Source organism: Mastomys coucha, unplaced genomic scaffold, assembly GCF_008632895.1.
Source record: "Mastomys coucha isolate ucsf_1 unplaced genomic scaffold, UCSF_Mcou_1 pScaffold6, whole genome shotgun sequence".
Classification (NCBI taxonomy): Eukaryota; Metazoa; Chordata; class Mammalia; order Rodentia; family Muridae; genus Mastomys; species Mastomys coucha.
In genome coordinates, this window is record NW_022196912.1 from 3763227 (window position 1) to 3829568 (window position 66342).

General features: G+C 37.3%; 1 long non-coding RNA gene across 2 annotated transcripts; it reads right to left on the bottom strand.

Annotated features, from left to right (window-relative positions):
• Window positions 1-33972: 33972 nt before the first annotated feature.
• Window positions 33973-49619, bottom strand: LOC116080586. 2 transcript variants are annotated; one of them, XR_004114490.1, is made up of 3 exons: window positions 49262-49619; window positions 38741-38826; window positions 33973-34372 (listed from the first exon to the last, which is right to left on the bottom strand). It is a non-coding gene; the product is annotated as an uncharacterized LOC116080586 (long non-coding RNA). The 2 variants fall into 2 exon arrangements; XR_004114489.1 differs by lacking the exon at window positions 38741-38826.
• Window positions 49620-66342: the final 16723 nt, after the last annotated feature.

Genomic DNA, 66342 nt, shown 5'->3' on the forward strand with positions numbered 1-66342 from the left:
GAAAGAAAGAAATCCAAATGAGTGTCCTACCTTCTACTAGGATGTGTTAATAGCTTCCTTACTGTCACCATGCACCTAACAACCACGTTTAGTTCATTACCAGAACTTGGGGGATTGGCAAACATTCCATAGTACACCACAGCCACCTGTCTACTCCACAATAGCATGGGCATGTTATGCCCAAAGAAAAACCACATTTTACAAAAATTTAAGTATGGGTATTATCTGTTTTCAGATGAAAATAGAATCACAGAAACATGCACATGCATGCATACATGCATTTTTGTGTGCACACACGCACGTGCACACACATACATATATTGCACACACAAGTATGTTTATGCACATGCCTATATGGTCATCACCTTCAGCATCCTTAGGCAAATTACTTAGCAACTAAGTGACAGTTTGTAATTCCAAACAAAACAGGCACTTAGAGGCCAGTTGTCTTAAAGACCTCTGACTCCTTGGTTGAGCCTTCAAGCAATCCAAAATAGGATGAAATACTATTTTCTCTGTCCTCCATCTGTGCCTATCTATCTCTTTTAATTTAGCTCAGACATCTGCTTGGCTCACCCTATTTGAGGTTTAGGATGCAGAAATAAGTCATTGTTCTGAGGTAGGACAGAAAGACATAAAAGATAAAGGATGTGAGAAGGAAGTGAAGTCCTCACCTGAGGGTATAATTTCAGCACAGCAGATAAAATCAAGAGTGACTTGATTTTAGAATCAGAGACAATGCTCAATTTCTCAAAGGTATCTCATACAGAATTATTCAAAACCACAATGAACATGTGCTCAGTTAGGGGCCAGAACATTTTTGACCTTCAAGTTCAATTATATTAACACTCCTCTCTTGTCCCAAAGCCGAGACAATAAACCTCCAGAACCACCACACAATTTCATTTACAAACGGGAATTTGTTAATAAAGGATAAAAATAAACCAACTCATATATTTTTACTTTGTTTAAAACTGTTGATTAATGTTTAAAGATTCTGGAAATTATATCCTTTGAGCAATGTAATTTAGAGGGACACAGCATGTAGCCATTGTAAAGACAACCAAATAAAACCTTCCCTCTTCAGATACTCCCGCTCTCACTGCTGTGGTCACTGTCCCTGTGCTTTCTCAGCACTAATGCCAGCACTTTGATGAAAGTATTAACCATCCCTTAGTTCTACCTCTTAAACTAGCTAACTTTGTTTCCAATTGATTTCTCTTGAAGCTCTTTTCTGCTTAGAGTTAAGGGCATTGCTTTTCTTGAGTGGAAGTCCCTAAGTGGGACACTGCTAAGTTCTAGTGGCAGGGCTGGCTTATGTTCTCCCACTGCTGCTGACAGTCTTGAAGCTGCAGCACCTTGGATTCCAGGAAGAGCAAAACACCAGAAGATAAACAGTCTCCTCAGATGAGGGCCTTTGTCCATGAAGTGAAGCTTCGTCTGGAAACAGAATTATCTTATTGGAAACACACTGGTCCTCTCCTTTAATGAGACAATAATAGGCCAGTGCTGAGCTGGGATATGTCTGCACTAGAATTACTTAAATTCATATGCTCATTAACCTCAAATTAAACCTGAAATTTATATCAGTATCTTGATGATTGACTTTGGATAGCTGGACCACTCTCTATGTTCCTCTTCCCTGAGTTGATCCAATGAATAAACTTCCTCTCTCACTACTTTGTTCCACTACACAGTTCTCTAATTGGTGTATCAGCATGGGTAGGCACCCTACTCTGTTGGAACTTTTGGAAACCCAGGATTCTGTTCCAAAAGGTGTAAATGTTACTAAAAACTTACATGAATATCTGATTTCAAAAATCTAAGCTTTTAACTGCTAAACAATGTCCCATTATCTAGTTGATCATTTGCATCAGACATCTTAATAAGGAAGAGGTGAATAGAGCCAAGGTTCTAGAGCTGTGTGCATGGTAAGGACCAACCAGAGATATGTGCATGGCATTGCATCTATACATACAATAAAAGACTATTAGTACTTTCATATTGCAAAGAGGGAATCTGACATTTTTAAGGCCAAGAAACTTGACAAAGAAATTCTAAAGCCACCCAAAGTGCCTTCTTGCTGCTAGGATATGATCTTCAGAAATATTTAGAGAGATTCATTTTAAAAGCAAGTTAAAGTTTGGTATACATGAATCACAGAGGGCTTGGAGACCTACTTTTTTATTTTAGTGGGGATTTAGAGAACTATATTTTTAAAAGGTCTCCAGGTGGTATAGATGTTTTCACAAGTATACAGATGGCAAACAGCACACAGCTTCAGATTTGTCTTTTAGAGAGGCTGGGCCTTTCATAATACTGAATTTCTAGGACACTGTGACTGCTTCCTCATTTCCCATCCTTTCAAAAAGTTGTTTAACAATTCATACATTTATATAATGAATTTTAGTCACTTCTACCCCCTTTCCTCTTTTCTCCAGAAACCCTTATTCCCAAGAAGTTTCTCTTCTACTTTCATGTCTTCTTTTGTGTTGAGAGGGGGAACCAAGTTTAGTTTCTTGCTTGAGAGTAGGTGGAAGGTTAGATGCTATGTAAAACTTCTTACACAGCAGATTTATCATCTGTCTTAAGCCATTCCTTCACTGTTCCTCATACATGAACAATTCCCTAAACCCTAATGCAAGAATAATGCTACCTTCAAGGCAGAATCACAGCTCAAAGACAATGATGAGGCAGGGAACATCCAGGTCTGATTCAGCCTTGGTTGGGCTTTTGGTACCCGTACAATATGCAATGCACAGCATGTTCTATGATCTGGAGTTGATCATAAACGTACCATATGTCCTTAAGTAGACTGATCATCTCTATCTTACCATCTTTTTCTATCATGCTTCCTTCTTTCTACATCACCATAATTCATGGTTTCAAAAACAAAACTATTAGTATATTCTTGTTTTAACACACACGTGTGCGCGCGTGTGCATGCACACACACACACACACACACATACTTGCTTTAATCATGACTTGTTAGAAAAAATATCCACATTAATTCTATTTTCTGATTCTTTCCTCAACTTCCCTCTTTTCTTCTCTATGCAAATTAAAATAAATAGTTTCTTTCTCCCACTAGGAGATAAATTGATCACATAGATTAATTCCAACAGATTAATATCAACTGATGGTTATAAACTACTAAGTTACTACTCCAAATGGACTGCCCTCAGTAATTCTCATATATAAATCTCCTCTGCTATAAATATGGTATGCATTTACCAACCAGTGGAGCCTTCAAATCTCCTAAAGCCAACATAATATGCACCCAGCTCCTTTACTGCTCAAATCCATAGAACTTTAGTATTTCCTGATCTTCATGGATCCTGCTCTTCCCAGCCTAGAAATCACAAAGTTTATGATTTCTCTGACTCATCCTATGCAGTTTCACCTAGTTTGTATTTCTGCATAAATTTGGGGCTATTTTAATGTACCTTTTCTGCACATTTTCACTCATAGTCTCCGCCTCCTTCATCTGGTTAGATAACTAACCCATGTATCCAAATGTGGATATGCAAATTAGAAATTGCAACAGGCTATTTTTTCTTACTAACTGCAGCAGGATATTGACCCAACTGATTCTTGTTTAAACCCAGTCAGGAGAGAAACATTGCAGCAATGCACCTCAACAAACATCTACCTTTTATGGGTATATTCTTAGATCTTTTTCACTCTTCAGGTTGACAACAGAAATTAAAAGTTAAAACTGCAGCCCACCAAGAGTAAAGGGACTCAGAACTACAGTGAAGGGAAGAGAGAGATGCTGAAAGATAGTGGCCATCAAGACAAACTTTTGTCAGCATGGTACCCTATTCTGCAGAGTAAAATCCAGAGGGCAGCAGAAGATCAATCAGCAGGTTCTCTGCTTTCTGGGTACCTCTATGTCCCAGTCTCCAACTGAGCCTCCTCATGAACCCTGCTCCTTTGGGTGTCTGCCTCCAGGCCATTCAACAGACCAGACAGGTACTCTATACTTTTTCTTCTGCTGCCTGGGGATTTCTTCACCAACTGTAACCATAACCTCTCCCTGCACCCTACTCTCCACAACCCTCAGTCCCTCAGTCTTGTTTTCCTGTTTCTATGATATTCTTCCTCTACTGTATTCTCGACTTAACAGCTTACCTGTGCAGCATGTGTCAGAGCATGCCTCTCCACAAAGGGTCTTGTTACGCTCTATTGTGTCACAAGTGCAAAACCATACTCAGAATTTGCTGAACAAACAAACATGTTTTGATGAACTAATGCTGAATCATGGTTGTAGCACCAGAATATAGTTTGGTGTTTTTCTGTTCTAAGGCTCACAATTGTGAACTCTGGGACCATCCCCATAAGAACTCTAGATATATGCTCTAGAATACTCCCTGAGTGACAATCCTGTGTTATCATCTCATTAAATATTGCCCAATACCAAAATGCACTGTAAAAAGAAAAATCTATTTCTCTTCCATTCTTTCAGATTTCATTAGAGACAAAACTCTTTGAAAGTCATGAAGACTTAGGAATTTGAATGAGGGGGTAGAAGGACATAAAGTTGGTGAGAATATGGCAGTTTGGCAGATTGGGAGGAGTTAGGGTAGAGAAAAATGAGCACACTATTGTATGAAAAAAATGACAAAAAAAAAAAAGAGGAGGAAGCAGTATAAAAGGAAGAGGAAAAAGCCAAACCCAGTTCCAAATCCTGGGCAGAATGGAGAAATTTAAAATAATTTTTGCTTGTATTAATCTTGCCTAATTTTTATTGTTAAATGACACAATTTAATATAAAATATATTCTTAAGATTGCATTTATATAAATGTGAAAGGAATATGAAGGAAATATAGAGGGGGAGAGGAGGAAATGAGAAAGGAAGAGAAAATAGGAGAGGAAAGAAAGATGGAATGGAGGAAGAATGGACAGAAGGCAGAGAGAGAGGGGCAGGGAAGAAAGGAGCTGGTTTATGTAAAAGTGGTCCATAGATTCTGAAAACAGAAAAAGAAAGAAAGGGCCCAGCAATTAGCCACACTGGTAAATGTACCCACCCCATCCCTGGCATATAGAAAGCATGTATATCAAATACTAATCTCTGTTCTCGGTGACAGTTCAGGTCCCAGTTGGAATGCACAGAGAGAGCCCTTTCCGTAAGATATATGTTCTGGAATACTCCCTGAGTGATATTCCTGTATTATCAAGCTTACACACAGGGGGAAAAAAAAGCTTCGCTCTTCTTGTCTCTACTTAGTTTGGGATTGTTATTTAGACAGTGGTAAGAGCTGGATACACTCTTGTGAATTCTGGAAGCATTCCCATAAGGGCTCAGAGAATGTCACATCATTATGCTGACATGCAACAATGTGGACTCCAGTACTAATTAGCTTCTATGTGTTGTCCACTATGTAATATGTCTCTACCTGACCTCAATTTGCCTTCAGGATACATCATAGCAACTTCCTAGTTGTCAAACTCCCAGGAGGCAATATATTTGATGCTATCTTACCACAGAGCACTTGATTTTCATAAAAAAAGAGCTCAGATATATTTGATCTGTAAACAAACAAATAAGAAATGAACACCAAAAATAAGAAAATAAACAAACCCTTCTTTTTTTTCCATTGTGTATTTAAATGGTTGAGTGCAATTTTTTAAAGAAAAAGTAAATAAAAAGACGATTGGGATACTTGATAGATAGAATAAAACTATTGTATACTACTACCAAGGGAAGGCTGCATAGTTATTTTTTTCTTTCAGCTCTGAAATTTATATTCTTTACTATACATGAAGAAAACACAAGATAAATATCTATTCTGATACACTTTCCCCTTTAGTTATTCTTGCAAAATAGAATTTCAAAGAAAAATTGAAACACATTAATCTTTATTTAGTAATTTATTTCTATCCCATTAAATGCATTAAAAGGAATATTCTTATAAATGACCATGGATTAATTTCAGTAGCCAACATCCTTCCTGGAGAGTTTAAAGTTGGTTGGTTCATTGAGCATAATTTAGTCACTTGGAATATTTCTCATTTTGCTTGGCCACAGGCCTTCAAATAACACCTCCAGGTAAAGTCCATGGAGAATGTCTATGTGAGGAAGGTCCAGTAAGTCAAGAAGTCACAGAACACACAGAGATTTTAACTGCTACATAAGATGTCTTGATTAAGGACTTCTAACAGCACAAGCAATGTCTTTTTCCATCCTCCAATTTGCAATAATTTTCCTTACAAACACAGCCTAAAACACAATCCCGTTTTCCAAATGTGTTCTTTTGGGGATTCGTTCTAATGCTTTGTGTTATTTCACCTCCATAAAAGCCTTGATTCCAGACTTGAGGGTCCCTGTTTCCAGGTGGCTTTGATTGATAATAAAGACTTGCCATATGGCCAATGGCTGGGCAGAATAATGGATGATGGAGGTCGGACTTTTAGATAGTATAGGCAAGGGGAACAGAGAGAGAGGAGAGATGGAGAATCATCATGACTTGGAGGAAGAAGGATCAGATTTAAGACCTGCAGCATACAAAGCATCCTACAATGTAGGTGGAAAGGGAATTACAGCTCTTGTAAGTGGGGTGGGGGACATGCTGCCCAGAAGGTAACAGAGCAGTAAAGATAAAATATAGATTTAGAAGGTGTTAAGCCAGGAATACTGAGAGAAATGTATGCTAGCCACATGGAGGATTAGAAATGCCCAACTGCTGAACTAGTCAAAGCATAAAAAAATTATCTGGCATCTTTCATTTGAGAATCTGAGAGTTCTTGGCTGAGTGCATAACACAGGGAGCCGAAAAACAGTTTAACTATTTCACCATTATAGTTTCCTCCATCAAACTTGATCAAAATCTAGTATATCATAAAAGAGTTAGTTTTGAAAGAAAGAGGGGTGTTAATTTAAAACAAATATAAACCAAGTAGTAATTTGTGCTAGGCATGTGGGAATGTGGCTGAACTAGCCTCTGCCTAACTCATCCCAGCTTCAATGCAATCTTGGCTTCAGACCACAAACCATTCTAACCATTCTCTCAATGGATATTACTTGGAACTTACTAATTTTGCCTAGGGTTTAACAGATGTTTGGAAATGGTCATCTACCTAACTCTCCATTCAGTGTCTAGAAAACACCTATCTATTTCAAAATCCTTTTGAAATACTAATATCTTAGGAAGCTCATAATCAATAGATCCCGATGGAAAAGCTGGAGAAGAAAATGAAGGAGCTGAGGGGGCTTGCAGCCCCCTGTAGGGAGCAACAGTGTCAACTGGCCAGACCCCCTGGAGCTCCCAGGGACTGAACCACCAACTAAAGAATACACATGGAAGGACATATGGCTCTGACCACTTATGTGGCAGAGGATGGCTTTGTTGTACATCAATGGGAGGAGAGGCCCTTGGGCCTGAGGGTGCTCAATGCCCCAGTGTAGGGGAATGGTTGGTAGGAAAGACTGGAGTGGGTGGGTGGGTGGGGGAGCATCCACATAGAGGCAGGGAATGAGATAGGGGATTTCCTAAGAGGAAACCAGGAAAGGGGAAAATGTTTGAAATGTAAATAAAGAAAATATCCAATAAAAAAATATGGTAGTCACTGTAGTCGTCTCCGAAGGTTTATCTCATTAACTTAACACAGCTATCACTGTAGTGGTCTCTGAAGGGTTATCTCATTAACTTAACATAGCTATCAAGAGGTAAATACGATTACTCCCATTTGACAGATGTTATATTTTCAGGAAATCAAAAGTCACAGCTGCAGGTTACTGAAGAGGGCGTGTGGTGGGACTTTGTTCACTGTTGAATTTTCTAAACCACAAAATTAATACTTTCTCCAAATTTGCCTACTTAATAATATTCTCAACTTTCTATGTTACAATATTTGTTTTCTAGATTTGATTATGGCTTTGGAATGCTATTACCAATTAGAATTATATTAATTTCATAATTGAGTCATTGTATCAGGGAAAACTGCATCTAAATTTTAGATATTGGGTGTGTATCTAGGATACTGTCAAGGGATTAAGTAATGACTAATTTATAGAACAAATTGAAATCATTAGAATTCCAGACACTGGCTTTACCAGAAAACACTCATCTAACACCTCCAGTAATCAGAGAAACATCAGTATTGACACACTATGGACTTCTTCCTGTATTTGAGATTTTGTATTTTATAAAAGACAAAGAATAAAGATTCCTTCTTCTCGTATAGAAGTACTAGTTATATTCTCAAGTAACTCATCCCTCCCACATAAGGCCTATCACGTTAGACCAGAATGCCGACATATTATAATGAACAGTAGTTCTTTTTTTTTTTAAATATTTATTTATTTATTATATGTAAGTACACTGTAGCTGTCTTCAGACGCACCAGAAGAGGGCATCAGATCTCATTACGGGTGGTTGTGAGCCACCATGTGGTTGCTGGGATTTGAACTCATGACCTTCTGAAGAGCAGTCGGTACTCTTCCCCACTGAGCCATCTCACCAGCCCTGAACAGTAGTTCTTTAGAAGATTTTCTGGGCATTGTAAAATATGTGAGAGACTTTTCTAGATTTTTTACCCTCCCGATGCCAATAAAACTTATCCTCCCAATGCAATATAAGGAAACAAGGCAGAAGATGTCTCCAGACATTTATTTTGTTCCCTGAAAGGCAAAACTATCAGATTGAGAATGACTACCTCAGAGGAAGCTGATCACCCCCACTTCCAAGCCCATTTGTGGAATGGAATCTCCTTGGACGAATGACTTGGGTCATCATGCCAGTGACTTGTGAACTCAGGAAAGGGCGTGAGACAAAATTACAATCAATGACATTAGAACTAAGACTTGTTATACCTTTTATAATTTTTTAAGTAAAAATGTAATTATCACCCTTTCCCTTTTCATCTTCCAACCTTTTGCTTGTACTCCTTTCTCTCTTTCAAATTCATAGCCTTTATTTCTGTGATTGTTATCTAATTGATATATATACATATTATATACATACATATTTCATATATTATATACATACATATATATGTACATATATATGTGTGTACATATATACACATATATATGTGTGTGTATACACATATATATATATGTGTATATATATATATATATATATATATATATTTCAGCTTCCTTAGTTGCCTGTAATACTTTGTGTAGAGTTGAAGTCACATAAGATCACCTCTTCCACTGGTGTCATCCTTGTTCAGCTCTTGTTGAGGCAGCTGTGAACTAACCCTGGCTGGGTTTCCAGTACCTGCTATGATGTTCCTTTTCTTGAGAGGTTCTTAAGTCCAATTAGAGAGCTGTTGGTTACTGCCGAGGCGTGTGTGCCACTACTGCATCCTTATGGCTATCATGCCATGGTGGTCATTGTTTTTATTCACAGGTGTGCTTTTAAAGGAGATTGTGTTTCTAAAACTATCATCTTTTCTCTTCTGGGCAAAGAGAGATGGTGCAGCCATATTGCAGAGTCTGTGGCTGAATGTAGAAGAGGAGGGAATTCCTCAAGGCTCTGAGACACCAAGAGAAAAGAGACACAGCCTCTTGATTCATTCTTTCAGGTATGTGATCCAATACTTTTCTTTCTATTTAAGAAGTTGGGATACTATTTACTTCTGCCCCCTCCCTTCTGTCTTTCTTCATTTTAACATTTTTCTTCCTCTCTTCCTTTTAGGACTTGAAATTTATAAAAGTAAGATAATTTGTAATCTTAAAATAACAGCACAATTTTTACCTCTAGCTTCCAATTCCTTGCCCTCCTCTTTCCTCCTCTCTTCTCTGCATTGTCATTTTCTATCACCTCTCTCATTGCTCCCCTGCTTAGCCTCTCATTTCCATGGTTTTGGTATATAATAATCAAATCCAGGTTTCACAGATATAGACACATGTGCAAGCATAATGTTCTTGTATGCTTACTAGTTCTTACCAAAGGTATTGGCTATTTCATTCTATTTCTATCATTAATCCGTTGCTTTATGCAAAAGTTTTATTATTTTGATTTTTGGTAATGTACCATATGCTCATATTATATTACCTTACACAGTTTTATAGTATTTTATTGAATTCTATGTCTTTTGCCTTAAATACCTCTGAAATGGGTTTTACACAAGTGTCTCACTGTGAATATGGCATATGAATTAAAGGACTGTGACGCTCCTATACAGAGGGTATGAATGTTCTTGTTTTTATTCGGTACTAATCATTTGTCCACAAGAATTGCTCCTTCAATCCAAATTACCCTAAAAATAGATAAACCTGCCTATTTTCTTTGGTTTCTAACTTTCTTATTGTTTTCTAATAGGATCCTTGGGAAGTGTATTTCTATTGGCTTGTTTGCATTGCTGAGGATATTAATGAAGGTAAGTACTTACATATAGTATTAATAATATCTATTCAGAGGATTTTCACAAATTATTTGAAAACTAGAATATGTAAAAATTATTGTGAAATTGAATTAACTTTTCTTATGCTGATTACTATTAATATATTTCTTACTGTTGTTAGCCATCAGTCTATTTCTGTGATTTTTCTTGTTCGAATGATTTCTCCAGATCTCTACTAGGCTTCCAGTCATATTTATGTATTATACTTTGCTATTGTAGATACCAAGTGCTGCCTGTTAAATGAAGCAAATATTATCTTCAAATTACTCACAAAGCTCATAACCTTATCTATTAAATAAAAAGAATTACAAAACTGGATGTAGGGAAGACTCAGCTTTTCTTCTTGCAAGTTTTTCTTTCTCACAGGAGGGAAGTAAAACTTTTCTATCATTTCAAACTGACATGTGTTTTTCTGTGTTTTTACTTCTTCACATTTTTACTTTTTCAGAGTTACACATTTGGTCCTCTAATCCATCTGGAATTCAGAAATGAGATAGAGGTAAAATTGCAGTTTTATGATTTTCAATATCATGTTCCTATTTTTCTGATACCATTGCCGCAAAAATTTCATTATTTACTCTACCAATGTGTGATATACTATATCATAAAAAGTTTCCCTTCATATATCCTAACCCAGGCCTTCTATGTCTATTTTATTCCATTATCTGTCATTGAGTTCTTATGTTCGTGGAATATAGCTTTTCTTATAACTGTGGCTTATGAGAGGTATTTATATCTGGTATCAAGTAAATTTTTGCTTTGTTTTGTTTTGTTAAGGCTGGTCATGAACTCCTTATGAGGCCAAAGATGCCTGTGACCTCATAATCATCCTCCTGACATCCCTGCCTCTACCCTTGAGTTTGGGTATGATGGCTATGTGCCACTACACTCAGCTTTCCATCTAGTTTCTTGAAAGCTGCCGTCTTTTTCCTACTAAAAGCGAGGATGATAATATTTATGCTAAAATTCTGTAATTTTAGCAGCTATTTTCTTCTTTGCTTTTTAGTTTTACTACTTTTACTAGCAAATTTGTTAATGCACCAGGGAAAGAAGGCTTACTGACAGTCTTTGATTATTTCAAATATGTGTTTTCTATACATGACATAGCCTTCAGTATTGGTGAGAAATTCATTTGGTAATTTGCTAGTCCATAATATTCATAAAATTAGTTTTGATACTTATGACACAGAAACCTTATGGAGTATTTCTACTGGTTGCATTAGGCTTCCTGTGACAATGATCTCGTCATTGTTCCTATCTGTCACAGTTTGGGCTCATTCACAGGATAATCTGGAATACAATTAGTAGTTTAAGGTATTTGTAAGAGAATCAATACTGATGAAAGCAGAGAAGAATCAGCAGGGGGTGGTTAACCTGCTAACCAGAACAACAAAGTCTCACCCATCTCAGCAAGGAATTGAAAAGCTAACTGCTACCCCTTAGTAAATCTATTAGAGATAAACAAAATAGCCAGGCTCTCAGACCCAACTTATTCAATAAACAGAAAACAGAAAATCCAGGAAGAGTATGACATCAGGTGAAGAGGGTCTCTCTCTCTCTCTCTCTCTCTCTCTCTCTCTCTCTCTCTCTCTCTCTCTCTCTCTGTGTGTGTGTGTGTGTGTGTGTGTGCCCATGTGAGTACATACATAGACTGAGAAATCTGTTAATTAGCAATCATCTCTGCAAGCATCAGAGTAATATTTCTCAGCTTAAAGGGAAGATGCCCAATGTTTTCTCATTAAACTAAATGTAGCATTTGCTTTAGCCTTTGATACATGACCTTTGTTGAGGAAGAGGCTACCTCCTATTTCTAGTTTTCGGAAGGTTTGTTTTGTTAATAATAACCATGTGTTGAACATTTATAAGCAATCGAGCTATTCTATTTTCTCTCACGAGAAAAATGGTGTCATACATTTGTTGACTCAGTTCATTCTGCCTTTGTGATGATCCTTCCTTGAAGGGATGTACACAACAGATACTCTTGGGCAAATATTATTACATTTAGGATTTTTTCACATCTCTAAATTTTGTCTATCTTATTTCTAAATTTACTTTTTTTTTTTTACTTGTCCAGATTGTTTTCTTTTCATTATTTTGTTAACAACCTTCATCTGTGCTTGAAAATTTTATACAGCTCAATCATAAAATTATTTAGATTTAACTTTGGGTAATGACATGTTTTAACTTACTTTAAGTTTTATAGATCACTATTGATATGCATGTATTTTAAATAGAAACATTTGTTTCTTTTATAGACTACATTAGATTTTTGAATATTATATTATTTTTGTGCAGTGTTTTTTACATTATAAGTAAACTTTAGAGAGTTGGAAGCCAAGGTTCTTATGACCCTGCTCAATTGCCACAAATTCTTCCCATAACTGCTCAAGGGAAGCACTCCTAGCTGCCTTACAGGACTGAAGAAAAAGATAGGGTCCACAATCTTCACGAGCTGAAATTGACCTAAATTAGCCATGGGTTAGTATACAAGATTTATCCTAGAATATACACACTTTGAAATAAACTTGGAGATCTGAAATGATTACATCAAATTAATTCTAGCAGAGCGATTTTCTTAGTCTTTGTAAGAAGGCAAATTCTGGACATTTCCTTTTACGTATCCATACATTTTTTTACATGTAAGCCACGGTATCCATAATTATGTGGAAAAAATTAAATTCAATTTTCTGCTATATGTGCACCTTGGGTTACCAATAATTCTTGCTTGTAAACATATTTCAATGGTTCCATGCATAACCTACCTTTACTCATTGGCTTGTTCATTTCTTTATTTTTAATATATATTTTATGCATAATTAAAGTTTTAGCCTGATATATGATCTAGAAAATTTCATCTTTAGGTTGTGTTTCTCTTAGACCTTTATCAACAGTTTCTTTTAGCATTATTAAAAATATGTATAGGTATGTATGTATGTGTATATGTACATATATATCAGAATAATTTTCTGTACTTATTAATTTGAAATTCTATATGTATTAGTATATTTAGAGTAAACTTGTCAATTTCATTATTTCCTCTACTAAGTCTTGTTTCCTCTACTCCATTTCTTTTTCTAGGTCTACCAGTGCGAGTATCTATAGACTGCACTCTAATTCCTGGTTTATCTACCTCTAATAGTTTCATTAATTTTTATTTTATCTGATTTGAGCTTTCAGCAGGTTTTATATATACATATATATATGATTTTGATTTATCACTCTATTGCTTTTTTGAGCATACTACAGTAAATACAGTTGTCACACATACACACACATATATGTCACCTTAATGTTGTCAGAACAATTTTATTTGTATTTACTTCATATTTTTCATTCTTTGACATCTACCATGTATATAAATTATTTTACTTATTTACTAGCTTATTTGTTTGTTTATTCTTGATACAAGGACTCATGATGGACATCAAGCTGGTCTTGAACTCATGATCCTTAGTTTTCTGCCTCCTCAGTATGTTACCATGCTAAATATATATCACATCTGGCATATTGCAATATTCATCTTTCACCTATTAAAATTATATCACATAGCTGAAAGTCACTGACTGACAGCCCATGGATTCAGAAGTCTTTAAAAACTCTTGCTTTTTTTCCATTATTCAGGAGTAAACCTGATATTCTCCATGTCTGCATACATGTGAAGTAGTTATGACATGAACAAACCTCCAGTGGCATTCAGAAGCACTGTTCCCGCTCACTGAGACATCTCCAGTAAGAAACAGAAACACTGTCCCCGCTGGCTGAGACATCTCCAGTGAGAAACAGAAACACTGTCCCCACTGGCTGAGACATCTCCAGTGAGAAACAGAAGCATTGTATCTCCTCAGTGAGACACCTCTTGTGTCACTGTTCCTGCTCACTGAGACACCTCTTGTGTCACACAGGAGCACTGTTTCTGCTCAGTGAGACACCTATTGTGTCACTGTTCCTGCTCACTGAGACACCTCTTGTGTCACACAGGAGCACTGTTTCTGCTCAGTGAGACACCTCTTGTGTCACTGTTCCTGTTCAGCTCTGCTCTGCTCTTCATGCTATTTTATAAAAGTTATTATATCTATATATGTTACAAATCCCCAAGTATAGTATAATAATTACTTTTTATAATCTTATGGTTATTTAAGGAGTAGCAAATAGGAAGAAAAACAAGAACACAATTATAAGATGTTGCTATATTAATCCTTTGATCTTATCTGAGACTATTCTTTGTTTCTGTGGATTCAAGTTACTGTTCATGACCTTTGCCTTCCCAAATATATCTAATTCTCTATTCTCTCTGATAGCAGTAACAAATGAAAGTCATTTCCTTATGCTATGTTCAAAATAACTCAATATACGTAGCATTTTATAAAACTGTTTTAAATCAATTGAGAGAAAATGAAACATACATGGTTGTGTTAGAGAATTATATAATTACCATTGCCAAAACTCATTTTTGTTGTGGCGGTGGTGGTGATTGTTGTTTAGATTTGAATTTTTACACTGTGGTGGTTTGAATAAGAAAACCCCTCCATCTACTCATAGATTTGCATGCTTAGCCATAAGGAGTGGCATTATTTAAGGTGTGGCCATGTTGGAATACATGTGGCCTTTTTGGAAAAAACATGTCATTAGAGTGTGCTTCATAGTTTCAAAAACCCAAGCCAGGTCCAGTGTCTTTTCCTTTCTGCTGCCTGTCGATCTGTCTGTATGACTCTCAGCAGGACCATGTCTACCTGCATGCTGCCATGCTCTCTACTATGATGGTAACAAACTAAGCCTGATGCTGTAAGCAATCCCCAATTAAATGCTTCCCTTTATGACAGTTGCTGTGATCATGGTACCTCTTCACAGTAATAGAATACTAACTAAGACACACGTGAATTCATTTGCCTTTGGTCTGATAGCTTCTTTTACCATATTAAAATACTTATTGTATAGTGAGTCTGCAGAAACAAACTAAGTTTTTGCATATCTAGGTTTTTGTGTGCCTTGATTTTGGTTTTAGTTTTTAAAAATATGTTTTCTATTTATATATATTATATCATAGGTTGGCAATTATTATCTTAGAATGGGAACATGGCACACTTTGTTTTTTGGTCTTCATTGTTTCTTATGAGAAGTCAGCTGTTGAACTTGTTAGGCCTTTCTCATTTGTATGGACTCAGTTTTCACTATCTGCCTTAAAATATTCTCATTGTCTTCTCAGAAGCTTTACTATCACATTTCTGGGTGGGGATCTCTTTATATTTATCCTACTTGGGAAAAAGTTCTGAGCATCACCTCTGTTAACTGGAGGTGAGGGCAGTGCTAGCTTCTCATGAATGGAATTTCTCCTTCACTAGCAGGGCCACTACTCGCAAGAGGGTATGGTATGAGTTGTCTGATCCCCACTCCCAGATCAGAGCGAGTATAGCCAACAAATAGGTAAAAGGGCAACCAAACTCTAGTGTTCTGCACCCATCACACCTGACAAAGCTGTACATTATGAGTTAAGCTCAGTGGCAGAAGTCAGACCCTGAACTGTGAATCAAAATGCTATTAGCTTCTGCAACTTGGTGCTAGGAATGATGATAAGTGGTGGTTCCCTGATCTTCTTCTTAACTATCCTGTTGTTTGATTGGGAGATGGTGAAAGAAAAAGCTGCTAGTAGTGGAGCAGCTATCAGCCTCAGTCAGGAAAATATAGCTAGAAAAGAAACAGATGTTTCATTTCCTGCATGTACCTAAGACAAATTTCATAGATCCAACTGGATCTCTGTATGGTGGTGATGATTAGATGATAGCCACAGATAACTACACATACAAATAAATAGATAATATAGATAGATAGGTGATAGATATATGTGAAAGAGAGATAGGCAGAGATATAACAAAAATAGATAGATAGATAGATAGATAGATAGATAGATAGATAGATAGATAGATAGATAGATAGATAGATAGACATGCATACATAGATACAGACAGACAGACAGAGATATATGACAGAGTATGCAAATTATAGGACTTTTCCCTGAAGTGCACCCTCTAAGAAACCCAATTCCTACAGCAGAATTTCTGATGTCATCTGAGACAGAGTTTCAGCCTATTTACTAGTAAATTGGTTAAGATGTTAATTTAATATTTTGTTTTCACAATCCTTCCACATTTCCTGAGTATCTTCTGGCTCCAGAGAATTTCAGTGTTTCTCAACCCTAAGACGTACCTTTCTCTGAGGTATCACCATCTTTTATATTTCTTTGGATTACTGTTTATAAATGAAAGTAGTAGGAGGAGGATAAGAATGCACGGAGTAGTACAAAGACCTATAGTTCCAGTTTCCATTCTGATAGGGACTTTTTGTCCATAGCAGGCACTTGACCATGTTTCTCACTTCTCTCTCCCTTGGTAACTGTTGGGCCCATGATGATCCACTTAAGTAGATACAATAGAAAGGAAAGGGCATGATTGGAACATCGATTTTGTTAAACTTCCTCTTATTGCAGTCTATTTTTCTAGTCCATTGTTTTCCTGATTCTTGGCTTCATTTCAACTCCCAAGAACATATCCAGAGAGCAAAGCATCTTCCTTTGGCCTGAATAGTGTAGAAGAGTGTACTGAACATATGGTATGGGTTGAGTGCTGTAGTTTCTAGGAAGACTAGTAAGATGAAATCACAATTTTAATGAAGCTTGCTATTCAGTAGAGGATGAAGAAGTGCAGATTCTTGGACTCGTGTTTCTATTGATTCCAGTGTTTCAGTAGATGAACTCACAGAATCAAGGGCTAACCACATAATGATATGCATAGTTTTAGAGTACCAGTAAATGGAGGAATGATCTATCACTCTCCAACATTATTGCATTGATAACTAATGCAAAAGTAACTCTCTTTTTCTGCTAGGTACTTCTGTACCTAAGTGTCTCCCAAAGCAATTGCTTTTTGTTTCTGCTTTTAATATCATACCATTAATCCCAGTGTTCTGTTTGGAATAAGGTGGTATATGTAAACCCAGACTTGGGAATTATAACAGTTAAAAAGCCCTCATTTAAAGAGGTAGATGCAAGATGGGATTCATTTCTTTCCAACATCATGCTTTTAAGCAGTAGAAAAATAACAGTCTACAGGCATAAAAATTTCAATAAGAGCTGTAGCTCTGATATTTTTAGTCACAATTCCTTCCACATCAGCTGCAGATATGAATCTCATTGGAATAATGATAGCTGCAATCCATGATTGTATAAAATTGATTTAAAATTTTGACAGTATGTCTACATTCTATAGCCAATTAAAAAGAGAGTTTGATGGGCCATGGATGCGATCACTGTAAAGCAGATATGCCTTTTCCTCAAAACTTATAATTCAGGACTTTACTCTCTACTGTATTGCCTGCTCTTTACTCCAGCAAGCTTTGCAGTTCACTTGAATCAAGCTTGTTTACTTGATGTATATGATGAAAAAGTAAAGCTGATTGGGAGACTTGTGTTTGGTTGTGATTGTAATTGAAATGGAAATAATTTTTCATTCATAAGAGAATGAGAACTTTTCCGGCAAGACTTCTCCTGTTTTTGAGCTTTTATAAAATTAGGAGAGATTTATGTAGTGTCTTTCTGTCTCTATCTGTGTTTCTCTGTATCTCTGCACTTCTTTCTCGGTCTCTCTGTCTCTGTCTCTGTGTCTGTCTCTCCCTCCCTCTCTCTGTCTCTGTCTCTGTCTCTGTCTCTGTCTCTGTCTCTCTCTCTCTCTCTCTCTCACACACACACACACACACACACACACACACACATACACACACACACACACACACACACACACAAACACACACACATCTCTCTGTGACACAGGTAAACAGGACCTGAGCCTTCTCTTTGGTCCAGCTCCTGTGCTAGAAAACATAGATTCATCTCTTAGTTCTCTTTCATTTTGAGAATGACAGGAGGCTCAGAAAAGGAGGCCTCTGAATAATCAGGATCCCTGGTGAGAGTTGCCTTGAAGTCTCACTGTTTCCATGTCTTTTCTGCTTCCTGGATCACTCATGAGTAGGGAAATTTTCTATTTTCTATAACCCAGTATCTTATGATCCATAATCATCAAATAACAAATCACACGGTGTTTTTTTTTAATAGTACATCAGTGAAATTCCTAGGGAATATTTTTAATAATCAAGCATATATAAAATTATGATTTTAAGGATAACTATTAAAATGCTAATTTAATACTTACTTTACATCTAACAACCCTAAAATAGCCTCTAGCAAGCTAGCACTTATGTATTTTATGTGAAGTATTATTAATTAGGTTAATACCATTTTAGAGTCATTTTGTAAGGAAGGTAATCAGGGTATAGATAGTAAATGAACCAGAAGATGGTGAAGGTAGGATTTGGACACAGCTGCCCAATCTCATTCTCCAAACAATGAATTATAGTAAAACAATTCAATCATTCTTTTGGTTCATAGGCATTGTCTTAGAACTACAGAAACTAGTCCTTGAGATGAGGCATTCAGAACATTTCCATCTCAGGAGCCTTTGGACCCTGATTCTGAAGTGCATTCTACTTGTGAAGAGCAATCAAAGGCAGTAAAAATAGGCTTGTATGCTTTGGGAGTCCTTTGGACATCTCTGAGCAACAGCTTAAAAGAAGGCTCTTCATGTCTGGTATTGGGGTTTTTCTCAGGTAGTCTTTGCCTCATGGAGGGAGGATTGTCAGTCTAGATGAAAAAAGCTCATTTAAACTATATATAAATATTTTAGTATTATAGGTTTGGGGGCTTGTTTGTTTGTTTATTGTTATTGTTTTGTTTGGTTTTAATATGTGACTGCTGAGCATCATGGATTGTATATAAAGTACTCTCTTGAAAGGTTTGTGTTTGGGATTTGAATCTAACTGATGACATCATGGTAGGAGGTCTGGCAAGTTTAGAAGGTAGATTACTGGGAATAGGTCCTTGGGTGCAGATTGTCCTTAAGACCCTCTTACAGCCTTCTTTTGCTTTCTGTCTACCATATGCCCAATGCTCTGCTTCCCCATAACTCCAGAAACAACACAGCCAGCCAATATGGCCTGGACTCTCTGAAACTAGAAAGTAGAATTCATACTTGTGCCAAGTAGTTTCTGTCAAGAGCACAAGTCACTGCAATGCTATAACTTATAATACATTGCTAACTCTAAAGCATCCTAACATGGACACCTACCTACTGAGGTTGATTATCAGTTTTAAGTCACTAAGATACTGGCCCTCTATGGAGCTCAGTTACAATGATACATTTTCTAATATTCCTGCCTGGTTTACTGAGTCCTTAAATTGTTAGTAGTAAACCCACAATACATTTTTCTCCCCTTTCTTTTCCCTGCCATTTCCTAGGGGGAAAATCCACAAAAGTTTCAAAATACCTTTTTCATAATAATATGTAGATTTGAAATTTATAGAAAGAATAGATGAGAGCAAAAGGCAGTGCACTCCTTGCCTTGGCAGCTTGCAGGGTGCTATGAAATTGCTGCTGTTTTTCTCTGTATGTCTGACAGTTGCCCCCTGGGATTTGTACCACATATTTTCGCCCTGATTTTCCTCACCATCATACTGAAGAGTGTGCCCAAAGTCCCCAAACTACAAAATGCCTTAGAGCATACTGGTCGTTGCTCTTCTCTACAAGGAAGCCCATGAGAGGGTATAGGGAGTACTGATGTTTCAGTTTCCAAAAGCAGGCGAACATCTTTGAGTACTTAGTGCTCAAGAAAGAAGTGATATGGCCTGGAAGTCCTGAGCTAAATGAACAAAACTCTGCACTTGTAGGATGTTTAGAACACATACAGTTCTTTTGCTACCAAACCCCATCATACATGTTTGTACTAAAGTTTTGAATGGTTCCCCTTTTTCCCCAAAAGGCCCTCTCCTTGTTTCTCCAATATTTCAGTCAGATAAATTCTATTCAAACATTTTTCAACCTTCCATTTGCAGCATAAATATTTTATCAGCTCCTCATCATGTGTAGAATAAAATTCTGAATTTGTTGACATAGCAGTAACTCCCATGTCTTCATGCTTATGAGCTTTTCCTCCAGCACAGTAGACGTCAACTGGGGACAATTTGTTCCTCAAAGGACACATGGCTGCCATATATCTGATGGCATGCAAAATAATTCATAGAGATTAAAGATACTGAAAACTATATCACAATTCCCAAAACAGTCTAGTAACAATGAAGTGCAGAGTACCAATAGTGCTGCAAGTTGAGACTTGCTGTTTACAAGCAGGACTGGGAATTAGTGCTAGTAGCACCATAAAAACCTCAACTTTCCTTCTCTGATACTTTTACTGATAGATTTACTCCTACTTCTATTTCTGCCAACTCCCAAAGCCTTCTGGGTAAAATCCTCCCAATCTCCTCTGAAATTTTAAACTACGTTTGGGTCTCGTTCATGGGTTGTTTTTGTTATAGCGTTTACTTCATCCATAGCATGATTCCCCCTTTGAAATCTATGGAATCTATCTTCTCTTTATCATGCTCCCCATTGTTTATACTATGGGTCTGTACATATAATATGCACTGAGTTTCTGTGGTTTCACTGGACACACACACACAAAAAAAGCAGTTCACTTTGACTATAGCTCCCTTTATAGCCATGTCTCTGTACTTGCTATATAATATGTTCACTGCTGCTACAGTCATTGAATTCCTAATGTGTAGGCTCAAGCACAACATCTTTGTTTTAAGACAGTGACAGTTTTCCCAAGCCCATGGCTCTGGGGAGCATAATGGAATATTGGTGATCAGGTTTGGCCCTGTCTTATTTGTCATGCCTCTTGGCCCTGCTATTATCCCAAATGAGTGGTCATGTGGAACAAATCACCAATGTGAAGGACAAAGCAAAATTACCAGGAGAGAAAACATGAAGTGGTAAAGGTATTATTTAATCTAGAATGATATGGAAATGTTTCATCTGATGCCAGCCTGCTGTTTTAAACAACCTCAGTCTCATTATTCAGAAACACTCACATTAATGTATCTGTGCAGGGGAGAGCTTGCTAGGTAGGCTGAGAGAGCACATTAGTGCAATTGTGTCTGTCCTAGTCACTGCCTCTCATGCACATAAATGGCCCAATTTAATTTAATTTACCAAACATGCATAGAGCACCTAGTATATAAAGTGAACATACGCTTGTTGCCAGGCATCTGTACAGTATGAAGAGATATAGATTTGCATATGCAAGGGAAATAATTGTTAAAATATGGAGTTTTGTGGGCACTCCAGGAAAGCAAGTAAGCATTACTTTTAAGACCATTGATAAAGGAAAACTGATAATGTTTTGTTTTTCTAACAATAGTTTTATATGCATTAACTTTTTATTGTTGCTGCCACAGGTTATCAAAGTCCAATGTCTCCCAGAAGCAGAAATGTATTGTTTTATGCTCTTATGAGTCATGAGTCTCACTAACCTGACCCAAAGGTGTCATTGAGAACACACTACTGCTCACAAGTTCCAGTATCTTTGGTTTTTTCACTTGGTAAGCAGCTCATATTCCTTGGCTTATTGTCCCCTCTTTACATCGTCAGGGTTCTCAGTGTTAGATTGAATACTGATTCACCATCCACTATTCTTTTCCATATCTAAGGACCAGAGTGATTTGGTTGGACCTATTGAGTAAGTCCAGGACAACTTTCCCACCAAAATGAATTTGAACTTAATTACCTTTCCAAATTTCCCTTCCAAATTCCAAGCAGAAGGATGTGAACATCACTAAAGGTACATTATTCTCTTTACAACACAAAACTTAGCACACTAGTCTAGAGGACATAACGTAGTGAATTTTATATGTGTATACCCTTATAATTACCACTAAGCAGAAGATATAAAGTTCTTGGTTTTTGAAACTTCCTGCACACTCTTTACTCTCCATGCATTTATCCAAAGGAAATCAGAGTTGCTCTTTTATTTGTCTGTTTTTAAAATGGTATGCCTTAGTTCTATTTGGAAGTACTTTTCCTTATAGTATATATGTGAGCATCATTTTCCTTCTATAGGAATGATTATCATTTTTGTTGCTTTGGGCCATTTCATCCCATGAACATTTTATTTCACTTATTTGATGCACTTTCAAAAACTTATAGCATACATCTACTATGAAGTTATTTTTACAAAGCTGCTGGTTCATGTACATACATATACCAACATGTGGATACAGTGAGGGTTTTGCTAGCACAATTGGACTAATTTACACAATGCTAAGCCTCGGTAAGTGCTTCCATTGCCCTGTTTTTTCATCAAGATGTAATGTTATATCACACCTGTGGTGTGACACTTCATTTTTGAGGGAGAGGGGGCTTACACTTTCCTAGTGACTAATAATATTGAGCAAATTTTGCCAGTTGTTTGATTTGTTTTTCTTTTGACGTTGCATGTGACTATGTATCCAAGGCTGACTGTAATGAACTGCCTCACACTCTTGAATGCTGGGAGTAAACTCTTGCACCAACACACTCATTGTTTCAAGCACATTTTTTTATGCTTATCAGCTATGTGCATTGTCTTAAAGTCTTTGACCATTTTATTTTTACTTTATTTTTCTCATTCATTAAAACTAATTTACATATTTCAAAGAGTTTTTTTCAGATGGATCTATTGTAGCATATTTGCTATTTCTGGTAGACTGTTCAATTTATTCATAATCTTTTTTGATGAACAAAGTTCTTGTTTTTAATAGAGGCCATTTTAACCATCCCTTTGTAGTTAATGCTTTAGTATTCTAGTTTAAAAGTTGTTGCCTATTTCAATGGAATGAACTTGTTATCCTAGTCACCCAGGTGCTTTTTAGCTTTGCATTCTCATGACCCTTCTTCTTATGGATGGTATAGCATAAAGGTCAAGATATTTGTTTCTTGTATGGAAAAGACATGTAACAAAAACTACATATTGAAAAAACTACCTTCTTCCCATATTATCCTGATACCTGCTATGTATCAGAAAACTATACATGTGTAAACGTAAGTTTTGAGTCTGCTCTCTTGGTATTTTCTCCATCCTTGAGTCAAATAATATCAACTGTAGGTTCAAACATGGAATTCCCTTATAGTGTATTCTGACTATATAATTCCTACACTGGTTGGGACAACTAATAGGTTTCTATACAAGCGATTATAGTCATTTGATACATTATTAACATAACCTTATGCATCAATATTTCTATTTGAAGTTTTTGAGGAAAGCAATGTTACTGTCTATTTTTTAGTCACTCTAAACCCAATAAATGTTCAGTACTGATTGATTACCTACAGCTGTGAAGGTTTTCAACTAAAACATGAATAGCAACACAGTAGGTATATTTAAAGGCAAGAAAGTTACAGAAAGAAAGACAGGAAAGGTGAATATATTTTATGAAAACCAAGTACAAATTTTGTGATTAGACTTGAAAACTGAGGAAAGTAGAGATATAGTATTGGCTTTGAAGAAATGTTATTCTGCATGACCACAGTTAAAATACTTAATCTTTTGTGTTCTGTTGACCTATCTATAAAATGATAAAAATGATAGTATAATAATGCTTCAACTTTATGGAACTACTGAGAAACTAAATAAAAAGAAATTCAAATAGGAAATGCTTGCTGTGAAAAGACTTTATCTGGAATTCAATTCTCTTCTAAAAATATGCAACCAGAAGTCAACACTCCTATTGTGCAATTGTTATTGATAGATATGGTGACTATTCTGAGACCCTGAAAAAGAGAATATTTTAGTTTAGCAACAAGAATAAAAAAATGTTCAGTACAGATACAGTGTTAATTGTACTATACTCTAACTGAAAAGCAGTCTTCAAATCATTTCATACAAATATACAGCAACTCTCAACTGGAAGCCACTCTTCATTAGTTTGGTCAAGGAAGTAAATGTCCATAATAGCTAAAAATGATCTGGAAAGTTGTTGGATTTTCTCTTGAATCTGTCTGCTTTGATTAGGTACACTTATGTTCAGAATCAAAGGCAAGTAGGCAAGGGGTAATTAGAAAAAGCACAATCTAAGAAACACTTAAGACATAACAAAGATAAAAAGTTTTCTTACGAATTTTCTTCCCTGGAAAAGAAACAGTTCTACAAGGAAAGAAATCCAGAAGATAATATCTCTCTTCCTTTCTATCTATTAATTAATTTTTAATATTACGTTCCTCACTACACACACTCATGCACCCAACAGTTGTTGTTCAATAAATGGGTGAATGAATAAAAATTTGCTGTTTTGTTTGGGTTCTTAAAGTCCTGAATATCCCCATCTTTTCCATTGGAATAGGCCATCTTGTGATCATTTATTCACATGCCAGTTCCCTCTAAAGCATGAATTCCCTCAGAGTAGACACTGACCTTGAGGAGACACTTTAAATACACCATTTAACTAATCCTGATTGCATTCTCTGAATAATCTCACTGAGATCCAGAAAAGCTTTACCCACTATGAAGTTTTAAGAAAATTCAATACCCTAGAACAGAGGTTTTATGAGCACTTTCTATTGCACAGTGCATTTTTCACACCAGTTAAAATGGGGATTGGAAAGGAGAAGGGATTATCTTACAATAGAAAACCTATGAAGGAACTGGAAACAGTAACTGTCGTTGACATCATGTGCAGTTGAGCTTTGTATCCTGGAGAACACGTACTTATGTAAATGGAATACATATGGTATATAATTTGCACTATCTTCCTTATGACAAGGACCTTTTTTCCTTTGTATATCTTATCTATTGTGATACAAAATGGATCCTTATAAGCCATCTGTTTTCTTCTCAACATTACCCAAATATCAAATTTGTCTCAGCAGAGGACTCCTTCTGGCAGCATGCTACCACAGATTCTTGAACAATGCTAGATGGTCCTCCTTGATGAGCAGAATGCATTCAGGAATTGACAAAATTTGAAGAAATGTTTGCTATGAAATGAGTAGAAGAGAATATTCTTGAATGAGGATAAGATGAGCTCAGTTGAGACTAAGCAAAAGAATCTGAGAGGGCTCAGGGTTTGTTTTTCAAATTGTCATTTCCCCAGACACAGCTAATCAGGACTTAATTAATAGCAGTTAGGCAAGACCAAGTGGAGATGAACTTAGATTCCCTGGAATGCTGTGGTCTTTTACATTAATGTGGAATATTCAATTAGGTAGAGGGCATGGTGATAATAGATGGGGCATGTGTTCTTTTTCCAGTGAGTCCCAGGGGAACTAAATATTGAAGTTCCTACTGATGACAGGAGAGGCATAGAAGACAGAACCACCCCTTATGAAACATCTGTTGTATGCCTTGTGCCACACAAACTATTCCATGTGCTTCTTACAATTGATTAAAGAGCATCTATTATTACTTCCCTAACATAGATACTAAAGCTATGAGTTTAAGAGATTAATAATTATTTCAGACTCATAACATCAGAGTTACAAAAATAGATTAACCTACCCTTGCATTGCAACAGCATGCTGACTCTCAGAGGGAATTGAAAGGAAGGAATATTTTAGAAATATAGACTAGTACCATACCATAGCCATTGGCCACCTGTGACTACTAAGCATTTAAAAAGTAACTACTTCTGAGATGTGCTGCAAATATTAAATACATACTAGATATCAAAGATGAATAGATTGAAAGACAGTGAGTTAGACATATTTTCTAATATTTTAGAAAATTGACTTAAAATTGAACCCACCTGTGGCCTTTTCCTTTGATTATATATCTATTAAATTTTCTGTCTCCCATTTGAAACTCATATTTTGTTTCTATTGGACATCATTTCAATTAGTTAAGCCTCATGAGTTACTAGCAACTACATAGGAAAGCAAGAACAGTATGTTGGATCTTTGAGATAAATGAAAACATTGTTTACTAACAAGTACCCTCTCCCCAAGTAATGCTGGCATTGTCTGGAAACATCACGGTGTGTCATGACTGACATAGGGTGCTATGAGTCCTCAGTGTGTAGAAGCAAGGGGTGGTGCTATGAATCCTACAATGCACAGGGAAGCTCCACAACAAATTTGAATGCCTCAAATACTAGAAAAGCCTACAGCCTACATTGAGAAAGTCTGTGTTTGTGGTGGAGCAGATTAGAATACACCAGTGAGAGGAAGGCCCAAGGCCAGGCCTCTGGTCAGGCTTTCTGCTCTGGAGAAAAGCACACAGAGGCTTGGAGCCAGGCAAAGCCAGACAAACCTAACAAATGACAGCAACCACAGGATTTTTTTTCTGCATAATTTCCCACTGAAACTGTGGACCCGGTGTCAAGCTCCAGCACTTGCGATGTCAGGCCTCAGAACCCAGTCTCTTCAACCAAATAATACAAATTGAATTCATGAAGAGAATTGGATGTATGGGTTAAGCTGGCATTTTCTGGAGATGCTTTATGATTTTCAATAGCGATTTTTCTCACATCTTAGAACACATTGCAAGTCAAAAAGACAGCTATGCTTCTGTTGAAGGCTGAATTTTAGTAAGATAATTTGAAACCTCTGATGTGTGCATATTAAACTAGAGTGGGCTTTATACCACAGGACAAAAGGATTAAATCCGCATCTCCCTGAGATTCAGCCTTAGCTGAAAACAGTATTTTTCCTGTTCCCTTTACAACAGTGTTTCTCTGACACTATGGATACTGGTCAATTTCACAACACCTCTATATCTCTAAAAAAGGAGAAATACTATGCTCTACTTACTGAAGTAGTATGAAAACTAATGAACAAAATTCACACAAAGCTCTCCAGTCCTGTGTCACATTGTCACAGTGTGCATGACACAGATAACACAGGGGAAGGCCATTTGAACTGGGGCTGGGGTAGGGGCTTCGTAAGTGGAACGAGCCCATCAGAGGAAGCAAGGATGGAAATGACTCTCCTACCTGTATAAAGAAACATTTTATAGAACTTTGAAAATCAAGACCAGTTTCTTCTGGCATGTGGATAAAAAGACAGGCCAATGTAACAGAATAGAATTTCCAGAAATAGAACCAAATATATACAAGAACTCAATATATCGTAAAGGTAACATTTCAAGAATGGTGTTGAAATCAACTGTGTACCATCTGCAAACAGATAAAGTTAGATCATCCAACTTTACCATTTTAAGATTTCCAATGAACTTCTTGATGAAGATAAAAAAGATATTGCTTTATCAACTCCCAGGCAACTTTCAGTGATTCAGATTCCTGGCACGACACAAAAGAATAATAAATTAATGTAGGTAACAGTTTATCAAATTAGTATTTCAAAAAACAATGATGACCCAAAGAAGATAATTGTAATAATATATACCATATAGTCAATATTATAAAGTAAAAAAAATGATAATAATTAAACAAAATCGCAAAATATATAAATAAAAGTCATGGGGGAAAATGTTAAAAGCCCTTAAACAAATTACAAGGTACCTAGTTGTAGAAGAGAAATAAAATTTAAAACTACACAAGGCACTTTTTATTATTTATTGTCAAATGAGAAGCAATACAGTAGTATAATCGTGTCTTCTGCTGGTAAGGGTAATAGACAGCACTCATGCCATGCTATGCTAGTTGGAGGGTAGCATGGGAGGATATGGATACAGTGCTCATATCACAAATCCATTGTTTAACAAAGCATCGCAACATGTTAGCTTAAAACAACCAGAAGTCACTCCTTAAGTCATGGAGACTGTAAGACCAAAATCAAGGGATCACTGGAGTCACTGAACAAGCTCTGTGGAAGAAATCTGCCTTGTCTGTCGATAGCAGCCCCCAGTTGTTGGAAGCTTATGGCATCCCACCATCTGCTTCCAGTGTCACATGCATTCTTTCCTGTGTGTTGCTATACATATCTTCTTTTTTTCAAAGACACTAGCCATTGGGTGAGTGCCCACCTCACGGAGTCATGGCCTCCTCTCCTTCACTATATTTCCCACAAAGGCCAATTCTGAAGGCCTCTTGTTGAGTTGGTTTTGAGTGGACATAGTTTCAATCACATCTAATGTTTCCTTTGCCTCCAGAACTTCATTTGGAAGTCACCCACACAAGTTATTACACTCTTTCTGTAACAATTTATTAAGATCACTCAAAGCATTGGCATACAAAGGCCAGTTAAACAACCCATGACATGTCTGTGTAATAGAATGTGCACAGCAGGGCAGAGATGCAAGAAAGATTTACTGCAGATGATAGAGAGGTTTTCACTTTTTAACTATGTGAATATATTATTTACCCAAATTATTCTGTTAAGATTTCCATGGAAACAATTAAAGCATAAGATGAGGGTTGGGAAGTGGGAATACAGACACCCTATCTACAATTTTAATGCTAGTGGTTTTCTTCCAGAAAGTGTTAATGGAATGTTTTTAAGCCAGAAGCAGGATTCAGAATCTTTCTTCAAATGATTGTCTCATGGCCTCTTGACTGAGTATAGGAAGAATCACCTTACAATGGAGCTGAGTACTATCAAAGGGGCCAAGTCCTAAGATCACAAGTCACATCTTGAAGACAGACGTTGCCACATAGTGAAGCTTTAGGTTTTATTTCAAGATGTTGAAATGTAGGAAGGGATAAGTCTTAGAAAGGGTTAAATGTGGTAGTATATTGAAAGGTTGGAACAAGGACACATCACATTCTGACCATCAGTTTGAAGCAGAAGCTTCTGGACTGACTGTTTCTCCCTAGTCATATTTGACTCCCAGGATGATAAGACTGGGTACATGAGTGAACTTACCCACCATGGCAATCACCCAAAGATAATGCAAAGCAAGTTATAAACTGGAGAAGACTTCTCTAATCATACATATTACATAGATAATTACATAAATACCTTTTAGTATTATAAATTAAAACAAAGTAATAATAGTAAAGATATAATCAGAATTCATAATAAAAATATCAGTTCTTAAATATGGAACAAGAACCTTATTCATAAAGGAAAACTGTGAATAAAACTATAAGAAGAACTAATTATTATCTGCTCTCAGTACAGGCCTATGTAGTCAGAGTGTTGTAGAAATAGAATGGAAGGTAGATATGGAAAAGGTATATCCCTCCCCATGTGGCATCTTGAATTTCTTGCACATATTTATTTATTTGCCACATATGTTTTGTTTCTATATGCTAGCACATCACTCTGAACTCTGAAGGTGTGGTAATGGTAAACCAGAAAAGATATTTTACATCTTGAATTGCATTCAAGTTCCTTTATGCCTTCAAACTGTACTCTTGTTAAATAGAAACATCATTCATAGATAACAAAAAAAAACCATAAATAAGATTGAAATCTAATAATGCTCAGGGCTTTGCAGATAATTGAATTATGGTGAGGTGGACCAGTGTGGTGGCTCAACTGACAAAAAGCACTTGCCAAATATGTTTTTTGTTGGGGGTGGGGGAATCCATGAACTTTTCCTTGGTCTTTTATGTTTGTGTCATGGTACACATGTGTGCAGTCTTGCCCCCCCCATATATAAATATATAATAAAAAAGAGAATGATATGAGAAAGATAACTTGGTCAGCTAATATATTCAAAGTGTCAAGGAGAGCTATTTTATGGTGATATTTATTCTGAGATTTGAATGACAAGAGTTACCTGTTCTTGGGGACCAGTGGCAAAAAAACAAAGTGTCCCAGGAAGACACAGGAAAAGGATTTGTAGACTACAAAAAGAAATGAGTGTGTTGTATGGTAGCTGGAGCATGGTCCCTAAGAGCTAAAGTGGGATGGATGGGAGATGGGAGATGGGAGGGCCAGTGGGAAGCAAGTCATGGAAGCTTTGGAAGTAAAGAAAGCATGTTTGGAATTCATTGTAAATATACATGCTGTGGTGTGATCCAGTTTATGTTTATAAATGCTCAGTATAGACTAGATTCTGTGGGGTGAACAGTTAGCAATGGAGTTGCGCAGAAGAATCAGCAAGTTATTGCATGAATATGCACAAGAAAGTGTTGTGCTATGGTTATGAAGATGTATGAGCATTGACTCACTTAATTCTTCACTTTTATAGTGGCCAGGGCTTGATCTTGTAAAAGGTCACATGTATGAGAACAGAGACAGATTCTTGGGGGAAATGAGTTAATACTTGAGCCCAGCATTTGGATATCATCCTGTATTTTATTTACCCTGTGCCCCATCTTATGAGTCACAGAGGGAACATTAGGCATAATTATTTCTAGGAAATGTTCCATTATCCAAAACTTTATGAACAGGCAATAGGGAACCCACTAACTTGATGGGGGAAATATGGGAAAAAAAGGATAGAAAGGAAGAAGAAAGAAGGAGAGAGGAAGGGAGCAAGGAAGAAAACAAAGGAGACAGGGAACAAGAAACAAAGGGAGAGGAGGGAGGGAAAGAAGAAGGTAAGGAGGGAAGGATAGCAAGATCCCCACACTTGAAATGCTTCACAGCTGCAGAAACTATATCATTGCAAAGTGTGATCTCACTATAACCTGGTAACTGGAAAGCTATATTTGAAGGACATTCAGCATATCTTTTTCAGAGAACCATCTGAACAGGTAGAATTTCTATTTCCTAGGAAGAAGATTAGGCATGCACTTGCCCTAATTTTCTCAGACTCTGAGTTGCTGAGCAAACCCATCTCTGCCACATGTTATGAATGATGTGCACATTATCACTCATGAACATCTCAAAACTGCTTTTGTGATAGTGGGATGTAACCAATCACATTAACCTCTAAAATGAAGGATAACGTTTACCTTTGAATAATGTGTGAAAAGAAAAAGGGAAATGCCCTCCAAAGATATGAAGTGTACAAACAGTCAGTGATGTCATCCTAATGACTGCCTTGGTCTGGCTGCTATTGTAGCACAGCCTTTGTGACAATGGGATGAAAGAAAATGAGTCTTACACTGGAAACACAAGTGCACTTGATGAAGCAGCAATAGGAATCAGCTCAGGGGAGCACAGTGAAGTCATCTCTGGAAATCATCCCTATCCAGCCTGCTTCATTTTGAAGAGCATTCTGGGACAAATAGAGATATTGGAACCTGAAGACCAATCCTTATACAGATTGTTCAATTGCTGTCTCATCACTAAGAATGGTGGCATCCTTAGTAATTAGAATTAATTCTAGCCTCAGCTGGATGTGGTTGGTATGCAGACAGTTTTGCTTCTAAACAATAAAAACAGCTTGAAAAAAATTCATCTATGTTGGTCCAAGTTCCCTAGAGGTTACAGAAAGAAAACTAGTCATAGCTTGATGCTATAAGTATCAAATTAGAGAAAGGATGTCTTCAAACCAGATGTTCATCATTTACATACAGGTTTCTAGAGGCAGTTCTGCAAATGAAATGTGGCAGGCAGTCGTTGATATTTTCTAGAGACAATCATTTTGGTAAAATAAATTAAACTTACAAATTAATCATTAATCAAAACTGTAATGCTGGTAAATGGACTAAATTCTCCACACATAAAATTGTTCCAGAAACTTAAAGCTTGTCAAGGTATCCTGTGACACAATGACCAGAGTTCTGACATTTACCTAATGCCTACTAATGTGCCTAACTATGAAATACAGCACTCATTTATTTTATGCTTACTGGTGCTAAATAGCAAAAGCATAAGCTGAGAAATGTTATTGAAACATGCTGTGGTGAAATTAAAGCAGGCAGGATGGAAGGATGTTCTAGAATCAAATTAAAATGTCACCAACGGAGGCAAGTTTATGCTGGAAAATAGAACCAGAAAATGCTTCCACCACAATGAGAGAAAGCACAGAGGGAAGCAGGAGCCATGGCTGTTCTAGCATCTTATCACGAGGCATGTCTTCTCTGTACCACTATCTTCAGGAAACACATGCTACTTACATGGCAAAGAGTCTTTGCTCAAACAAACAGGTTCCTTACCCATCTATGCATGTATGCTTCCCTGTAGAGTTCAAGATTCCTGAGAACTTTCTTGAGACAAATTAACCTGAACACTTTACAATCAATATGAGCTGTAACTGATCAGCTTCTATACCTCACTGTTCAATTTTGAGAATTTGAGAAATTGTACAAATCAATTAAATCCATTAAACACAGTCAAGAGTACACATGGTGGGACTCATGGCTCCAGCTGCATATGTAGCAGAGGATGGCCTAGTCAGTCATCAATGGGAGGAGAGGCCCTTGGTCCTGTGAAGGTTCTATACCCCAGTGTAGGGGAATGCCAGGGCCAGGAAATGGGAGAGGGTGGGTTGGTTAGCACGGGGAAGGGGGAGGGAACAGGATTTTTGTTTTTTGTTTTGTTTTGTTTGGTTTGGTTTTTTGTTTTTTCCTGGAGGGGAAACTGGGAAAGGAGATATCATTTGGAATGTAAATAAAGAAAATATCTAATAAAAAAAAAACATTTTCCCATCTACAAGAAATGCAGGGACAGGGGATGCTAGGTGTACATGTATTATGGAAATCAGTGAATACTGTAATCAGTCTTTGGTATATAGTTCTGACTTTTCAAAGTGGTAGAGACAGTAATATTAATGCACATTTAACTTCTACTTTCATGCTGTAGTTGTCACATGACATGACAGTAAAAAATATCAGAAAATATTTTCTAATGCTCAAAACTTTTATTTGATTAAAAAAACCAAAAATGTCTCTCACATAATAAACGTGTTTCCAATGTTCAATTTCCTGATATTAACTTCCATCTTTGTCTTTAATCTAAAGAAAATTTCAGCCAATATTCATTCACGCTTGAATTATAATAGGGTGTTTCTGGGAGGGAGGGAATCCGGAAAAAGGAATAACATTTGAAATGTAAATAAAGAAAATAGCCCATTAAAAAAAAGAAGAAATTCAGCAACATTCAGTGAAAGCATCCCATGCTACTCAGTTATGATTTTAGAGTTTACATGCAGGGTATCACTGTTAAATGCTAACTTTGTGCCATGTGGCTTTAATATGTGAGAAGCAGCAAACCCCATTTCAAAATAAAGATTTTGGAGATTCAGAGTAGTGAAGAAAGAGATTTATTTTGGTTTTCTAGGAGCCAGTCATTAGCCTGGACCAAACATCAAAATGAGTGGGAGGAGCAAACCAGTTTCTACTCACATTTCTACTCACTTCTCCTTGTCCCTGAATTCCTCATGGGCTGAGCTCCTTAGGGAGCCACACGCTTTCCTGCCTGTCTAGCATAAATAACTCCCACACAACATCCTCAGTCTTCTGGGACAGGAGGTCCCCTTTAGCTTTTCTGATACTTGGGCTTAGTCACAGAGTAGATTGTAACTTTTTAACCACAAGATAAATTAAAAACCACCCAGATAAGCAAGTTGCAGCAACTAGGAGGGAAGACCTATACTCAGTGTCTCCTGCTTGTCTATGATTCTTTCACCAGTTCTACATTCCTCATACTGGAAATGGACTATAATGACTTATTCCTTGTAGAGTGTGTGTGTGTGTGTGTTATAGGAGAATAATTATTGAACAATGACCAGCTTATAAAACATTCATTAAGGATGAGTAGATATTAACAAAAGTAAAATTTCAAAAAACATTTGATAAATTTTCATAATAAAATGAACAACTTGGGGGTGTCTTTGAAAGTGATTAAGTCTTTCTTGGCTTAGGCTTCAAAAAACTCAGTAGCCTTCCAAGCAACCCCAACTCAGTGGCTTTTAGATTCTTGTCATGAGAATTCATGGAATGAAATTCAAGGACACAGAGGATGAGTTTAGAGAGAAGTTTATTTTATGGATTTATAGGTGGGAACATAAGAGAGAAAACATAGTGTAGTGGGAGGAGTTCTTTATAGCAGGGTAGCATCCAGATATTCTGGGGGGCTTCTTAAAAGGACATAAAGCAGCAACTGTGGTGAAGTATGATAAGGACGATAAGCTGGTCAGTCCAGGTGTCCAGGTGCCTGCTCTGAGTTCCTGTCATGTCATCACATACTATAGCTAGGCAAGTGCACTCCCTTTGGAGATAACAAAGCAGGTACTTCTCTCTTCTGGCATCCTTGCCTCCAACAAGGACAGTCTCAGACCACTGACTTCAGATCTCTCCTTATCTGGTCACTTTCTCTTCTATATTCATATCAGTATGGATGTATATCTGGCATATGGAAACCTAAAAACAGAAGAGTCAACACATAGTGGTAGAAACAGACAGAACTGCCCCTTGTTAATGTCTGAGAGCACCTACAGGTTTTGTTCATACTTTCCTTTCTTTACAAAAATCATTTATATAAACAATTATTATTTTGTTAATATACACATTTCTACATTCTAAAGGCTATACTAAACATACTGGGTAGAACATATATTTAATAACCATAATAATCCAAACAATCATTATGCACAAACCCCATTTCTCTTAGATAGAAACTGAAAGATCAATGTAATATAAGAATTTGCTGAAAGATACAAGCTACTAAAACTTTCTTCATTTCCAATATTTTAAATGTTGCTGGTTACTGTTCCAAGAGGAGATATTTTTAGACTAGAAAAAGAAGTTTTTATTATTTCTATTATAAAACACACAAAAAAGAATTTCATTGCTTAATGAACCTTATAGGTACTAACAACATAGTGACTTTCTCAGGAATTTATTATGTGCTTAAAACTACCACTATTATTTGATTTAATCTCTTACATATGTGCCTCCTAGTTCCTGCTTTTTGATTTTATTTTAGAGAGCCATTTTTCTATCCTATGGGAAATGGAAACCAAAACCAGTACACACTTTAGGGATAAATTCAAATGCAAATTTCTTTCTGGAGTCTTGGTTTTCCAAGCTTAAAAGTAATCCTTTACTCACTTAACCAAATTTATTTGCATTTCCTATGTAGTGCTTTCCCAGTGCCCACACTTAAGTCTTTCTAAGAACTCCACTCAGTGGACCTCCCACCATTACAGTAAAAGAGATTTTCTGAAATGGCAAAGAAGAAACACCACTCACCTTAGCTTTTCTCAGTGCCATCCCTGTTATATTATTAGTTCCAAATCCATTTTTACCCAATGTGCATTGCTACAACATGGCTATAGTCTTCCAAAGTAACCAGAGTTTGATAAACACTGGAACATAACACGTTATCTTCTGTATTAACACCTTCTACACCTATGGCTCAAGGATCATTCAAAAGAGGGGTTAGAAAGACTGTAAGAGCCAAAGGAGTAGAGAGTTTGCTGTGACATTGAGTCACTACACCCAAATACCTCACCAATATGACTGCCTAAGCATGAGTTGAACAAGGACAACACTAAGAGACATAATAATATGGAGGGGTTGGCTATTCTAAGAAGTCCCAACCCTACATAAAGAATGATGACTGTGGGAGAAATAGTCTTCCCCAAGGAAGAGTGTACCAAATGTTTTTCTGAGACCAAATGATCATCCTTGAGGTATACATATGACTGTCCTATTGAATGGGCGTGTTTTACTTATTTATTTAAATGTGTGTGTGACAAAAATTAATGAAAAAGAAGTCATAATTTAAAACAGTATGGAGTGAATATGGAGGGGTATATGGAAGAACTGGAAGAATAAAAAGGAGTAAATGGTGTAACTATATTGTATCTATAAAAAATAAAAAGAAATATATTTTTACTTTATTAATTACAAAATCTATTTATGTATTTACATCACAAGCATTTCTTTTAGACAGAAGAAATTTTGGGTGGAATCTTTTGAGGGTATGTTGGTGTTCTTATCCCTCCCCTGGGGGTCCTGCCTGGCTGTAGGAGGTGACCTCTCTTTAAGGGCAGAGACTCAAGCACACATATAGATACAAAAAACCTGGATTTTGTTTATCTTCATATCACTTGGAGACCTACCCATTGATTTACATGTAGTAACTTGGAAAATATTAGTTGAAGAAGGAAAACTTGCACTTGATTTAAGGAAAGAGAAATGGCCATGGATAAAATGAAAACTCCATAAAGTTGGCATTTAGAATTACTCAGTTATATGAGGGTGAGTAGCATCTCAAACTTAGGCAAAGGGCAGTCTAGCCAACAAATTATAGAGGCTACCATTAGGCATTTGGAAATTCTTGCTCAACATAGTTCTGAAGTAAGAACAAAAGAAAATAAAAATGAAGAATTATCAAGATGGTCTGAAAGTCCCCTGACCTGGATTGACCGAAACTAAAATGCTCCTATCATCCCAGCCTCTTTGGTTTAGACTTTTTAGTCTGAGCCTTCTAATTGTGGTATTTCTTGATAGAAGGCTATTATTGTCCATATAATCATGTTATCATTTTGTCCTTTATTATAGGTTACATGTCAGCTACAGGAAACAATGAACAATTTACACAGAGCAAGAAGGAAAAGGAGACTTTAATGTGACTATTTTCTAGCAGTGTGGTGTATAAATGTATGGAGCTATGTGTAAGATGAGTTTCTTCTTCTGAAGGGTGCTATTGAACAACTTGAACATCTGTGTTAACAGGTATGAAAACCTTAAAAAGTTAGAATACATTATTCTTAATAAAAAAAGTGTTCTCCTTTTACCTTGACATAGAGCTATGCTGAGGAAAGCTCAGTGGGGGTCAGAAAGCTGCAGACACAATGAACCCACATTCTGTTCAGGCTAACAGAATGATGGAGCAATGAATCTTCATTACCAGCTACAATTTGCCTGCTGTGCCTCCTGGAAAATGATGGAATCTGTTACCTTCCAAAGCAAGCCACTGAGGCATGCTTCTCCCCAGCCCACCACCTGGAGCTTGTAACTCCTGCCTGGTGTCCAAACAACCTTCTCACATGGCATAGAGAAAGAAGGATTGCTGAGTGAGTTTTATGTACACACAGAAGGGACTGAGACAAGACAGTGGGGAAAGACATCATGACGGTGTGGTGAACAGAAAACAAATGGAACGACTACTAAATAATTCAGGACAATTGCCTGAAGGAAAATGGACAGTGAGTGCAATGGAGGGGATAAATAGATCAAGGTATAAAACAAAGGGGAAAAAGGAGTGGGGAGGAGGAGATGAAAGACCTCACCCACAGGAGATCAGCAGGAAGTTATTTGCTAGTTCGGGCAGGATATTAATAACTGGGTATTGAATACAGAAGAAACAGCATATAATTTCCCAGCAGCCTCTGAAGAAACCCTCAGCAATGTCTTCTTGTTTTCTGTATGGGTTTGTAATGCCTTCAGAAAGTCGATTTCCCAGGAGCAGTTCAAGCTAAAGAAAGCAAAAATAAGTTCTATGCCTACAGGGCAAAAAGAAACTTCCAGAAGCAAGGGACCGCTAGCAGGGAACAGAGAGACGTTCAATTTTCTAGACTTGGGACACACACATTCTGAACTCAACCATCTGGCCTAACAATGGAGAGTTTTCTCAGCTGGTCATTTCAGCACAAGGAGAGTTGAGTGAGCATGGTTTATCTTATTTGTGGAGGTTCTCTATAAAAGCTATAGTTTCTGTAGTCTCTACAGTCTCTATAAAAGTTCTAGTTTCACAAGAACTATTCTTAAGTAACTGTGTAATGATCACAATGTGTATGAGACAGTCAAAATGCAAATTATGTTTGGCTAGAAGTAACATATACAGGAGAGCCGATCAAGATGACTCTACAGGCAAAATGCTTGCTATCAAGCTTAATAACCAGAACTCAATTTCCAGGAACAACCTGATGGAAGGAAAGAACAAGTTCTTGTAAGATGTCCTCTGGCCCCCCCGACACAAATATGATCAAATAAATATACACAAAAATAAGTGTGTATATTGTTAAGATAGCTCACTAGATTTAAAGTGTTTGTAATGCAAACCTGACCACTTGGGTATATACTGATTGCTCCTAAGTGGAAGGAGTAATCATATTGGTAAAAGCTGTCCTTTGACCTCTATGTATAGATAGATAGATAGATAGATAGATAGATAGATAGATAGATAGATAGATAGATATATGCACAGAGAGTATAAAAATAGACATATGAAATAATAATAAATGTAAAATAAATAAATAATAACACTTAAAAATGAATATTTTTTAGAAACAGGGAATATAAACAGAAAAAAATGCTATAAGTATTCTTAAAGTAGAAAGTTAGAGAAGTTAATAATTATCCTGGAGACATTTATTGAACATCTGCACCAGTTTGTGTTCCTTCAAAATTAGTAAAGGAAAAAATTGAAGAAAGCTTAGTATTTTACCAAACACTTGACTTGATACTGGGGTGAAAATACAATCCTTTTGTCTAGAATATTATTCCATAATAGGATTTCTCAACTTTTTTTCAATTAGACTTTTTCTTTATAATCATGTGTCTCTATAGAAGTACAATGCTACATAAAAACTGTATATCTCTTAGCTTTTGTGTGGTTATTTTTTACCATTCAAGAATCAATATTTATATTCTCATGGGAACATTTGAGTCTCATTGAAATACCAACCATGTTCTCATAGTTCACTAAAGAAGAATTTCCTTCAAAACAGCGAGATTCAATAAATCCTGAGCACAAATATGCCAGACATTGAAATATACCTTGGTGCCACTAAGTACATAGTTGTGATTCTTTCTTCTCACCTGGCACTCTTGGCATTCGGGGTCAATCAACACACAGATCCACCCTAACAGAGTAAATGATAGAGCACAATGATTATAGGATGCCTCAATTTGTAGAGTGTGGGTGTTAGTACAGATAAAATTTGAAGGAAGACATTTAAGAGAAGGCAACTCAGTTGGTTTATGGGCTGAGGGAAGTCAGTCTACAAGAAGGGCAGTGGTCCTCACAGTCTTGACGCCACTCTACTAGCGCTTATCTGTCATCTTGAAACTTCTTAGAAACTCACGCTCTGTGACCTCATCCAGACCCAAAGAAGAGACCCCAGAAGTACAGAACAGCAGCTCTTGACTAAGAAGCCTTTCTGTACTTCTGAGATATGCTGAATCAAACCATTTGACCTCTCAGAGCATAAAACCTATTTATGGAGTTATAGTGATGGTCTTTCTGTAGATTTTCCAAGCTTTTAGGATTTATAAGTTCCTAGAGAACCTTGCAGAGTTCCAGAAGTAACTCTGAAGAATGGTTGTGAGAAGAGTTAAAAAAAAAAAATACTCACAGATAAGGCTGGGTCAATCATCCACCTACTGGTCCTAGGCTGAATAAACTGGAGACTTGACAAACACACACCATATTCATGACATGTGTTATGATACCTGTGATATTCTCTCTGTCTCTGTCTCTCTCTATCTCTTTCTGTCTCTTTCTGTCTCTCTCTGTCTGCCTCTCTCTGTGTCTCTCTGTGTCTCTGCCTCTCTCTGTCTCTGTCTCTCTGTCTCTGTCTCTGTCTCTGTCTCTCTCTCTCTCACACACACACACACTCACTCCCTCTTAAACACACACACACACACACACACACACACACACACCACTGTGGGGAAAGAAAACAGTGTGAGCCTTATAATCTGAAACTCTTTAGAGAAGATAATATCATTAGGGAGGCACATGACTGTACACTGAACCTGCCTGTCATATCTGTGCTAATTGCTAGTATATTCAAAGTGTGAGGATTTTCCATGGACAATGCTAAAAGAATACCTACTTTCTTCTATCCTGTGGTCCAGAGATAATGGTAGAAAACAATCCAAACCCATACTCATTGACATATTCACAAAAAAGTAAGTGAAATCAAGTGGGACATAAGTGTGTACTTAATAAGTACCCATGAGTGGTCCAGACAAAATTGATCAACAGTGACAAATATGAAAAAACTGAGTGATGAAACTGCCTCTTTCCTCAGGTCCCCAAGACATTCTAATTCTCTGAGCTCCATTGCTGTCTCATATATGCTTTCAGTTTCACCTGTGTGTTTAGCAAGTGATCTTAAATTTGATTCATAGCTGTTACACACACATACACACACACTCACACACATGCATACACACATGCATACACACATGCATACACACACATACACACACACTTACACACATGCATACACACACATACACACACTCACACACATGCATACACACACTCACACACATGCATACACACATGCATACACACACACTCACACACATGCATACACACATGCATACACATACACTCACACACACGCACACACACATGCACATAACACTTGTCGAGTTTCTGAGGTAGTTTCATGGTCTTAAGTGGGAGACTTTCTCTAAAGTTTTTAACTCTTGCTTTCCTAATTCCCTAGTCTTGGTAACATTCATATTTACTCTTCAGAAACATCTATTGAGATCCATCTAGTTCTTGGAGCTACTAAAATAGTGGAATTTTAAAATTCTAAGTCTGTATTCTATGATCACATGGAGACAGAATCCCCAGTGGACATGAGCATAGAGCAGAGCTCTGAAATGCACAGGGTTCAGAAACCAGGAAGAGTGGGAGTTGGCAAAGAGCATTGAAATAAGAAAAAAAGGCAGTAGGCATGGTGTCTCCGGAGAACAAAAGGGTTTAGAGACAAATCAATGCCTTTTGTATCATTCTGCTGGGAAGTTACGTCTGTGGGAGAAATAAAATTACTAAACATTTGGCAAGATTCCTTTCTTGGTAATCTTGTGAATGTCAAGTTTAAAGTTGGTGAGGGATGCTGTTCTGCAGGTACTATGAGACCCTGGCCATCTTATTCAGGGCAGCTGTGATCATCAGAGCGAGACTTACCAGATCAGGACCTTTAACCCTCTGTCTTTAAAGCAGATCTCAGCTTTCATCAGAGACACCCAGGTACTCATTCCCTCTTGCTCTATTCTCCTTCCCCAGCTGATGTCATCTTGCCCAACTGTATGTTGTCTCTAGAGATGCTACAGCATAAAGGCTCTAGAAGAGCAAATGAAGGGAGTACTCCAACTGAGCAGCTTTCAGCTGGGTTGGGATATTTTGGTGATGCAATTGTTTGGAGGTCATTCACACTCCTTTAGGTAGCCTGCCACCCATTTAACTCTAAGGAACTCCAAACAATAAACTGCTGTTTCACTGTACTATACTTAGATGGAACTATTCTTATGGTCTATCCTTACTTCAGGATCCACAGAGAATATTTGTTCACATGTTTCAAGGAAAGATCCACCTGAGAATGGTGTCATCATTGCCACAAAACTGAACAGAAATTGTCTGAGGAAGTTGCTGCTGGTCTTGGGCAGACTGGACAGACTGTGTTCCAGGGAAAGTGTGGTGACCACAGACAAGAAGTAGGAAGCCAAGGAGGACTAGATTCTGGAAGATGATACTGAAATCCTTATCCTATGCCCTAAAAAATATTGGGGGAAACTCCAATAACTTAAACTGGAAGGAGAAAAAACACAAGTATTAACTGGGTAGGGATAGGTAAATGTCTGAACCTAATAGTTCAAAAGGGACCAGAAGTGGAATCACCTATTTCCTGAACATATGCTGGCCAGTTTTCACCAAATTCAAAAGACTTAAAGTTGAATAAGGAAATATATTTCAAGAATGTATAGAAAGGAAGAGAAACAATTTGGGACTGCCAAGGAATTCAATGGATAAATCTAACCTGTAGAGGATTTTGTTACAAAGTAGAAATTGATAAAGTACTACCATAATCCAACCTATGTTTAGACCTCAGAGAGGTAAAAGAATTTTTTTGGAGCATTCTGCCTGTGTAGAGATAATCTCTTCTAAATGACAACCAGGCAGTGTTACTTCAGAGCAGCTAAACAAGTTCTCTCAAGATAACTGGAGAGGTAAGTAATAGGAAAGTAATGGGTAAGTAACAGTGAGTAATAGGAAAGCATTTATCTTCTCATATTTTTACTGACCTGCTTGAAAGACTATAAACAAGCTTATCAAATCAAATCTAGGACAGAGATTGTTTCTGATGAACACACACACAGATAGATAGATAGATAAAGAGAGAGAGAGAGAGAGAGAGAGAGAGAGAGAGAGAGAGAGAGAGAGAGAGGCATATGCAGTGGAGCTGTAGGCACAGCAGAAGGAAGCTTGAAATAGCAATAACCAGAAAAGATGTGCTGCTGAGATTCCTTCTTTAGCCTCGTGCATTATGCCTTTGTTTTAAAAGAGGCAAAAATCTAATGAAGGAACTGGAACAATTTGCTCTGGGCTGGTGACAAATCCTATAGCTGGCTCATGGCAAGAAACACTGCTTTCTTCCTCCCTGTCACTTTACTCTTCCCTTTGCTGATGCATCAAGGGTATTAGAACTCCTTAAAAATTGATGTGACTAAATAGGAATGGGAAAGCTACTTTGTAGTATAGTAAATTTTAATGATTTTGTTACTGAAGTTGAAGAACTCACAGTCCAGTGAGGGACATATACATACATGTGCATAAAAATTAAAATAAACAACACATATGAGTAAATTTCATGAGCCAGATTTAAAAAGTTCATCTTTTATGTGTGCATTTGCTTTTGTAGGGAATGTTATGTGTGTAACTGAAATTAGTAGCTTAAGATTTTAAAAAGTATGAAACAGAGTTGATAACACAAAGAATTTATGGGGATACATTTTCTAGCACTGGGTGCGCTATGAAGTCACCATAGGAAAATATCCCTGGCAGAGAGTTGGGGAATTAGCTGTAAAAAGTGTAGTCTCAAGTTATAGACAGAGTTTATTCCACACCACAGGAAGGAGGAAGTGTTGGAGGACTCTGAGCTCACCTCTTCCAGAAGGGTGGATTTTCTCACTGTTCCACGTCAGTGTGAGTGTTATAGACAAGAACATCACAAACTAAGCTTTATGATGTCAATTTATCAACTTTTTAGAAAGTCTTGGGGAGGATTTTAGAAAGTGAGTTATCAATTATGGCTTGAGAGACACCATTGAATTAAAACACATTAAAAAACAATGAAGTTTTTCTTTTAAAAACAAAAAGTATTGTACTTGTTTATTTTTAAATTTTATACAATAGTTGGATCATATTCTTTTCCTTTACCCAACTCCATTCAAATCCTTCTTACTTCCCCACTCCCCAAATTCATGTTGTTTCTGTCTCTCAAAAATCAATCGATCAGTCAATCAAACAAAAGAAGGCCAGTAAGAAAATATAAAATATAAAAGGAAACAAAAAAGTGAACAAAATGCACATGAAATCTCTGAGAGCATCAAGACCTGCACAGGTTCAAACCAGACAAACTTCTTCCTATGAAAAGGAAGTGTTCAAAAAGCCTAGCCTCAACCTAGAAGCTGTTTGGAATTAGTACCTTCTGGGAGGGATTGGGGTTGTCATTCACCAATGAATGTCACTGAGTGTGTAGGCCACCCTCTAGGACGAGACCCATAGGAAGGAGTAGTTGTCCAATTACAAGCAAGGAGATTATGCAACTCATCAAGATCATACAAAACTTGACTCTTCTTTATGCTTCATCAGACTGGCTAGAGAAGATTAGAAATCACATAGTGGTTGTGTTAGTAAGCGTTTATAAGGAAAGAGACTGATAGGAAGTAGATACATGTGAAGACTTGTTTCCCTAGCCCTAGGCCCTGAACATGGTCCTTGGGGCCAGGGGGTAAAAAGGTGCAAAATCAGTGACACAGAGTGAGTCAAATGAGAAGCAGAAGCCGAGTCATTTATTGCAGAATTAGGTGTTGCTTTTATACCCTCCACCCATGTCCCATTAGTACATGACACCTTGCTCCTTGTTGCTGGCAACATCTGATTGGCTGCCCAGGTCTCTGCCATCATATGTCTCCATGTGCCAGACTGAACTTACGATTGTAAGATGAAGATTCAGCTGTTGTGCATACATGAGCTGCCAGTCAGGATCTTGTGTTTCATTCCTCCTAAAAGGACTGACCCATACAATTATGGAAGTAAAAAAATCTCATAGTATTTGCAAACTAGGATAAATTGGCATGAGTTGGCCCTAGTCCTAAAGATGTGTCTCCCTTTCTCAATCAACTATTTCAAATGCTAATCTATTTCAATACAGCTTACATTCACACCCAGAAGAATATTTGACCAACTCTACCTGGGTATCTCTTGACACATTCAAGTTAATGTATAAAAATGAACAAAAAATTCACTTCAGTTAGTCACAGGAAACTGAAGCCACAGCAGCAGCTCCTATTAGACAGTATGTCTTCCTTAATTCAATAAGCTTCCTTCATGCCAGGCACAAGTTCTGTCTCAGTGAAATACAAAACCAAGGGAGTGTCATGAACATTCTAAGCCAGTGATTCTCAACTTTCCTAATGATACACAGTTCCTTGTGTTGTGATGACCCCCAACCATAAAATTATTTCTTTTCTATTTCAAAACTGTGATTTTGCTACTGTTATGAATTTTAATGTAAATATCTGATATGCTGGATATCTGACATGCAATCCCCAAGGTGTTGCAACCCAAAGGTTGAGGATTGTTGTTCTAATCAAAACAGAATTCATTCTTTTAGTTCACAACAACACACATAGCAGGATCACAGAGGTGAGCTGCCTCAGACTGTAACCTCAGAAGATGTTAACAGGCCTCACTGCCAGAGCTTCTGGAGCCTGGAGCTTCATAATTAAAGAGCCTAAGATCAAGGTCATTGTTATAAGTTCTAGAAAATCATGGAGTAGTGCTAAAATGTCTCTCTACATCAGTGTACTTCTGGCCCTGCATTGGTACTGTGTTCCTTTCACGGCAATATGTAGAAGCTAGTATTCTGAGTGTGGCAGAGCAAATATTCCTGTCACCCCAATCTTCCACCTAGCAAGTTCTGTGCATTTTGAATTTATGATGAATTTCTATTAGTTCCCCAGAGTCTTTGCTAGATTAAAGCTGCATTAGAAATTGTTTTTTTTTCTATTTTTGCCCCTGAAGAGTATAATAAATAACTCTATAAATCTAGCAAATTAGTAATAAGATCTCAAACTTTGGGGCATATGTACAACTGTGCTGTTGGAGAAGAAAACTAAATCTATTGACAGTTGAGCCAATCAAATTACACATTACTATTTACAAGCTCTATGACGAAAGCCAATCCTCCACTCTATGTGGAACCAAGTTCATCACGGAGGAAAAACTGTCTCAAAGGTGGGGAATTTTATTGTTTTATTTCTTTTGTAGGTACTATATCCTTTTATGAAATAGAATATTTCAAAAGGTTGTTTCATAAGTTTTTTTAACTCCAAGGTTGGAATACTTGATACATCTGGGTTTGAAACCATTTCTTTCTGAGATTCATTGGCTGCACTATGGGGCAAAAATTGAACAAATCTCCTGCTCTTTATTTATGGTCCATTGGTTGTAATAAAGGGAACACTAATTCCCTGCCCCTGAACAGCTTTTAAAGTGGGAAGGTAGGATCACACTCATGGAACAGCTTACTATGCACACCAGACTGACAAAATCCACTTTTAAGAACTAGTTTGACTGAGGGAGGCACTGTACTTGGAGCTGTAACATTATCAACCCCTGTTTTCACCAATCATATTTCCTAAAGTATTCCTTTCCTTGACCTTGGATAACAGATTTTTCTACAATTGTCTTTATGGACTTAAATGTCAAAACAAAATGAAACAAGTAAGGACTTTTGTCCCAGAGTCCTCCACATCAAAGTATCCAGCTTGACCTAAGAGGACAACATGTGCATACTCTCACGACTTGGTTTGTAATCTCATCTCTGCTCTCTGTATCCATTCTGAAATGCTCCTAGCTGCTGGGATGGATATTCGCTGGCAAATGGCATCATCCTTCCTCCCTGCTCTGCAAGAAGCTTTTCCCTAAAGAAAGAAGCTTTGCAAATGCTTCGTGTCCACCTATGGGCATGCCTCTTTTCATTTCTTCCAAGCCCTTATTTTCATTAACACTATCACAGTCCAGCACTTCCTCAAAGCGTTTCCTGCATCCACCCTTTTCCTGTTCCTAGTTTGTATAACCCTTGAGTTCTTAACAGTTCCTAATCTAACTCATAATGTGAATATTGTCACCCTTACTATTTGACACCGAACATTTCCCATGAGTGTGCTTGAGTTTTCCTAGATATAGACTGTATTACCCCTGAGGGGGAAAAAGACTTTATCTATGATTTTTCAAATTGTTCAAAAACCTGGACAATACAATATAGTTAGAGTTATAGTTTTCAATAAATATAAAAAAAAGGAAGAGAAGACAAAAGAGAAAGGATTGGAGAAACTACTCCCACTATCATTTACTAAACAACCCTTCATTCCTGTCAGTGTCTCAAAGACCAAAGAGATAATGGGAACCAGGATATTCATCATGTAGATAAGGAAACAGAAAGTTGAGGTTATGTTATTTTGTCTTGCAAATTATAGAGGTAAGTTTAGTTACTTTGTTTAATGACAGGAGTTTTAAATTATTTATGGTGTAGGGGGATTAAGCAAGCATATTGAAAGTAGATGCAGAATAGCCCTTAGGTGAACAGTCATTCTGGTTATTCTGTTTTTATTTTTTTTTAATTTATTGTCATTAATTTAGAATCATGTCTCCCCTATCTTCTAGTCCTGTTCATCTTCATTTTCTAATATCTATTATCTCTTAACCCACTAAGTTATCTATGAGTGTTCTGTAGAAAGGAATTGCACCAGATAACCAGCTGACAGTAGCTCATCTGAGTACATATGAGAGGCTGACTCAGAATACCAGCTCAACTAATGAGAGCAAGTGTTGAAAGATGCAAGTACAGCTGCCCATCCCAACATATGTTAGGCAACACAATTTGAACCCTTTCTCAAAGTGATATGACTTGAACAAGAAATAAGATTGGCAGACATGAATTGGAAATTCAGGTTTCATGTGGGTAATATGATCAATACGTGCATTTCAGCAAGATGTGGGATTCATTAATGGACATTTTACCTAAGAGGCAACAAGTGACAGCAGAATTTTGGAAAAACAGAAAATAGAATATTAACCATGTGCTACATCTCATTACAAGTTTAATGGCAAAGCTAAGAAGGAATGAGCAATTTACTAGTTGTTTTGACTAAATATCTAAGAGGAAACAACTCAAAGGAGGCAGGGTTTGTTATTGTTGTTATTGTCTTTACTGTTTTTGTTGTTTTGGGCCCCAGTTAAAGGGTACAGTCACTTCCTTACATCACAGTCACTGAAAGGAAGGCATTATGGCAAGATTAACTCTCAGCTCTTGGAAACAGAGCATGAATCTGTTTCCTCAATGATCCATAGACCAGGAAGTAGAATGAGATGACTCTGGAAGCTCATTGAATGCTCATCTGGATTTTCAGCTTTTCCTCTCTACTAAGTCTGCATATCCAGCCTAAGGAAAATGGTACCAATAACCAACATTTAGCTCTCCACCTTAGTCAGTTACTACCAAAAGTGCCCTCACATCCATGCCCAGAAGTGTCTCCTACATAATTTTAAATTCAGTTCCATTACAATGAAGACTAAACTTCATAGGTACTGTGCAAAAAATAACATTAAATGGAAATTTGTGAGTTATTTTTGGAAGTGCAAGGAGTGGAAGATTAGTATTTATGGGCTCACAGAAACACAAATGCTTTTTCAATTTTTTAGGAACACTTGTACTAACTTCTTAACATAAGGCTTACAAGTATCACAAAGTGTAGAAAACAGCTTCTGAAACAGTTAAGAAGTTTTAGTACTTCTGGGCCTTTGCAAATGACAAGGTATAGACTTCTCTGTGTAGCTAGGTATCTAACACTGAGCCTCCATTTTTTGTTTGTTTGTTTTTAACAAAGAAGAAAACCAATATTAAAAGAAGTAAGTTCTTTCTGCTCCTTCAGTTTGCCTTAGGAACAAGAAGTCTTTGTATTCTCGGCAAAAATGCAATGCATGGGCCATTTGAGTACACATATATAAATAAACTTAATCTTTTTTTTTCCTGAGAAATAGCAGTGGTTCACTTTTTAGATGAGGGGATTCATGCTGGATCTCAGTTTTAAAGTAATGAGAAACCTAGAGATGTACATAAAATGAAAACTGTTCTTGCCTTATGCCAAATAGCAACGAGTTTGATAAGGAACTTGATCTTAATCTCCAAGGGGTTTGAAGTCTGAACATGATACACAGTCTTTTGAAATAACACGTGTTTGAGCCAGTTGACAAATTAGTCTGCATTCCAGAATTAACTCAAGAAAAAGCCATATACTCTCTGGAGGACACAGATGATGTGCTCGCAATGTCCACAGGCAAGCAGTGATCTGCAAGAGACCAGTAGCCTAAAGACTACGTCACACAAGGAACAGGTGGGCCTAAAGGAATTCAGGCTTGGAAACAAGAGGGAACTGGTCAGACATTCATTTGGCATCCAGAAGCCAAAACTGGACTGTCACTACCTGAATCTGACCAGCACAGTAACAGCAATACCCAGACTCAGATGCAGGAAGCTTAGACCTCAGATGGTACTACCAGTATGAGATGATTGTATTGAGAGGGCACCAAGCTCATAAATAAATCAGACTATTGATGAGCTGATGCATTCATAACTGAATGTTCATTAGGAGTTGGAGCCTAGATGGGGAAATAAGTCACTGGTGTCTGCCTTTGAAGGAAGGAGCCTTCTGCAGGGTACCCTTCTGCTTCTCTTTTGCTGTTTCTGAGTTCCTATGTGGTGAGATACTTACTCTCTTCCATGCTCCAGGAAGTAGCTATTTTACTTTTCCTCAAGCACATAGCAATTTAGCCACCCATAAGTCACAGTGAAATCCAAGGAAACATAAGGCAATATAAGCCCTGCCATCTTTAAAGTGATTTCTCTCAATTGTTGTGTCAGTTAGTAATGCAAGCTGGCTCATGCAGAATGCTGGTCTAAGGAGTGGGACACTGTATGTCTTCACTCTTAAGAAGCCTTTGAAATTGGTTTATAGAAAAGGTTTGGAAAGATGAAATTCCGTAGGCCAGGGAAGCCCAAAGCTGTTTAATTAAGCTTAATGGATGATGTCAGTGTAAGTTCCAATGATCAGAATGCTGATAAGAATGTGGACAGTAAATATTATCCTCCTGAGAGTTCAGACAGGAACAGATATTCTTTTGGGAACTGGAAGTAGTGGTATGTGTTCATTCCTCACTGTGACAAATACCCAAGACATGGCTTATGGAAAGAAGCATTTATTTTGGCTCACCTTTTGAGAGGCTTCTGGTTAGTTGTACATCTCTGATATTATGGTTGTTTCCCCATTTTCAAACATCTATGCCTTCCATGGCTACTGAAGCTGTGCTCCTGCTGGTGGAACAATTTGGAACCAGTCACTCACTATGAGGAACCTGGAATATGTACTGAGGGAAGCTGCAGGTAGAAAGTAAAGCCAGGTGGAGACAATGGCACAAATGAATTGCATCTGCAAGATCATTAGGTGAGGGCTTCCCAAGCCTTTGGAGCACATGTCTGTGTGTGTTCTGGATTCTAAGCATGTCACTATAGAATTCAGTGTTCCTCCTCCTGGATTCTAGGTTAGCTGTGGCCTGATCCTCCTGTTTATACCCTCTAATAAGACCTCATGTTTAGCTAATGGTCTGCCTTCAATTTCAGATGAGACTATGATTTGGATTTGAACTTTAGGGCAAAGTTCAATGAGACTTGAGGACTTTGGAGCTAAACTGAATATGCTTCAGACTGCAGGACAGACAGAAACCATTCAGGTCCAGTAGCTTTGTGATTTCAATATGAAATGTTCCCTAAATACTTCAGATGATCTGAGTCCCTGTTGGTGATTCTATTGAAAAGGTGATTAGATTATGAGGGTGCTATTTTATCAACAAATGAAGCCATTGATCTCATAGCTGAATGGGCTACTACATCATCTTTGGAGAGTGGGATGACGGAGGGTGTGATTGTATCATATTGAGCTTTTTTTCTCTCTGCTGCACCACTATCATGAAGTGAGTTTCTCCACTTAGGCGAACAGCAATGGTGCCAACTGACTTTGGGCTGAAACAACTGAAATTGGGACCCAAAATAAACATTTCATTCTTTGTGTTGACTCTTTCTGCTTATTTTTTCTCAGCAACAACAGGTTAATAAATACACAAACAGGAAGAAAGAATGAGGCCAAGGAAGGTCATAATGTTCCATGGTTTCAGTGGACTTTTAGATGCTAAGCCAAGACCTTGACTCCTTAACTTAACTGATGTGAGAGCTCCATAGAATGACTTGTAATCAATGTGACTGTACATATTGTTGTAGACTTCCACTCTTTAGGAAAGGTGAGTTATACTCTCAATTAGCAGATTATTGGTTCCTTTTTTTTTTCAATTGGTGAAACAAGATACTTATCTGAAATAATGTTAAGGAGGACAAACTTATTCTAGCTCATGTTCCTGAAAGACTTCAGTTTCTCATGGCAGGGAAGCCAGGGCAGCAAATACAACCAAATCCATGACAGTGGTGGTGGACAACCAGGCAGAGGGCAGAACTCGATATAAGACCGGGCTATAACCACATAGAGCCTCCCAGTGCATCTCTGCCAGTTAGGCTCCACCTCCTAATGGACTCACAACTTCCCAAAATAGCACAGTCATCTAGAGACCAAATGCAGAAACCCATGAGCCTGTGTGGGACCTGTCTGTGTCAAAACTTGCCCAAATATAACCACTAATAGAAGATTATCCCTGGGCTCACAGAATAGCAATGTAATGCATACCCACCTACGATGGAAAGAAAACTATAGTAAAAGAGGAAAGAGAGTTATTTCATAGCATTGCCTTGAGATAAGAGTTCTATTGGTATTTTGTCCAGATGTTCACATTGAGATATAACATATTAATGTGATCTGTTATATTATAATTTTGGCTAACTTATTTAGACAATTAGATGCAATTCACTCTGAGATGCAGAATCTATTGAAGACTTCTTTTGTTAATTTTGAAATGCTTCCATTAACCTGGAAAAGTCTTAAGATGTTTAGAAAATCAACACACAAAAAATTTATTAAGTAAGAATGAAGCATCATAGCAATATGATATATTCCTAAAATCTTCTCTGACAATGTATGATGGTTTACCTTTTCCTTGCCTATCACATATGGGAGCTAAGCACAACACTCATAAAACAAGGACTAAGTGAATATAGAACTTTCCTTGGTTACAAGACTAACAAAATGCCTACATTAAACATATTTCCTTGCTCATTGTAGATTACTTTCCATTATTATACTTTTGTGATTTTTTATAGTGACATTAATTTCTGAAAGTAGGGCAAAATTGAACTATCTCCTAATTTCGAGAACTGGACCAATAAAGGGATAGATGCCCTGAGGGTATCCTTCAGAAAGAAACTTAAAATAAAATCCAGAAAATTGTACATGTCCAAAAAGTTAACTCAGGCCCATTTTTCTCTCGCCAACTACAATATGACCTAGGATTTGGAGTCAAAATCAATGTTCTGGTCTGTAGTTTAACATCATATATGACTTGGAATAAGCAGTTTAGCCTTTTCCACACCTCAACTTCACTAAATTTAAAATAAAATATTTATGATAAACAGCGCATGGATTAATTCTGATTATTAAGTGCAACTGCATGTTTGAAAAGCACTTACTAAAATATCTTTACTAATCATAAATGATAATCACCTTATAAGAGTATGATATAGGATTAAAGACAAATACTAAAATAAACCATGCTGCACTTATAGTGTGGACAAGATGAAAGTGGGGAAATATTTTGTAGGAAGAAAGGAATAGCAGATGGAAGATTAAAGTTTAAAACAATACCCCATTCCAACCTATTACTCATGAACACAGGCTTTCTGAGCCAAGAACAATGCAGGAAGTCAACTAGCCCTATCAGATACAGCAATCGTAGTACTATTAGGTGTTGCTCAATATTTAGGGCTTACCCTCCAATATGCCTGTAGACTCTCAAGGGTCAGAAACCTTGGATAAGTGAAGAATTAAGCTCTTGGGAAATCTATTCAACTAAATGTAATCTTGAAAAGAGGTAAAGGAAAAAAAATCTCATCTAGAAAGTCTTTACAGGCAATGGAGGGCATGAGCTGGAAGGTGAGTTGTTTTAGGTTGCTGTACACTGTCTGCAAAGCAATCTGTTCTCTTAGAAAATGATGTTTCTGTTGGACTCAAAGCTATTTGTCATTCTAGGCTCCAAACAAAATAATTGTCATAAAAAAACCTCAGGAATGTCATGCTGGATCAAACCAATGGTCCCTTGAGAGCCATGATTTGCCTTTGAAAGTGGTACCAAAAGAGAGTTCAAGAGAGGACACTGGTGTTCTATTTTAGGGGCTTTAAAACATTTCTGACAATGCCCCAGTTAGACATAAAACTAGTATTGCAATATCACCCTCACTTTCATACCTGTGCATTCTTGTCTATATAAACTTTCCTTACAGCTTGGATTGAATTTCTTTTATTTGAAGCTACTAACCTCACCCCACTAAACTGATTTCATAAGCCACTAATAAGATCATGACCCACCGTTTGAAAAATTTTGCTCTACTTGCTGTCAACCTCAAAGGCTAAGGACAAATTCCTAGCATTGCTGTTCTTCTTTAAGTCAGAGAGACCTATCAGCAGTGAATTTATCCAAAGTCGTTGTTGGGAACACGCATTCTTCAAGATTCTTTGGAACCCTTGGTAATCACTCTGTATCCACAGAGGAGTTACTCTAGAGACTGCTTTCTCCCCAAAGATACCCAAATCTGTTTTACTGGGCATTTTAAGGGAATAATGACAAGAAAAACTATACCTATATTCATCACATAAACAGGTTTCCTGATATTTTTAATCTGCTAGAATCCAGAGACACAAATACAAAGGACTGACTGTAGTCACAGTATAAAGTGAGACTGACCCTCACTTGTGATTATGCAGCATTAAAAGCTGTATAAATTTGATGAAAATAGCTAAGTAACTTAGAGCTCCTAGTAGATGTGGATTCCTTCTTATTCTGCAGGGTTTCCATCTCTGTAGCACAGAGACTACAGAGAAACTTTACCACAGAATGCCTTTTTACACTAAGCATTTCTAGAGGGTTAACTAACTTTTTATTACAAATATCTTTGGGTGCTGATTTGTCAAATACATACTAATTTTATCATGGATTTTAGTTTTCAAAAATGGCTATATAATATTGTTTTTTCCCTATATGCTTTGATTTTAAGTTACCTCATCACATCCTATTTCTGTGTCTTTTCCTCTACTTCAAATCTGGGTGTACTCTGTTCCTGTTTTGAACAACAGTATATGAGCAAATACCATAGGAGACCAGCCACCAGTTGAACAGAAAATCAGTTCAAACCCTGCTATGGAATGAGTGCAAACCATATTTTAAGAGAACCCGAAGAGTGAAGTGTCAAGAGGTAGAGGAGGGGAGAAGTGGGAAGATCAAAACATCCTTAAACAACAAAGAGATCTTGGAGTATATATGATAGCCCCAACTATAAAAACAAACAACTCATTCAATTCTTTCCTGAATTCCCAATTCACAAATTTAAACAAAATAGTAAAATTTTATTATAGGCATCTAGATTTTAAGACATGTTGTTATACAGAAATAAAAACTAAAAACAATTGTGGGTGTCATATAAATCTGGAGTTCTTTGAACTCAAAAAAGAGATTGGAATTCATGATTGACTTGGGTAACTAGTTTATTGTACAGAAACAAAATAAGCATGACTGTGTAAGTCAAATTTAAAAATGCATACTCAAAAGACAGTTATGAGCTGGGCAGTGGTGGTGCACACCTTTAATCCCAGCACTTGGGAGGCAGAGGTAGGCAGATTTCTGAGTTTGAGGCCAGCCTGGTCTACAGAGTAAGTTCCAGGACAGCCAGGGCTACACAGAGAAACCCTGTCTCAAAAAACAAAAACAAAAACAACAACAACAACAAAAAACCCACAAAAGACAGTTATGTTTAATGGCATGTTTTGAATTTTTTAATATTTGTATCTTCTTACCACCTATTTCCTCACTTATGTTTTATGTAGTGCTCAGTACTTACTGTGTTTCAAGTATTCTGCTTAGGGAGAAAGAACATTTCAGATGCCATCTTTGATCTGGAATATGCCAATTTTCTAGAGAAAAGAAGGAACCATTTTGTTCTTTCAAGATTGGAGGAATTATTCCACAACACTTCACAGATATAGAGTTTAAGAGGAATCACTGAGGATTAAAAGTCAAGATGAGGACTTGCAAGGAAGTAAAGATGTAGAAAGTGAAAGAGTAGGAGAATGCTAGGGCCAATAAGTGGGAGAGGGCGGGGTGGCAGGCATGGGGATGGGGGAGGCAACAGGGGTTTGTTTTTGTTGTTTTTGTTTGTTTCTTTGTTTTTTGGAGGGGAAACTGGGAAAGGAGAAATTTACATGTAAATAAAGAAAATATCTAGTAAAAAATTGAAATGAGAAAAAAAAAAGAATAGAACCCAAGTGAAGGCAGTATATCCAAATGTTGGAAGAGATAAAAGCATTGTGAACAGGGTGTACTCTTAGGAGTGATATGAAAAGAAATGGGGAAGGGGTTAGCTTGACTGTTATAGAACAAGTACAAGCCATGTTTTAAGAGACCCTAGAGGGTGAAATGTTAAGAAGAGGAGGGGAGAACGGAAAGATCAAAACATCCCAAAATAAAGAAGAGATCTTGGAGTTTAAAGGGTGTCAGATGCCATGCTAAGAAATGTGAACATGGACCAGAAAACATTATCGACCCATGGTAGTACTTAGGGATGTGTCCTAAGCACATGTTCAGAAAGAGATGCTGTAGAAAATAGTGCAATAAGAGCATGAGACCAAGGGTCCAAGTCCACAGCTTCTGAAGCCCAGGACTAATCCAGCATAGACAGGACCACAGCAACAATGAGATTCTTTACTGCTTGCTTTGCTCATCAGCACAGGCACTTCCTACTGTGGCCATTGACCATCTAGTATTTTACAGTGAGAAGCCAAGGTGTGGTCAAAAATGAAAGAGAAAAGGTTAGCTGAAATTGCAGAAACTCCAAATAGGAAATTATACACTGAAGATGGTATGTGTGCATGTGTGCGTACGTGTGCACATGCAAGCATGTGTGTGTGTGTGTGTGTGTGTGTGTGTGTGTGTGGTAGCATTAGAACACTAGAACAGTGTACTTTAGCAACATGTCTAAAAGTTCCTTTTCCACTATAGCTTACAAAACCAAAACCATAAACCTCTATCAAAAATATAGCTATGTGAGGAATGCATAGAGATTTTTTCCCCACCTATAGAAAAGAATTTAGCTTGGACTTATCCTTTTCTTTATTTTAATTTTAATTTTTTTATTTTTTGGTATTCTGAGACAGGGTTTCTCTGAGTAGCCCTGGCTGTCCTGGAACTCACTTTGTAGACCAGGCTGGCCTCGAACTCAGAAATCCACCTGCCTCTGCCTCCCAAGTGCTGGGATTAAAGGCGTGCGCCATTAAAGAGCACATACCAATGAAAAAAAAAAAAGCAGGTCGAATTTTTGGTCTGGTGGAATTAATCTTACTATTACTTCAATGGATGGGTCAAGCAAAGAAAAAAAGCAACTTTACAAGATTGCCTCAGGCTAAGTATTTTAATATGAATGAACATCACAACCCACAGAATCTTGATGCTGGAAACAAAGAGGAAAAAAAGAATGTTACCCTTATCACATACAAACCCCAATGAGAGTGACATGGGGGAAAAATACAATTCTCCTCAATGGCATAAAATGCTTTATTATGATGACCCAATCTCCAGGCTTATTTAAATTCTGAACTCATGTTCCTTAAGTTCTGATATTCTTCTCATCAAAATCACTATCCCAATTTTAACTGCACTTCCCTGGAGGGAGAAAACATCAACTCACTGTATTTATAGCTGGTGCATAATTACTATATGCAATATTTATCTGGCTAGTCATCTGGTTTCATGTCTTCTCTCTAACTAGTAAGACTGTCAAGATAGATGGGGCTCTTAGCACCTTGCACAGGGATTCATCATTCACTATGTATTTATGTACTTGACTTGTCCTTTGGTTTCTTAAAAGAACGGCCTATATTTAGAAGCAATTCTTGAGACATTTTCATTTTTTACATATTGTGGCTTGGAGACCAATTAGACTTTTATTTCTAATTATTCTTATCACTGATGTTGAACAAGATCCCAAGTTATATTCCATTATTCCACTACTTAACTCAGTTCCTGTCACTCCATCAAATTATATGTAAAAGTGTCACCTCCACACTACCTGGAAAAACTGATATATTTGTGATAGATATGTGTGCAGAAAAGCCACACCAGATTTCTCCATAGATACCGCTCTTTTCACTGAACAAACAAGAAAGAACTTGTGAGTAAAGCACTAAGTTCTTCATCATAATAACCTTTACTCAACCTCCAACTCTGAGAACTCTTAGATATTGGTTTGTGAAATCCAAGCTCAACCATAGAGCGGGTATTTAGCCTAAGCCAGATCAACAAAAGTCATTGCTAAAGCTATCACAGTTAATGCATTATCATGTCAAAAACATAAATATTTTCTTGACTTCTTTAGTTTCCAAAGCATTTGACATTAGGACGACTAGACATCTTACACTGACACTGCTCCAGCTTTAATTCTCAGCATCAAGCATGGCCATACTCTTAAAAGAGCTATTTAGCCCCACCTCTGTTTTTCTGTAAGCTATAAACTTCTATCACAATGGAAAAAAAACAAAAACCTATGCCATTAGCTAAACAGGATTTATTATGGCATTTAAACAATCATTAATCCATTACAAATATGTGTAGGGATGACATTTTGATTCCATCCTCCTTGCCCCCATACTCTGTCCAACAGAATGATTAAAAATAGCTGATCACTAAATTTTTTGTTTATCTTTTTAAGATTTTTCTGCTATGAATTAGTGAATTATTTTCTTCTATGACCATAGTCTTGAATTTCTGCCTTTCTTTATGTCTATTGTCTCTATTTCTACCTTGGCTAACACATTTATTGATATTCCTTTTAAGTTTCTTATAAGCTTCAGTCCTCCTAATTGCAGTCTGAGTTCGGGAGTGTCTCCGAAACACCATGGGTATTGAAGAGTAGGGGTTCAAATGGAGCAGGGGTGTGGTGATATGAATCTCTAAACCCTGTTTCTTTGACCCAGCCTCTGTATCTGCTCACCTAGTCTCTATTCAGCCTCCTTTCATGCAACTACTATAGGGTACCAGAGATGATTCTTATAGGTTTCAAATTCCTACTCACAATACCAGTCTGTTGTCACTCCCCTACTTCTATGTGCTCAACCACTGCATCACTGTCAAAAATGACAGAATCTCTAGATCTGTCTTCCCTACTGTTTGTAATTATTTTAAGAGCCACAGTTTCCTTCAATAGCATGGAAGAATGAACTAACAGCTGTGAGGACCAGAGACCAGCGAATAAGCCAGTTTCCTAGGAAAATTTCCCCCTTTTCTCTAAAGTTAGCTACACTTCCATCATAATATCAGAAGAAAAGGATCAATACATCTTTACCTCTCTTCTACCACTTGTTTCCAGAAATAAAAAAAAAAATGCCTAGTGTTCTTTTATTGTCTTATTGTAAACCTAAAATGCTTGCTAGTTAGTAGACTGATGGAGTCAGGCACTCCATAGCCATTTTCCTATTTATAGCTCATGTCAGGGCTTTATTTATTACTATTGCCTTTTCTTGGCTCCACTTAAACCACCTGTAATTGTCAATGGTGACCACGGAAACAAATTGGTCATATGGACCGTGCACTTAAAAATTGGGAAGGAGGGGCATAAAATATGAGGACCTTGTCAGAAAATCAAGCCACATGCCTTTCTAAAATCACACAGATGCTTCTGTCTGTCACTCCACTTACAAAAGGTAGAAAGCAAGGCCATTTTTGAATACATTGTCCCTTCTCCAGAGAATAGGGCTAATGTGGTCTGAAAGGAAGCAGGGTAAAATCTGTTGGAAATCCCATAAAATATTCATTTGGCCCTGGGAGTGTCTTCTTCCATCCTCTCTGCTTGGTCTCTTCCTTTATTGTCTTGTCTTTATTCTGCTTCTGTATTAATTGCTCTCGTCTGCTTATACCAAAGGAACAAACAAAACAAGCACCGGTCAGGATGCTGAGGAGAGCTTCCCTGCCATAAAAGGAGATTCAGATGATTGAAGTTTTATTCCAGAAACCTTGGATTAAAGATGAATTCATTGTCCCCAGCTAGTAAATAGCTCTGGATGGAAGGAAGAGAATTATTCACTCTTCACATATACTTCCTTAAGTGACTTTGTGTTCTATATGAACAAGCTGAGGGGCTGGTAGAAGAGTAGTTGGAGAGAACAATAAAAACAAACACATAAGGATATCTTAGCATCATAGTATAAAAAATATAAAATTTGCATAGTAATAGTTGGAGTTTATCCACCATACTTTCCTGTACCGAACACTAAGTGCTTAGCTGGATAAGCTCATTCAATACATACAAAAACCTGTGCCTCTTTGCAGGTCCACATAAACAAGCTGTAAAATTTCAGTGGTTTCTATGGAAACAAATTGGCAAAATGGACAGTGTACTTAAAAAAAATTAGTGAGACTACGGAAAACCAAGAAGACTTCATCAAAAGTAAAAATCATCTCATTCTAGAATCTCATATAAATCAGGTAGGTCTTGTGACTATGCTGTCAGGGGTAGAAACCAGGCACAGGACACTGGGTTCATAGATCCTCTCCTCCTCCTGAGGAAGACCAACGAGGCTACTTGAGGAACAGAACTGACCTACATTACAAACCTACAAAGTCTGGAAAGTTTGTCATAGATCTTCCCTGCTTTATGTCAAGGCTCTCTCACTTGTAATGAAGGATTATTACACACAATTTAGGGAGGAGGAAACCAGGACACAGACAGGCAGAACTTTCCAAGAGTGACACATTTCATGATGTAACTTGAATGAGCTCTACAAGGCCATTTTACTGTTGTAACTTCTTCCCCTAGAAGTCACATATTACCGCATACCACAGAAACACTTCTAAAGTGAACAGAAGCCTGAAGGCAAGAACACTTCACCCTGCCCTGTTCATAGCACATATGATAGAGTACATGACATTTGAGTCATACAGCTGACCAAGAAGGTCAGGGAGTTTCACAGAAAACTAAACATTGTGCATCTTAAAATCACATGTTAGGTGTACGTCAGGGATTCGGATGTATTTCCAGTGCACATGTTTGGAGCAGACACACTGTGAGGAGTGGTAAAGCTGAGTTCAGCAGTGGTAAACTTGTGAAAAAATGTTGGGCCCTATTTGGCCTTGGTTTGGGCCTTGAGGACAAACAGAAGCCTGGCTGATTATGTTAAACTGTCTCAGTCACTTCCATACTGGAGTGACTCAGCATGACCTGCTTAAGCCTGCCTTTGCCTAGCTCCTGCTGACTTAAGTAACTTTGTTGGCTCTGTCAGTCACCCCATACCCTTTGTCAACTTACCCCTCCGCTAAGTCATTTCACCTCAGCAAAATCTCTACCTCCTCTCTCAGTCCTTTATAAAGAAAAAGATCAATAAATAAAACAATAAAACAAGTTCCTGCTTTGACAGACTCCCCTGCTCGGGGTGGTTATTCTCTGGAAGGCTGGAGATCTGAGCTGCATGCGACACTCATCATCTTGCTCAGCCTTGAGAGACTCAGCTGGACTGGGTTCTCTCTCACACCAGCAAAGAGCCCAGTTAAAAAAAACTTCCATTTTCCCTCCCACAGTGGGCTAGACCAGATGTGTCCCAGAGATTCAGCTCGTGTCTACCTCCTTTGAAAACATTTTCCTCCATCCCTGTTTCCAAGACTGCCAAGGTGTTCAGATATCTCTGCCTTCAATGTAGACATGTTAAAATTCTTAGGTTATTAAACCTTCTCCCCAGCCAGTGTTTTGTGGTGTCATTACACAAGAAGTAAATAAATAAATTTTGGGTCTTATGCAACTAGTCCTTTGAATCAGAGAACAATATGCTTAATGTCACCTGTATTCTCTTCTACTCAAGGACTTCAGCCTTGAAAACACTTAAGCTTTCTTTTGCATCATTTCTTTTTCATTGAATCATTCATAGCAACTAGAAAAGAAACCTGATTTCTTCTGTATTTAAGTCTTTTTAATTCTTGATTTTTTTTAAATTTTCATTCAAAATATATTTAATGTAGAAAATTAAAGACTTATGAAACTATTGGGATGTGTATGAGATCACATAAGATGTGAAGGTCAGAAGGGAGCTGCTGGAATGCAAAGTCTCCCATAACTCAGGCCAGTCTCAAACTCTCTGTGTAGAAAAGGATAGCCTTGAACTCATAGAGATCTGCCTGCCTCTGCCTCCAGATTCCCAGGATTAAAGGTGTGTGCCACCACACCCATCCCACATCCCATCAGACAATCATTCTTCAGACAGTATCTGCAGCTTCACTGTGTTTTGTCTAGCTGTTGACCTGTTTGTATTCATTGTGTTGGGTTTTTCCCAGATGACCTTAGGAACTGGACTACAGATCACCTTTCTGCCACTTTAGGGCCTGGAAACTCTCCAGTCTCTGAGAGGACTCAGAACTAATATGGCCCACAAAGCAGTTGCTTTCCCTGAAGCTACCCTTTGTCTTTTAGTGAAGTTCTGCAGGAGTTGTACAGAAAAGTCACCACATCTATTCCAACAGTCTTTCTGTCAGAAGTCTTCCTTATCTTCCAGATGTATCTTTCAATCAATAAATCCCTCCTGGACAAAAGCAGAGCTTAACACTGAGCTCCCTGGGACACTGAGCTCCCTGGGACACTGAGCTCCCTGGGACACTGACAAAAATGTCCTTGTGGTACTCTATAGTAGGTTATAATTGAAATTGCTATGTATTTTGGCCTCAGTGGAATAGCTAATCTAAACTACTTCATCAAGTACATTCTGAAGCGAAAATATTACTGATCTTTTAAAACTGTATGTAATAGGACTTATATCTGAGGATCAATCAATAAGTAGGGAACACAAAAGATCATTGGTAAAGAAGCAGATTTTCCATATGAGTTTCAAAGTAACAATTTGACTAATAGACCACAGAAAAACCAAATGTGCTAAAGAATTTAAACAATAAAAAGCACTGTAGACTTTCAAGGAGGTAAAAAGTAATCTCTTGATTAGAGAAGGGATTTATGAGGCTAGTTTGAAAAATCAAGAAACATTTGTAGTTAAGGAAAAAACTGAGCTGACTAGATCTAAAACCTAAATTGAGAGGCTCAGATGTCTGAAGGTATCAAGGATGAGAACACCCCTCCCCCAGCAAAGATGATCCAAAATACACAAATTTCAAATAATTAAAATAATCCTCGGTCAAAAGATCTGCTGCTAGGCACAATAGCATCCCAACAGAGGGTCTACATGGAATACTCTGTCAAAAATAACACCACAGAAAAAAATTGGCAGGATCAGGTGTAGGCTTATAAAAGCATTATGATCAGAGTGCCTAGCTATGGAGCTTTAACAACCTTTTAAAGCACCATTAGGGAATTGGTGTTCTCCATTCAGACTGAGAAAAGCTGTCTCCTGATACAGTTAGAACACTTGAGCTTCACCGTGCCCCACCCCATTTCTGTGCAACACAGCCCTACATAGGCAGGCAATATCTACAAAGTAGAACAACAGGAAAGCATGCAAGGAAGGGGCATCTAGTTAAACCCTAGTCCTTGAGTGCAGGAAGTTTCATTGCAGTGGAGGATTTTCACTAACTAAAGAGTGAAGTCTTTAAGATACTGGGATATACATCCAGATTTCCATATTGAGTTTATATTTGTCAATTAAGGAGAACAGGGATTTTCATTATTTACAAGTAATCAGAAACTTCAGAGTCCCTAAGGCATTCTGCCTAGAATGGAAAAGTAAGTTGTTGGTAAATGGATTATAAAGGGTCAGTGAAAGATCAAAATATAGTTTAGGATTTTTATGATATTCTATTTTTCAGAGAAAAAATTGAAAGGAAACATTGAGTGAAATGACTTCCAGCAGGGTAGGGTAGGCTGGAGAGGAGAAGTGGGTAGATCTAAGAAGGCCAGCATGGGACTGGGTACAGTTATCCCACAGGGATTAGTAAGAAGAAATACTCCTTTCAGCTGTGGGCCACCTGGAAGTAGGTCCTGTTTGTGTTAGCCAGTGTCCAGCTATGAGATGTTAACAGAGAAATCAGATTACCTTAAAGTCTTCCATGTTTCTTCTGCCTCTATAGTTTACTCTTTATGTTGCTTTAAAACAATTGTTAACATTGTTAACTCTTAATTCATTTTTTCATGGAGAAAATGAGAAAACAATATTTGAAAAAATGTTGTAAAATGCAGTGATGTAGAAGCTTGTCATAAGTGAAATGAATGATCATTAAATCATCTGAATGAATGGATGAGTGAATGAATGAATTGTATATCTATCTCAAGAGCAGAAGAAATAAATGCTACATCAAACAGGTCCTTCAGCAGAGCTGAACTTTCTCATATAAACATATCTTCCTCTGTGCATGTGTGTGTTTTCAATAATCAAAGTGATGTTTAAATATTAAATAGATGTTTTGACTGCCTGAAGGACTAGTCTGTAGAATCCATCTACCCTGGCACGGGCGTATTGGGGTGAGTGACCCTACTTGCTATTCAGCTAAGCATTTGCCAGCAAGCATTCGGAGCCCTGTGCTAAAGGCTGTTGGCAAGCTTTCCAGTGACGGCTGAGTTGAAATGAATGGCAAGGCAGTGTCAGCTGCTAGCTTTCATTACATCCTTTTTGACTGAGTTGAATATTAAAGCAAGGCCACCTGATAGAGTCATCTTGGATTCCTGCAGAAGAGAATGAAGGATCTGGAAGCAAAATGAAGTGCAGGTGGGGTAGCATAATAAATTCTGCAATTTACAAGTGTTAATATGAAAATCAGAAAGAGAACCTCCCTGGAAAGAATCTATAGGCTTTTTATCCACTCAAAGTGACCTTGTAATCCATCAGTCATTAAAAAGATAGCAAAGAACATGAATGCCACCCTGTGGCTACCAGAAGAAATTATACTTAATATAACAATTTTACATAATTAAAGGGTAATGAGAACATGATTAAAAGAATTCATAGATGTCATGGGGAAAAGGCAGGGGAACAACTCAAATAAAATGTTGTCACTACTAAAATATGATTCATGGAGTATTGCTCAAAGTGCTGAGGAAGAGAACCTCCTAACCATGCTTCTTCAAAGGAAGACAATAAAATAAAACTAGCAAATACTGATGCCAGCCACACAAACCATCAGACAGAAATAGAATAGATTACTGTCAATGGCAGTAGACTTAAGCATACGAGGGTGAAGGTAGATTTTGCAGTATACTTGTTGCTAAGCATACAAAAATGAGGTGTGACCCTGGTGTAAGTACATAGACACTTCTGTGTGCCTTCATATGTACCCTTGGACACATATTCCAACTTAGTTGACCCTGAATATATCTATATGTACTTCATGTGGGATTTTTCCTTAACTGGAGAACAAGTCATTTTTATTACATTCATTTCTTCAACAAATTTTTATGGAGATCAACTTTTGGCCATGGCCCATCATACAGTCTGGGACTATAAATCAGTAGGACCTCTTGTGCTCATTCACCTTATATTCTAAGGGGTGAAGAAGATAAAGACTGAAAAAATATGACTCACCCAGTGTGAATACTAGGAATTGACACCAAGTTCTCTAGAAGAGCAGCCAGTGTTCTTAAATGCACAACTATCTCTCCAGTCATTCTCAATTAAATTTTAAAAGAATTAGACTGTCTTCAGTGTGGAGAGAGAACTATAAGGACAAATGCAATATTGTCCAGAACATGACAATGGTAACTTAGTCCCAGTTGGATCTACACATGTCATAGAATTGATTGGATTTTATACAGATAATTAAGGTAAGTTCAAAACCTTTTATTATCATGGTAAATCAATATAACATACAAAATCCAAAATAGTAGTAGAAAGTTTAAAAGTTTACAGAACTTAAAAGTACAATATTTGAGGATGAATGCTAGTTGCTCTCATACCTGTACTACATATTATATACATATATCCACTAATAACACTGTACAGTACATTCCTGTTACCCACCCTCAAATCCCTCCTATGATGCTCCCATGCTCAAGTTTCTAGCCTCTTTCCTTTGACTATATTTGTTACATACATACATATGTAAATGCGTATATGGTATATAGATATATGTAACCTGCTGACTCTGTTTTTGGTATGTGTGTGTGTGTATGTGTGTGTGTGTGTCTGTTTGGTTTCAAAGCTGACAACTCTGTGTTGAGTGACCAATTCAGGACTTATCCTTAAGAATGTCTAATTCCCATTCTCTCACCACTCAATAGTTATCTTTAGTCCTTTATCTAGGAATGGGATACCCTCAAATTTTGCCACCTTTCATGTTATCATGTCTAATGACATTGCATTGTTCCTGTTTTGTTTAGGTAGCCATTTCTAGGGTCTTTCACAGCAAAGTTCCTTCTATTCTGGCTCTTACAATCACTCTGTACCCCTCTTCTGCAATATTTCCTGAAGTATAAATGCAGGAGCCAGGAGTTGTAATGTAGATGTACTTGTTGAGGCTAGCCTCCTCACAATCTGTTGACCTACGGATTGTGTCCAGCTGTGGTTTTCCTTGATGATCTCCATTTTGTTTCAAAGAAAAAGTGGTAGGAGCAGAAGCTGAACTTACTTATGGATATAAGGTGATATGTATAAACCAGTAAAGAATTATGATGTTCTAGCAAAGTAGCAGCACTATATTCTTTATATATATATTATATTCCAGGAGCACTTGCTCCTGGAAGCTGGTGAAGTTTTTAGCACCAGGCATGATTTTCCTCCCCTTTCATGGGCCTTAAGTCCAATTAGACACATGTTGGTTGCTATTGACATATGAATACCATGTATTTCACCTCTAAGCACACCTTCCATTCTGTAATTGGCATAGTTCATAGGTGTTGCAGCTGGGTAGGAAGGTTTGATTGCTTTCCTCCAATTGGCAGCTTACATGGTATTTTCTGGAACCATGAACGCTAAACCACAGGAAAGAGACTTTCAGGTCAGAAAGTGCCCACATCATCCAAGTCATATATATTCCTAAGTGTGTGTTGTTTTCAACAATAGAAGCCTACATTCAACCCCTGAGAGGCCACCAAGTGCTACATCAAAATCATTTTTTTCCAAAATCACTAGGATTACCCTGACCAAACCTTCAAAAGATGATTTCCTGTGTCTGGTACTAGGGTTTCTGTTACTGGTAGTCTATATTTCTTCTATCATTCCAAATAGTGACTCATACACACACACAGGAATCTGGGGTAAATATAAAATAATATAATTCTTTGCAGCTTTATTAAAAAGTATAAATATTGTGTATTTAATTAAAAATTCTACACAAGTACATCTCTGTATCATTTGAGAGGGTCCTGGAGCTAGTATTCTTGGGTGTAGGCCACATTTAAAGGTTGAGACTAATTGAGGTTCCAAGGGATACTTGGATATCAATAAATATAAGAGGCTCTAGCATGACGGTCAGGCATCAAAACACTCAATGCTTCAGTATCCTCTGAGCGTAATGCCACTGTTATTTGTGCTTTGGCCTCTCATAACAAGCAAACAGCTCGAGAGTTTTCTATCTACCACAATTCATCTCCCACAAACTTTCCTTCCATCACATGACAAGCTTTACTCTTTGTAAGACAGTGACAAATAAATCAGCTTCTCAGTATTGAGATCTGAAGGGATGAAATTGTAAACATTCCATTCTGGATCACCATAATAACCTAGGTTATGAAACTATTTAACCTACCTTCAATTCCATCTCCAAGGTGAAAAAAATCAATGTGAGAGAAGACACATCAGGCCAGTGGAGTTCGGTGTGCGTTCGTGTAGTAATGCAGCTGTCTCAAACATCAAGAGAAAGAGAATGGAGGTTTGCCTAGTTCTCCATTTGATTTCATCAAATAAAAAGTTCACTCAAGGTCACAGAAGAAAAGAAGTCCTTCATAACACCAAACAAGAAAAACAGTACATCAGGTGAGGTACATAGCATTTAAAAAATAAATATATATTTAGAATGAAATAATTCATTCAAATATGGCATTGGCCTTTTTTGTGCTGCAAACACAGTAATATGATTCAATATAACAAAATTATTACATTATTTGACTAGTAAATATTGCCTCTGGAGAAAAAATCTACCCTAAGGGCTGTGACAATGAACTAGCATCTACCATCAC